Raw genomic sequence first — 65,096 nt, 5'->3', positions numbered from 1 at the left:
ATGGGTGACGCACCGGGTAAGACAGGGTTATGGAAGAAGGATTAGACAGCAGGGTTGTGGAAACTGAGTTTGTTGGGCCCATAGTTGCATAATGGGGGAAATCTACTGCAGGTCGGAGGGGTTGTATTACTTGGTCTGGCAGAAAAGAAGGACAGGCCAATGTGATGGCTTTCTCTCCTATTTGAAGAGAGAGAATGTATTTTCCATCCTGGAGGAAAATGTACACTATTTCATTTAGGTGGGGAAATGATAATGTCACTGAGTGTACAAATATTAGGAACATGTTTCCTAATATTGAGTTGCACCCGCTTTTTTTCTCAGAACAGCCTCAGTTCTTCGGGGCATGGACTATAAGGTGTCGAAAGCGTTCCACAGGGATGCTGTCCCATGTTGACTCCAATGCTTCCCACAGTTGTGTCAAGTTGGCTGGATGTCCTTTTGGTGGTGGACCATCCTTGATACACACAGGAAACTTTTAAGTATGAAAACCCCAGCAGCGTTGCAGTTCTTAAAAAAAAAAAAACACCTTTATTTAACCAGGTAGGCCAGTTGAGAACAAGTTCTCATTTACAACTGCGACCTGACCAAGATAAAGCAAAGCAGTGTGACACAAACAACAGAGTTACACATGGAATAAACAAAAGTACAGTCAATAACAATAGAAAAAAGTCTATATACAGTGTGTGCAAATGGCGTGAGGTGGTAAGGCAATAAATAGGCCATAGTAGCGAAGTAATTACAATTTAGCAAATTAACACTGGAGTGATAGATGTGCAGATGATGTGCATCTTGACAAACCGGTGCGCTTGGCACCTACTACCATACCCCGTTCAAAGGCACTGCAATCTTTTGTCTTGCCCATTCAACCCTCTGAACGGCAAACATACACAATCCATGTCTCAAGGCCTAAAAGGGATCATAGCTTTCACCTGGTCAGTCTCATGGAAAGAGCAGGTGGTCCTAATGTTTTGTTCACTCCGTGTAAAACACAACATTTTTAAGCAAAGAAATTGGTTTAGCAAATTTCATGTAAAAGCAAAAAGGACAGTCAAGTAGCCCTGAGTCATCATTTCCATCCCATGTCATAGCACAATAGGAGTGTCACGGCTCACCTTTGATGTGATCCCACAGGTAGTGAAGGGTGCAGATATGAGCAGCTCTCCATGTTGCCTGTCCATACTGTAGCCACACTGCAGGGCCAGCGAAAGCAGTGGTGTCCATTTTCCTCTAACTGCAGGGGGAAACCAACACAGCTCACATACAGACCTGACAGTATCCCCACAGACTCATGATAGCAGTAGAAATATAGTTACAGAAACATTGGATTCAGTCCAAATTATGCCTCTAAATCTGTCTGTTCAGCAGCCATAATGTGCAGGCTGTGTACAATTGTGGTAAATTATACTATAGAACTCCACACTTACCCTGGACTCGGAGCTCCTCTTTGGCTCCATGAACTTGCAGTCTGACAGTCATTCCCTGAGACGAGCAGCAGAGGGAGGAGGGGGCCAGGGCCTGAGCCTGGGACACTGGGCAGGACATCTTCACGGGGGTCCCTCTCCAGTTCAGAGGCAACACATAACTACCATCCTGTCAGCAGCACCGCAGGCCACGGGAAAGAAGCGAATAATGGTGTGTGAAGAACAATAGAAAAAGCTTTTATGTTGACAGATGACAGTCACAGAACAGTTTTGACCTGCCAGTCTGACAAGTTCGGAGAATGGATTGTGACTATGGACATCGAGTTACTTTTAAGAAGGGGAGAGGGGTGAGTGCTACTTTACCTCTTCTTGCTTGACGTGACAGGCATTATAAGGTAACACAAACGTCAGGTCTCGCCATTTCGACTCGACAGTGTAGCCACATTCAGAGGATAGTTGGGCCAGGGGGCCAGCAGAGGCATTCGCTAAAGGCAAGAGGACAAATGAATAGAATAGCCTAGTTATGCGTCATTCACACACCTTGCGGTCAGACTTAGGCTCCTTTAGTCCATTATTGGGCTAACTTTACTCCTTATAGTCCAAGGACCTTATGTAACCGATGTGAAATGGCTAGTTAGTTAGCGGTGGTGCGCGCTAATAGCGTTTCAATCAGTGACGTCACTCGCTCTGAGACCTGAAGTGGTTGTTCCCCTTGCGTTGCAAGGGCCGCGGCTTTTGTGGCGCGATGGGTAACGATGCTTCGTGGGTGTCAGTTGTTAGTGTGTGCAAAGGTCCCTGGTTCGAGCCCAGGTTGGGGCGAAGAGAGGGACGGAACCTACACTGTTACATTGGTGCCGTGACCCGGATCATTGGTTGCTGCGGAAAAGGAGGAGGTCAAAACGGGGGTGAGTGTAACCGATGTGAAATGGCTAGTTAGTTAGCGGTGGTGCGCGCTAATAGCGTTTCAATCAGTGACGTCACTCGCTCTGAGACTTAAAGTAGGGTTTCCCCTTGCGTTGCAAGGGCTGCAGCTTTTGTGGCGCGATGGGTAACGATGCTTCGTGGGTGTCAGTTGTTGATGTGTGCAAGGGTCCCTGGTTCGATCCCAGGTTGGGGCGAAGAGAGGGACGGAACCTATACTGTTACACTTACATGTTCTGTTTAAAGGCGAATTGGCTCTGGAAGCCAAAATTGTCAAATACTCCATCTAAAATGTGAATCAATTCTCAATTGCAGTATGGTTCTAGAAACATAAATCCCTCTACTTTCATATCACATCAAAATAATTTCACAAATGAAATTACTGTACACTGTTTTTAACACAGTTGCAGCCAAAAGTATTTTTTTAGTGAGGACTCAAGTTTGTGGCGTCCGTCTTCCATTTACACAAAGGTGTTCAGAGACGCAGATAGCTAATTAGCGCAATAGTCCACTGTCTTCCGTATTATTCTGTACGTAAATCCGTGACACTCCATGTAGTATGATATGCTACGTTTCGTATGGTATGTATTCATTTGTAGAAAAAATAGCTAACTTCAGCTAGGCTATGGATTAAAGTTAAGTAACCTTCTGTCTTATGTAACCATACCAAACTAATTTCAGTGTCCCAGATTTACACTTACTATGTTACGTCTAGGCTGGGGAACCCTAACTCTATAAAAAGGTGTGTATCAATTTAACTTTTTGTTTTGCTGATATGAAAGATAAGAAAGGTCCTTCTGCTTCCAAAACCCTACCCCAAGCGATGTGAGTTCATGTTCAGACCGAGCGTCAGGGCTCTTTAAAAAAAACTCCCCTGTACAGACCTTCATCAATGACTAATGTGTAATGGAACTGAGAGTCATGATCAACGGGATAGGTCACTGTCCGACTTACCTCTGTCTACTAGCAGATGTATAGCTCTTCTCCCTCTGACACCGAGGGTCATAGTCTCATCTCCACATTCTACCTCTGGCTCCATTCTCATCCAGCTCTCTGCTTTTGCTATCTCACCTAGAACTCGGATCTTTCCTACACGCACTCCTAAAACAGACATAACATTAGCCTATTATGCATATTTTGAGAAAAGAAATACGTGGCCAGTCAAACTAAACGGGATAGTCTACATGACAAACAGAGCCCACTTATAGCTTACCTGGAGTTACTGAATCTGAGTGGTAACGTTAGGCCATTTGTGAGTGGTTCTCATCGTTTCCTGTGATGGAAAACTTTCCACGATGTAAATTCGGAATTTTTCCTTGATTGCAATCGCTATTACAGTATGATTTAAATGGCAAATCTTCCGAATGCTTCTCCTCGTGTTGTTTGGCATGGTACTTGCCGTTCTTATCATTGAATACCACCACTCTAGGTTGAAAACGCGTCCGTTTTCTACCCGAAAGTCGTGATCTGTTCAATTCTTCAAAGTCCTGAGATCATTTATATTTTCGCGCGTTTTCGTATGATTCACCCATTTCACTTTAGCTTGGTCTCGTGGAGCTGTCTTCGCGCCGACATTTCTACGTTCATTCTTGACTGGTTTATTTGACGGACGTTGGTTTTTGTCGTCGGGATGTTATGAGTCAGTTTATCATTACGGGAGACGCTGTCGCTTGAAAGAGAATTTTGTGTGGATTCTGTGAATTAATCTTTTTCCTGTCGAATCGTGAGCCTGACACCGAGTGATTGTTAGAATGTAAAGTAGGAGGATACGGTAATATTTTTGTTTAAAATACATTGCCAATATGATTGTTTCTCAACGTGCATCAACACACTGGGACGAGGCAAAAGGGAAAGGTATATTTTGAATGCTGCGCATTTACCACATGTGTTCACGTATTCAAGTAGTCTTAATTGGCAATTCATCTCAATAATGGCATGCCGATTACAATTATGCTTGTCAGTTCTACAGGGATATATAATTACAGGCTTGCTATATAATTTACTATAATAAAAGTCAAGTTGAAACTTAACCACAATACGTTAGAGATGACAAGCTCTCTTCTCTCCACAAGAGGGTGGCATTGTCATACAAGTCAAAGCACACATTGAATTCTCCAATCCCCTGAGGAGCCTCTCACCATTCCACCCTTACCCTGGCATGGCCAAGTAACCTTACGCAGTTCCTATAACTTTGCTTTGTTATTATGGAAGGAAAATAAACCACCATCTGCTGTAACATAAGAACATCAGCAATTGCTGAGAGGTGAACCTGACCCTAATCAAGTTTCACCTTTGAATGTATGGGCTAGGGAACCTGCTTTTGTACCAACCCACATGACGTAATACTATAGTATACTATGGTATAAATACTGTAGTATTACTATATTTATACACTATATTCACCGTAGTGTTTTAGCAGAGTAGTGTATTATTTACTTTACTGTATTGTTTTTGTATCTTTGACATAGAAGTGGGGTCTTTCTCCTTGAGGAAACCTGCTGGACAAATACTAAAAGAGCAAATGTTCCATAACCTGTATGTAGGTAGGACTGGAACCTGAACAGATAGTTCAGCTCTTCTGTAACCTGTAGGGAACACAACATATGATCTATACTTGGCATGTCGGTTTCTCACTGATGGCTGGCACAAATTGGGATATGGGGGAGGGTAATGGTTGGGGTATATGCAAATTAAAAACTAGTCTTTTTGCAGACACTGTAGTGCTTTTGGGGGGGGAATAATACTGTAGTATTTACTATAATATCCGACAGTATACTACACAATTATATAGTAAGCACTGCACAATCGATGGATACTACACTATGCAGTATAGTATTATACAGTATACTACACAATTCAAAAGTAAGCACTACATGATCGAGGGATACTACAGTGTGTAGTGTAGTATACAAAACAATTATATAGTAAGTACTACATATGATCAAGGGATACTACAGTGTGGAGTATATTATTCTACAGTATACTACAACATTCTATGGTAAGCACTACACAATTGAGGGATACTACAGTGTGGAAAATAGTATTCTATAGAATTGTATAGTAAGTACTATAGTAAACTGTAGTATTTTTTGTGTGGGAACTGCCCTGAAATCAACTTGGAATAATCTAGCACATTTGTGCATCATAGGGATTTTATTTAGTGTTTCCTTTGTAATATCATCACTATAACCATTGCTATTATTGTCATAGTGACACTGTGCCACCACATGACAACATCAATGTTGATCATTATCAACCGAATAGTACAGTGGCATGAATTGTACGGACAGCAGTAGGCCTAAGAGTGACAGTGAAAAACAAAAACAAATTCCACTGTACTTTCCTCTTTTATCAGGCATCTGCATACAAACTATTGTAATATTCAAGAAGGACAAGTAAGTAACAGAGGGATTTCATTGAAACTGAGCATAATGTACACTGTCTAACTGAACCACACTATTCAATAGGCTACATGAAGAGAGTGTACAGGGGAGGAGAGGGGGTTGATGGGTGCGGCAGAGTGATGACTCATATTGTGAGTTGCCTAGCTACCAACAGTCAGGAGTTGTTTTCTTTTCAACGTTTCAAAGCAAAAAATATGTCTGGATTTCATTGAGAGAAAAGAGGGAGAGGGGGTGGTAAATGAGGGCCGAGCAGGAAAAGGAGGGACAAAACAGAGGAGAAGGAGGAGGAGGAGGGTAGATCATGTGCAAACTAAGTGAAATGTAGCAATGTGAGATCTAAAAAAAGAGCCACAGGGTGGAAGTGACAGAGGGGGAGTGGATCAAGAATAAAACCCTGACCAGTCACCATGGAAACGGGCAGCTCCACTAAATATCAGGATGTTTTTGTATTGAATGTAAACAGTTGTTGGAACAACCAAAACAACTAGTGGCTACATTTCTTATCTGTTTTCTGTTACATTGGGCTACATGTCCCTTAAAGCTATCCCTGACAGTTTACTTTTTCTTCTTAAAAAAAAAACAACAGACTGCTTTAAAACTTGTTGGAATTCCCCTTGCAGGGACCCACGTGAAAAAAATACTATAGTATTCTATGGTATAAATACTATAATATTCACTGTAGTGTTTTTGGAGTATATACTGTAGTACACTGTAGTATTTATTATTTTTATTATTATATATAATTTTTGTACCTTTATTTAACAAGGTAAGCCAGTTAAGAACAAATTCTTATTTTACAATGACGGCCTACCGGGGAACAGTGGGTTAACTGCCTTGATCAGGAGCAGAACGACAGATTTTTACCTTGTCAGCTCGGGGATTCGATCCAGTTAACTATAGTATAAATACTGTAGTAAAAGAAAATGGTAGTATAAACAATGGTTATTTATGTAGTGCTTTTGCGGATTGTAGTATACAGTAGTATTTACTGTAGTGTTTTTACGGCCTGTAGTATGTATTGTAGTGTTTTTGCAGACTGTAGTATACTGTAGTATTTTTGCAGACATTACTGTAGTATTTAGCTTACTATAGTGTTTTTGTTTTATTATCTTAGACGTGGAGGCTTTTTCTTTCAGGAAACCTACTGGAGAAATACTAAAAGATCACATTTTCCATAATCTTTAGATAGTAGGACTGGGGTCTGAATGGATAGCTCAGAACTTCTACTCTTTTGTATAACCTGTAGGTAACACAATACTGTATGTGGTCTATACTTGGCATGTAGGTTTCTCACTTATTTTTTTGCGGACATTACTGTATTACTTACTACAGTGTTTTTGGGGGGGATAATACTGAGTATTTACTATAGTATTCTACAGTATACTTCAACATTATATAGTAAGTACTACACATTATCGAGGGATACTACAGTTATAGTATAGTATTCTACAGTATAATACAGTTTACTATCATTCTATAGTAAGTACTGTTGTATTCTATAGGAAACTGTAGTATTTTTTAAATGAGCATTGAGAAACCCCAGATGAATCTAAAGGAACCACAGACTGCCATAGTTTTGCCGTTACAGGCCTCAACTGATCACTGTCCCTATCATCCCCCGGGAAATCAGAGTGTTATGCAAAAGTAGATATCATTTCATGAAACCAAAATGAAAAAGACAGCAATTCAAATGTCATTCTAATTCTGGTCATGTAAGGGGTAACACAAATCACAGGATGTACATGTACTCTGTGCATAATGATATCATTTAGTTTCGAGGCTTACATAAAATCACATTGATGTATATGTCCTGGGACCTAGTCCAACTCTACCCAGTGGTGGTTCTAGACCATTTCAACTGGGGGGGCCAAGCTGGGTCCAGTTGTACTGTCGGAGGGGCCAGTTACATTAGACGTTATTGTTGTCATATCATTTTGCATGTGGTACGATACTGTTGTGTTCCGCCTAAAGCCGTCCCTCTAGAAAATGTGTGGGTTAAATGAGTGTTCCGCGTTGCCACTGTCTAATAACGGATGTAAAAAAAGAACGATAGCAAAAATTTGTTATGTAAAAATTATTTCATACTCCATATTTAGGCAGGCCACAAGGGGGTCCAAAATTGCACTGCCCCCCCCCCCCCCCCCCCCCCCCAGGACCACTAGTGACTCTACCTGTTTCTGGCTGACCTATGATGGCATCTGGCTGACCTGAATGTTGCTCCACCTTAATTAGGCTCATACGTCTCTTACATTGGCTGGCTCTCCAGTGGCTTACCAGGTTCACCACATAATCACAGACCCCTACTACTTTACACTTTCCTCTTGAATTTTTCAGCCAGAATTGTGTCCCTGGGATCTCTAATGGAGGGAGTGACCAGATTTAGCAGCCCTCACTACACTAATATGGGTGGTAGCTGCACCTGGGCTGTTTCAAGGGGCTTGATTTTGCTTGTGAATTACTTGTGCATTACAGAGAATAATGTATGTGGAAGGAGCATGCCACAACATGGAGATCATGGGAGTAGTATCCTTCAACTGGCAGCAATGTTCCCTCTAAGCTGTGAGCACGTGTGCGGGCGTGCAGCTCCTCGGGACTGCCATGCAGAAGAAATATCAGCGTGCAGAGAAGCACGAGATTAAACTTCACTCAACTTTCTAGAGTTTCCTCCCTTAGTTAACACTATCACCGTTTCCCTTTACTGTGGCAATTGTGATCAAATCAACGCAATATTAGCCACTTTCAATGCAACATACCGAAACAAAATGAACTGTACAAGACTTAGTATGCAAAACTAACTATGCAAGAGATTTTGTTGAAAGCATTGGTGAAGGATTCTATTGCATTGACATGCATGACTCAGGCCCCTGCTCTACACAGACCAGTGTGCCATAACCAATCAGAGCTGCAGTAGTCCTATATGCATATAGACCATTGCCATATATGGATCTGTGCCGTTCACTTTGAACTGGACTGTGTTTACAGCATGAGCAGTCATGAGCAGATGCCCTTGTTTTGAGATCAAAGCGAGAACTGCATGTAGCGACATGTACATTTGTTCTTATCCTTTGCTAGTTAGTGAGTTATTAGCCCAGTTATAGATAATTTATAGTCAGCAATCAGCTCTTGCTTCCAACAAGAGCACAAAACATGTGCATTTCTAGACATCTTTGAAAAGTAATTCAGTTTAAGAGCTTTTTTTGTCTTAAATGGGCGATGTTGTATTTTGAGACAGGCTTGAATAAGCTAAGTAGCCAATAGGCAGAGGGTCGCAAAATGCGTCTGATTCTCTGTAATAACGGGATGGGAATAATAATGCATTTTATTTTGTAAAGTGGTTTCTTGCATCAAAAAACAACATTTTAGTCACCTTGTCTGAAGGACAAGTGTATTAACAGGCTAATGTCAAGCCCTGCATATTTATTTCAAAAGTCTCATGGAATGTAGGCCTATATTGAACACCACACATTAGCTGCTACTGTAGGCTGAACGACAGAACAGCTATTACCATGTTAAAATGTTATGTGATGAATTTTCTCCATTGTTTTTGATGGTAGGCCACTCTGGTAGGCCTACATTATGATCAAATAGCCACAGTAGCCTACTTGACCACTGTTAGAACTAACTTAAAGCGGGTACATCCTCGGTGTTCACAGTAAACGCACGCCGGAAGTTGCACAGAATTTTCACAACTTTCAAGTTTGCGTTCAAGAGACCTGAAATTTGCTCAGTGATGAAAAAAAATGAGAGGGAACATTGACTGGCAGTCATAGAATTAGACGATCCATTTGCTCCTTTGATCCAGGTACTATTCCCTGTAGGATAGGGAGCTCTTTTCACCTTCCACTGTGTGTGTGTGTGTGGCTATGACATTAATCTGAGGGCCAGAAGGGTGTGATCATGTGTGTGTGTGTTACAACGGCACCATGACGTCAGTGTGTACCTTACCTGTATAGGAAACCAGTCAAGCGACAAGTGGGAGTGAAGGGATGAGTGAGATCCCAATAGCCTCATCCCAATTAGTCAACACTGGGTAGGGAGAGAGTTTCAACACACTGTTTTTGATACAGGCTATTATCTGTTCTGACTCATTAAACAGTTTTCTTTAAAATTACCCAGCAAATCCCCTACATAGCCTAGCTGTCTTTCTAAATTTAAACCTAGCAATCAGACATCCAGGACAGTCATGTTGCTGTAGACAGACTCAGACAGGCAGAGACCGGGGAGAATGACACAGTTAACCACAGCAGATCATTTTACCATTGTAAAGCGATGTGCTTATGGTCACGCTTACTCCCCTTGGCATGTGGACACTGGAACTGTTTCACACGGCCGTGTGGAAATACTCTGTCAGTGAGCGGCCTGGGAGCTCCTCAGCGTTGAGTCACAAGCGGCGTGGTCTTTCTCAGTGCTCCCAGAAGTAACCCACGCATTCTAACGTCTCATCCCACACAAGGCAAGGCGAGCCACGGCCACGCTGTAGACCCACCTTGGATCTGCCTTGAATATGAAGGAGCGAACACGTTATTAATACTGTACATACAACACTTCAATTCAAACAATATCACAACTGTTCCAGTCTGCCTTTAGGGCACGTGTCAAACTGATTCCACAGAGGGCCGAGTGGCTGCAGCTTTTCTCTCCACCCTTCTACTTGATTGATTAATTAAGGTCACTGATTAGTAAGGAAGTCCCCTCACCTTGTTGTCTAGGTCTTAATTGAAAAGATAAAAACAAACCGGCAGACACTCAGCCCTCTGTGGAATGAGTTTGACACCCCTGCTTTATGGGCTCTGGTTTTTCCAGTTTTGATTAAGTGAAACGAAGGGCTGATTGTTGATGAAACGATCCCATTGGTCCTCTCAAAAGCTACACAGGCATGTTATTTGTTAATTTCACTCGGGACCAGCTTCCATAGGCAGACAGAGGCAGCAGGGATATATAGTAGGCCACACTGTTCCCAAGCTAGCTTACCTCACCTGTCAGGTAGGTGGGGTCGATACACCCTGGGAAGAGGCAGGCTAGACAATATTTCTAAATTCCCTTTTTCTATATTTGAGGCCCAGTATTTGAGATGACTGTCCCCCTAGGGGCTAGGGTGTATCCTATTGGCTTTGTGACAGTCACAGCCTTAGTGTTGGGTGTGGGGAGTCCGCAGTACATCTTTTGAGGTTGCTCTGCATTCCTTGACTTTGACCCAAGTGAGGAATGCTGTTTGTGGAACCGTATCCACCAATAACCCAGTATGTGACGTGCCCAGTGGATAATACTTTGAGGTCTGAGAGTCACTTGGCCAAACATGTCTGAAACCCTATCATTACCCTGTGACATCACCTGAGGCTGCTGAAGCACTCTGTATGTAGCACATTACCTCAGCAGAGGTAGGTTTATTTCACCCTACGTATATTGTCAGACTATTGTCCTAGATAGTGCAATATATCTATCAATCAAGTGTGAATATGAGTTGTACTTATTGTAAACCGGTTTCTCTCACTCGTTCTCATGCAAACACACAATCTCTCTCTCTCTCTCTCTCAGGCTATGACTTGCACTTGTTACCTCCTCTCCTCTCCCTCCCTCCCAACCAACTACATTCCTTCATCCTGACTATCCTCCCGGAGAGAGAGCTTTGGAGGGGGAATGGAGAGAGGGGGTGGGGATCAGGCAGAAACACTACACCCACCACGTCAGTGTGTGGAGATACAACAGCAACAATGTGGTTGCTCTGGCTACTACTGAGTCTCCATGGCAGCAGGGATTTGAATTCATGACAATATTTTGGGAGTTCCCCAAACATCAGTGGGTGAGTCAGTGTGCTTCCTCTGAGTACTCATGGATATAATGTCCTAAATAGACAGAGTGACAAAGACATAGCTAGAGCACGAAAAACAAATACTCGACCACAAAGTTTTTGAAATAGTGGCTTTTGGGTAATTGCATGCATGTGAGACAGGGAGAGAGAGAGCGAGAGAGAGAGAGAGGGAGAAAAAAGGAGTGAGAGATTTGGGTGGGGTGTGGACTCGAAAAGAGGGAGGGAAGTGGGTGGAGGTGTGGTTGTGAGTGTTTGTGCGTTCCTTGGCGGCGAGGGCTGAGTCTGACATTTGGAACATAGAGAGCAGAAGGAGTTGGGCTTCAACAGAAAGGCTACCATCAAAAAGTAAGTTGAACATTTGTGTTCTTCAGAACTCTCAACTCTTTGACATGCTCTTCATGTGTTTTTTAAATGATAATACCCTATATAGTAGCCTATATGCATGCCTTCTATTTTATTACTCTCAAGACTAATAAAATTGCACACAGTAAGTAGGGGCGTGAATTAATTAGAATTGTAGCTAGCATGTCTTTTGTAGTACAAGTGATACTGGTAGTTTATTCCTTTGCCAGGTAAGTTCAGTGTGGGCGTGTTCAGGTAATTGATCAGGTAGCTGGTTCTGAAACAAACATTACAAGGTGAAAATCCAAATGCACTGAAATTCTGAAACTTTAAGTATACATTTAGTTAAAGTTCATAATGCACACGCTTTAGCCCATGAAACCTGTCCTGTAATTTCTGGTAGGTAGCTGAGTGCGTGATGGAACTATGCTCCATCCTAGAAGGCAGGGAGATTGTCATGAATTCAGTGTTTACTCTCTGTGACTCTGGCAAACTGCTGAGGTTAGATAGGGTGTACTTTGTATTTCCTTCACATAACAGAACAGGGCTAAACTTCCCTCAGCGACTGTCAGCTCAGACAGTCAGAGGTTTAATTGTCTAAGACTAGCTCGAGTTCCCTCTTTATTTGTCTCTTCAGCACTTAGATGAGAAGCTCTCATATGAGAAATTACACACACCATCTTTTGTGTACTCAAATATTTACACACAGTTGAGCTAATTAAGAAGTACTTGTTCCCAATTACAGTAATTTTGAAGTGTACGTGGGCGGGAAACAACTTTTGGGGTGGGTCAGTGTTGATGTAGATCACATGTCTGGACCCAACCCAGACCAGCCCTTTATTCCAGAGAGGTTTTCTGCATTCCAGATGGGGTCTCGCCTCACTCTCTCCACACCCACCAGATCCCAAGTCGCTCTATTGCCAGTAGTAGGGGTGGGAAGGAACTCTAAAGTGTATCCGTGAGTTGTTCTCACAATATGATTGTATTTAGGAAAAACAAGCATCAAGCAACCTCGCCTTCTCTCTACAGACAATGGACATTAAAACAGTCCTTCAGCTTATTTTGTATTGTTTATGGTCTTTACTGAATGAATAAATCAAATAAGGGCCATTGTAATTGGTGAATTGAGATCGTTTATCCATATTTTGAGTTGAGCTGCCTAGTTAATCTGAATTGGTTAAGGCAGGGGTTCTCAAAGTGGGGTCATTCAAACCCACTAACAATGGCTTGCAGTGGGTTCGCAGCCAGATCTCAAAATATATATGAAGAAAAAAAAAATATATATATATTTTAAACATACATTTTATTATATGAATATTACTAACAACAACAGATGTAAAAAGTAAAAAGAATGTCCAAGGGATCCGTGGAATAAGTTTAGGGGTTGTAATAAAGCACAATGTAATATTATTAATCTACAGTATGTTCTTAACTCTGGGCAACATGGGCCTGGGAAGCTCACAGGGATATTGGTATCCACAATACTTTTACATAAATGCAGTGTAATTTCATCTTTAAAACTGCAAAGTTCTCTCTCTTTCTCATATACAAATGTGTAGAATTGTAGGATATTAGCTTAAAAGCTGCAACAACAAAAAATCTCTGCCACATGACAAAATCTGTAGAATTGCAGGAAATTAGCTTGGAAACATTTCTCTCCGATGGCAAGAGGCGAGCCTTTAAAATGTTCCTTCCTAGGGCCCAAAACGTGCCCAAAACGTGCTCACAAAAGGGGTCCCCGGCCCCATAACGTTTGAGAACCCCTGGGTTAAGGTGTGTGTATGTGTTTATTTGGGGCAGGCAGGGGAGTAGGTATTTTGTGCAGTTATTTTAAGGAGTGGCGGTTTGTTGCAAGCTGCAAACAAGTTACAACTCATCTCCTGCCTACACTTCCCCCTTTATCCCTCTGATTTTCTCGCTCTCTGTTTCCCAGGTCTATCACTACCACGCTTGACCAATCACTATGTCCTATCTCAAATCTCTTCGTCTGAATCCTTTAGATTCATTTTTTATCACGCCTCCCTCCATTTCTGTTAGTGTGTGTGGCTATAACCCATCAAGAGTTAGAAAGCCGCACCCTGAGGGGGTGCAGACTCAGGCCTTCCATCATTAATGACTTCCTGTTTCAAAGTGCTGAAGCCAAGCCTCACAGTGCAGCCTTTGTCAACATCCATATCTAATAATATTTAATAATAAAAATACATGAGATTTAAAGCAACTTTCAAGAAACCAAAGGACACTGTACAGCAAGAGTACAAAACAATAGAGTATCTGATTCATGTCACTCATGTTAAGCCCTGTGACAGTGTCTGTGTCCCCCAGTCTCCCTTTATTTGATATGGTATAGAACGAGGAAGTGTTTGACCAACTTTTAACCAAAAATATATATATTTTCTCCATCTCCCTTGTTCTGTCTTTCTCTCAGTCATCATGTTGGTTCTTCTAGCCGGAATCTTCCTCCTTCACCTCACCAGCATCATCCTCCTCCTAGTGGCAACTATCGACAATGTAAGTAATCCCCCACTGCTCCTCCTCCACTTAGGTCTCTTCATGTTGACATAGCCCTGTGGAGCTACACATGAGATGAGTGCACGTCTCTTTCACTATGTCTGTGGGGTGTTGAATCAAAAGATGAAAGCATGCTATGTTAGCCCTCATCGGCTCAGGCCTTTGGTGATGTTCTGTCAGTGTTCCACTTTGGTATTCTGGAGTACATTTCTGAGCTCACTCTCACCCCTGAAAGAAGATAGGTGACAAACAGGTTGGCCAGTGTTTCATCACTCTGTGTGTGTGTGTGTGTGTGGTGTCTGTGTGCCCGTGCGTTATCGTCAACAATGTGGCTGCATATACATGCTCTTGTTCGTGTGTGGTATTCCAGTGAGTGTTAAATGGCCTGTCATAGTGAGAGGAGCATACCTGGCTGCTGTGGTATGCTGCTACGTTCTACCCATGTACATTCCACCCATTGACTGTTATCCCTGTGCCTGGACATCCAAATGCATGTTACAACACAACACATGAACCTGTGGATGTCCATTGACTATCTCTCCTCTCTGTCCTGTCCAGGCCTGGTGGATGACAAAAACCGTGTACACTGATGTGTGGGCCAGGTGGATACTGACCAATGGAACCTGGAGCTCCAACGATCTCCCCAGCTACTACCATCAAGGTAAGCCTGGGCCATACTGAACTGCTAAGCTAAAATGTAAGAAAACATTCTCTGTGAAAAAAACAGCACTGCAGGAAATTAGCATTGCTCCTGGATATACAGTATATGTAAATATAGTCCTACACGTGAATTAAACGTTTTCTTTATGTCTCAAGTCACCCCAAGATATACATTTTTGCAGCACAGAAACAGGAACAGTGTAGTTTCTCCAGGATGTGGGTTTACTGCGCTGGAGGTTTGGTTGAATTCAGGTTAGAGCTCCATAACAACTGTCAGACTAATCCTCCCATCTAGCCTGTCTCTGTGTGTCTGTCAGTGTGAAGCATGATTGATCAGGAAGCACTCTATTGCCCAACGAGGGAGAACAATGCCATTTTCTCATAGAGGAAACTGAACAGAGGGTGTGGCAGGATCGGAGACAGAGTTAGGGCTGGTGGGCAGATTTAGGGCAGATTTGCTTGAGGACGTACACTGAAAGTGAGTCTGTGTGTAGACCTTTAGTGAATGTGTGGTCAAAAGTATGTATGTAGCAATGTTGTATCTCTCATAAAGTGTTTTATTTGATTGCTGAGAAACTCTTTTACAACCTATGAAATGAACTCGTCTTAAATCCTCTCAGAAATATTCCTTAGCACACAATTTTCCAGATTAAAATACTTTCATTGTGTCTCTATTAAACAGAATTGCCCCTTTCACCTCTGCATTCCAGAGTGTGACACAACACTGTTTCGTTAATATGGTGTTGATTTCTGGGTGTGTCTGTTCTGGAAATAGTCCTTACTCAGTGTCTGTCTCTGTCTCCCTCTACAGAATACCTCCAGGCAGTGCAGGCTAGCTCCATTCTGGCCTGCATATTCTCTTCCCTTGGCCTGTTTGTGTTTGTGGGACAGCTCTTCACTCTGTCAAAGGGACAGAGATTCACCTTCTCTGGCATCTTCCAGCTCCTAGCCTGTACGTATTGCCCTGAACACTTTCAATCTTCAACCTGTTAAACAACTAGTTCTGTCTTTGCTTGACGTTTATCCCTCCCTCCCTCCAGGCCTGTGCATCATGATCGCTGCTTCCATCTACACAGACATCTTTCACAAGAATGAATCGGATGGTTGGTATGGCCACTCCTTCATTCTGGCCTGGATCTCCTTTGCGTTCACCTTCATCTCCAGTATAATCTACTTTGTCCTGCGAAAGAAGACCGCAAACTAGAAGCAGAAGACTAGCCCAAACCCAAGGGACAGGCTCAATATCTTACGATCTGATCGTTTTTTGTACAATTAGGTATGGATATGAGTGTGGGATACAAAAGGGGAGAGTTGTTATCCACAGATTTTCTGGCTTGAATTTTGATTCATGTATCTCTTTTGGTTCCCACTGAAGTGTGTCTAAACATATGGATTTACATTGTAATAACTTACCTGTCCTGCCCACATAGCAATAACTTACCTGTCCTGCCCACATAGTTATAACTTACCTGTCCTGCCCACATAGCAATAACTTACCTGTCCTGCCCACATAGCAATAACTTACCTGTCCTGCCCACATAGCAATAACTTACCTGTCCTGCCCACATAGCAATAACTTACCTGTCCTGCCCACATAGTTATAACTTACCTGTCCTGCCCACATAGCAATAACTTACCTGTCCTGCCCACATAGTTATAACTTACCTGTCCTGCCCACATAGCAATAACTTACCTGTCCTGCCCACATAGTTATAACTTACCTGTCCTGCCCACATAGTTATAACTTACCTGTCCTGCCCACATAGTTATAACTTACCTGTCCTGCCCACATAGTTATAACTTACCTGTCCTGCTTACATATTACCAAGTCCATGTTTAGGTTTCAATATAAAGCGGGACAACATTTTCAAAGTTAATGAAACTTTTACAGCCCTCATATATTTGTTGGAGAAGTTATAGGGGAGTCAGAGAGTATAGAGCGACAGTATCTCATTATTTCAGAATCATAGTCCTGAACTATTCTTGCTTACATTTGATTTATTTCTCAATTAGGCTCATAATAAAACAATGCCAAAACTCTCAAAACCAAATAGAAGAATGAATTGACTAGAGTGCCGCAAACAGAATCCAATTTCGGAAACTGTCAACGATCATTACCCCGTTTGACTTACAGCCCTACTATAGTGTGCTGAATAAGACAAAGAATATAATGTATTTGCCAATGTCCATACATGGAATGGAACATTAGTACTAACCTCACTGCTAACTGGACCCCTCCCCTTTTTAGTTATGTAATTATTTTTGCCAATTATTTTATGCTTTCTACCATTTGTCTGAATCAACCTATCCCCCAGACACACCCATGGACTGACAGACAAACAGACGGATAGATCTTGAGTGCCTTGAAATCTGACAGAGCATATTTGCTCACTGCACATTGAGATATATGTGTAAATATGAACATGTTTGGTTCCACATTATGCTTTGTATGTCTAATGCAATTTTATTTTTGTTACTATTTCTTATAAGTATGATAATGATAATAATTTGTATTAAAACCTGATTTAAATCAAATTTCTCCTGTCATTGCTAAACAATTCAATATGAATGATAATTGGTGAAGGAGGACAGATTGCAGGAAGATGAATGATACCTAGTCACTGGTAGAGGGACACCACAGTGAAACTGACAGAAGGCATACTAGTCTGTGAATGAAATCATTTTGCACATTTTCACCAAGTTTTATTGACAGCATGCATACAAGTTTGGACAGAGAGCTTCAGACTACTTCACACTGATTAGCTCTGTCAAAATCCAATTGCATGTTGGCTCATAGGTAAGTATCACACACATACAGTCAAAGTGGGCTGTACTCCTCATCTGAGTACTCCCTCCCCTCTTCCTCCATCTCTCTTCCCCTGTCCTCTGAGTAGTACTGGGGTGTGTAACTGTGGACGGAGAGGGGCAGAGAGATGGAGGGAGAGGGGAGGGAGTGGCGGTGATAGGGGGACAGGGGAGCAGGGTGGGACGGGGGAGGTGGGAAGTATTCAGGGTGGGGGAGTGTGTAGCAGTGGGGGAGGGACAGGGAGTGGGTGAGTGGATGGGGTGATGAGGTTGGGGGTGGCGAAGGGGAGTCATAGTAGGGTGACAGGGGTGAGAGTTCTGGGGATGGTGGGGACATGCAGGGGTGTGGGGGCGGAGGGCAGTAGTAGGGGGCCGGGGGTAGCAGGGGCTCTATGTCAGGGAATCGAGGGGGGTACAGGCGGGCTTTGCGCCTCCGCTCCATTACAGTCTTCTTGGTGTAGTTGTTGAGGGTGGAGACTCCTGACAACATGCAGCAGGTAAAGGCCAGCCATGCCACACTAAGACAGAAAAATAGAGTAGAGAGACAGGAGCAGCAAGGAGGATTGTGTTAATCTGAACCCATGTGTGCAAGCCTACTGTTGCAAACATATTTCATACCCTTATCTTACTAAAACACAATTGCTACAAGGCATATGCGATATTGCAATAATCTATTTGAGATGGACAGAGGTCTTTAACAGGAGCCCAGGCCTCATGAGAGTCCTTGAGATACATTACTGGGTGTCTCTCTTATTTAAAGGGGAAAATGTAAACACTTAAACCCACTTGCTCTTGGAGACCAAAGAACCAGGAGAGCACACTGAAGATCAGAGAACAAGTAGTGGTACTGTAGTAAACAGTGTGTGTGTGTGTGTGCAGACTCACTAAAAGCCCCAGGAGTAGCCATAGCTGTGTGGTTTGAAGTCCTCTGGACCCATAGAGGCTGTAGTCTGAAACACCTGCATGAACATCATGTGAGCCACCATTCCCAGTAACCCTAAGAGAATAAAACAGAGATTCAATGGCAGACATTGAAAGCTTTTATGTGGATTCCATCAGAGAGACATTTTTATTTCTCATACAAGCACTGATTTCGCTAATAGCTTTATTAAATAAACTTTTACTTGCAATGACTGTGATGTGTGGTTGTCTTACCTACCTTAGTTGGGACACTGATTGTAAGTTGCTCTGCATAAGAGCTTCTGCTATGTCAGGGTTTCCCAAACTTGGTTCTGGGGCCATCCCCCGGGTGCACGTTTTGGTTTTTGCCCAGGCACTACACTGCTGATTCAAATAATCAAAGCTTGATGACTAGTTGTTTACTTGAATCAGCTGTAGTGACGACGACTCAGAACCGAGTTTGGGAAACCCTGTGCTAATTGATAAAAAAAAGATAGAATCTAAATTAAAATGTGTACCTCCTAATATAGTGAAGACTGCAGAGTAGGCATTGAGGAGCTGTCCCCAGATCTGTGAGGGCCAAAAGGCATCCAGACACAACTGAAGAGACAGCAGCACACAGCTGATACACAGCAGCCCAACATACATGAGCTCCATTGACACCGACAACCACAACATTCCTGCGGGGAGAGAGAGGACGATTACAGTACAACTATATCATGACTGTGCAATGTGTACCAACATACAATCTTGACACTGCAGAATCATTTACCTTTTTCACCTCCTGGAGTTAAAGAAAGAAAACTGCGACACTTTTCCTCTAAAAAAGAAATATCGCTATTTCATTAATAAAATCATGATCATCTATCAGACAAGGTACATTTATGTCTGGGACAGATTACATACATAGTATCAGGAATAGTGGTCCTTGAGAAAACCTTTCTACCCAATGGGCACACCACGTCATTTCAACTTGGATAATTGGGTAATATTTGGTTTAGACAACCTATATTCACCGACTCATAAAGACAGGCAAAAGTTTTTCCAATGTGTTATCACTGTGCTTTCAACCATCTAAAAGCACAACTATATGTCTGATTTTTGCTTTATTTGTACTACAGATTGTGTTATCACTGTGTTTCATCTAACAGCAGAACCAATTGACCTGGATTGCAGTTAAGATTACATTAAAAGGTAGGTTTAACAGAGAAAATGAAATGTAACCATACTTTATAAGTCATATATCATCACTAATACTATTTAGGCCTGTATAGCATCTGCAATTCATCACACACAGGCCTGGGGTTTCAAGCTTTGGTTGATTTGAAATGTAATCTTCAAGTTAATCATTAACATGTTGGATTCCCGTCTCCATCTAAACCAAAAATCTAAGTTAAAGAACAGGACTAAATAAGTGCATCTAAAGTTTGATTGAATTAGATTTAGTCCTATTCTTTCATTTAGATTTTTGGTTTAGATAGAGACTTGAATCCAACATGTTAATGATTCATTTGGAGACAAATGAGCTCTATCAAGTCTTCTCCAGCCCCAGCTTTAGGGTGTTGAGTCCAGTCAAGGCGGGGGTTGAATAATATAAACCTTTCTCTCCATCTGGTCATAATCCATAATTGAGTCATGCTGTTAGAATCTAAATCCCCCTGAACAGAGCACCGATAATAATCCTCTTTATAGAGTGCAAGAGCTCGCGCACACACACACACACACACACACACACACACACACACACACACACACACACACACACACACACACACACACACACACACACACACACACACACACACACACACACACACACACACACACACACACACCACCGTACCTAGACTCTCATTGCATTTAATCTCACCAGTGATTTTCATTTTGATCCTTGCTTCCCATTGTTACATTACTGTGTGATTGCAACTCCCCCACTTTGAACCCACTATATTCAACTCTTGTGCAATATCCTAGAGGTATTAAAGTTCCAACCATCCATTTTCACCCCCCAAAATCTCACCCCAGGCGTCAGTGTAGATGTTCTCCTCACAGCTCATCCACATGCCTGCATGGAAGGCAGGGAAGACGAAGCGGTCGTCCCCCGTCTCCCAGGAGAACTGGATGGAGGTGGAGTTATGCGAGACCCCGGGCACAGGTATGCATTTGGTCAGTTTATTGGCCGAGCAGAGGGGCTTGGGGACCTTCTGACTGCCCTCACACCAGTAGGACGACAAGAGGGCCATGGCCCCCAGGACCAGAGACACCAGCGTCTGGAAGAAGGTGAGCTTGGGGGACCGCACCCTGGACAGAAACGACATGATGAAGGGAGAGAGAGGGAACCTGGGGTGGGAGGAGGTGTTAGAGAGGGGGAGAAGAGAGGAAGAAAGAGAGAAGTTGTATTTTTAACAGCAGGTCAAACACTCCCTCAGTCTATACTATATAATGACAAATGGAGACGGGCCACTTCAGACACAGAGACTGTCAGAGCACTTAACATGTGACAGGAATCAGATATGGACGTTGACAAAGGCTGCACTGTGAGACTCGACTCCAGCTCTCTTTTAAACAGTATTAAGATAGTTGAGAGAGAGTTGAGAGGGAGCATATGGACAAGGAAAAGATAAAGTATTCAGAGGAATTGCCAACCCAACAAAGAAAACAATCTAATCCCCCAATGTCTTTCCTTGCCTGGACACCCCTCACCCCACTTTATTTTGACCTCCACACATAATTGGAAGAGGAAGTGTAAACTCTAACATAGCCTATTAGCTACAAAGGTAACTCCAAACACATTTCAATAAGAGCAGCTGTTTAGCTGGTTAAACAAAGGTTAGCCATGTGTTGGGAAACACTTATGTCTAAGTCAAGAAAGCTTACCAGCAGCCAGCGTCACTTTCCGTACTGGTAGCTTATTCGTAGGTGCTTTTTCAAAGCCTGTGAGAGACTCCAGTAAGTGTAATACCAAATGCAGTATAAACTCTCTTTACAGTGCATTCGGAAACTATTCAGACCCCTTGACTTTTCCCACATTTTGTTACATTACAGCCTTATTCTAAAATGCAGGTAGCCTAGTGGTTAGAGCGTTGGGTCAGTAACCGAAAGGTTGCTGGATCAAAAAATAAAATAAAATATACATATATATATATTTCACCTTTATTTAACCAGGTAGGCCAGTTGAGAACAAATTCTCATTTACAACTGCGACCTGGCCAGGATAAAGCAAAGCAGTGTGACAAAAACAACACAGAGTTACACATGGAATAAACAAGCGTACAGTCAATAACACACTAGAAAAAATCCATGTATAGTGTGTGCAAATGAGGTAAGATTAGGCAATAAATAGGCCGTAGTGGCGAAGTTATTACAATTTAGAAATTTAACACTGGAGTGATAGATGTGCAGAAGAGGAATGTGCAAGTAGAGATACTGGGGTGCAAAGGAGCAAAATATTTAATAAAATAAATAACAATATGGGGATGAGGTAGTTGAATCCCGAAGCTGACAAGGTAAAAATCTGTCGTTCTGCCCCTGAACAAGGCAGTTCACCCACTGTTCTCCAGTAGGCCGTTATTGTAAATAAGAATTTGTTTTCAACTGACTTTCCTAGTTAAATAAAGGCAAACATTTTTTTTTTTAAATACCCCATAATGACAAAGCGAAAACAGGTTCGCAAATGTATAAAACATAAAAAACAGAAATACCTTATTTACATAAGTATTCAGACCCTTTGCTATGAGACTCGAAATTGAGCTCAGGTGCATCCTGTTCCAATTGATCATCCTTGAGAAGTTTCTACAACTTGGAGTCCACCTGTGGTAAATTCAATTGATTTGACATGATTTGGAAAGGAACACACCTGTCTATATAAAGGTCCCACAGTGACAGTGCATGTAGAGAAAAAACCAAGCCATGAGGTCGAAGGAATTGTCCGTAGAGCTCCGAGACAGGATTGTGTCGAGGCACAGATCTGGGGAAGGGTACCAAAAAATGTCTGCAGCATTGAAGTTCCCCAGTTTGGCCGCCCGGACAAACTGAGCAATCGGGGGAGAAGGGCCTTGGTCAGGTAGGTGACCAAAAACCCGATGGTCACTCAGAGAGCTCCAGAGTTCCTCTTTGGAGATGAGAGAACCTTCCAGAAGGACAGCCATCTCTGCAGCCCTCAATCAGGCCTTTATGGTAGAGTGGCCAGACGGAAGCCACTCCTCAGTAAAAGGCACATGACAGCGTCCCTGGAGTTTGCCAAAAGGCACCTAAAGGAATCTCAGACCCTGAGAAGCAACATTCTCTGGTCTGATGAAACCAAGATCGAACTCTTTGGCCTGAATGCCAAGCGTCACGTCTGGAGGAAGCCTGGCACCATCCCTTCAGTAAAGTATGGTGGTGGCATGTCCTTGAGTGGCCCAACCAGAGCCCGGACTTGAACCCGATCGAATATCTCTGGAGAGACTTGAATATAGCTGTGCAGAGACGGACCCCATCCAACCTGACAGCTTGAGAGGATCTGCAGAGAAAAATGGAAGAAACTCCCCAAATACAGGTGTGCCAAGCTTGTAGCGTTATACCCAAGAAGATTCGAGGCTGTAATCGCTGCCAAAGGTGCTTCAACAAAGTACTGAGTAAAGGGTCTGAATACTTACGAAAATGTATATTTGGGTTTTTACCCCTGTGCAAGAGGGCAGGTATAGTTTAGACGGATTACATCCCTAATTATAACTGAATGACAAAGAATGGGAGAATACAAATCGAAATGGTAGGAAGACCAGCAGGACTAGAAAATGTCAGCAATTACAGGAGAAAATAGCTTATCTGTGAATCCTATAGAACAAATAATAGCTAAAATGTTCAGAAGCATTGACGTCAGACAACAGTAAGGATCATTTGAAAGAGAAAAAGGACCCACCTTCTTCAACCTGTCTTATTTCCTCTTTATCTTCAGTTCTTCATGTAGCGAGTGTGGATTGTGGTAGTATTTAATGGACTCCTATTCCTCTACCCATCTCTCTCTTCTCTTCCTCTCCATCAGATAGCATGTCAGTGATTCAGGGTGTTGACCCTCACAGTAACCTATGTGGAGTGTGCGGCTGTCACTCTTCATGATACCGCTTGGTCAGTAAGTCAGTGTGCTCAACCAAGCCTTAAGCTCCCCTCTTCTTTAATCTATTGATACAACTCTAAATCCACAGTGGACAACTCCATTCAATCTGTTCTCATTTTCATTTACTCTTTTACCCTTCCTGTCTTCCTGCTTTCTCTCAAACTGGCCATACTCTCCTAATACCACCAGTTTGAATATAGTGTACCAGATATAGTGTACTAGCACCACAGCAACTTTCAAAGTAAAATGTATGACTTCACATCACTTGAACATTAATTACACCGTATGATGTATTTCATCTCACAAATAAGAAACTGGACAGATTCTAATCTCACACAGACATGTTCCTGGTAGTTAGTCTCTGAGAGACTTTCCATAGAACTTTATCAGAATGGTAAATCTCCCATCTGTTTTTCCCCAGAACATCCTGAATAAATAGCATCTTTTTACTATGTTATTTATTGTAAGGTCTTGATTCAATCTGTAGCGCTGAAGATCCGCGCTGTAGCGCAATTGTAATGTAAAGGCCCAGCGCAGTCAAAATTCTGTTTTGCCTGTGTCTTATATCATATTGTACAACAGCTGTAAAAGCGTGAAAAAATTTGATCTGTGTTATTTCCTTATAGTTTCTGGTTGAAAATACACTGAACAAAAAATATAAACACAACATGCAACAATTTCAAAGATTTTACATAGTTACAGTTCATATAAAGAAATCAGTCAATTTAAATAAATTCTAATCTATGGCTTTCACATGACTTGGGCGTGGATCAGAAAAACAGTCTGGTTGTAACTGATTTGACCATCATTTGCCTCATGCAACGCGACACATTTCCTTCAAATAGAGTTGATCAGGCTGTTGATTGTGACCTGTGGAATGTTGCCTCACTCCTCTTCAATGACTGTGCGAAATTGTTGGATACTGGCGGGAACTGGAACACGCTGTCGTACACGTCGATCCAGAGCATCCCAAACATGCTCAATGGGTGACATGTCTGGTGAGTATGCAGGCCATCGAAGAACTGGGACATTTTCAGCTTCCAGGAATTGAGTACAGATCCTTGTGACATGAGGCCGTGCATTATAATGCTGAAACATGAGTTGATGGTGGTGGATGAATGGCACGACAATAGGCCTGAGGATCTCGTCACGGTATCTCCGTGCATTCAAATTGCCATCGATAAAATGGAATTGTGTTCGTTGTCCGTAGCTTATGCCTTCCCATACCATAACCCCACCGCCACCATGGATCACTCTGTTCACGTCGTCATCAGCAAACCGCTCGCCCACACAACGCCATACACACCGTCTGCCCGGTAGAGTTTAAACCGGGAGTCATTTGTGAAGAGCACACTTCTCCAGCGTGCCAGTGGCCATCGAAGGTGAGCATTTGCCCACTGAAGTCAGTTACGATGCAGAACTGCAGTCAAGACCCTGGTGAGGACGACGAGCACGCAGATGAGCTTCCCTGAGACGGTTTCTGACAATTTGTGCATAAATTATTTTCATCAGCTGTCTGGGTGGCTGGTCTCAGACGATCCCACAGGTGAAGCCAGATGTGGAGGTCCTGGGCTGGCGTGGTTACACGTGGTCTGTGGTTGTGAGGCTGGTTGGATGTACTGCCAAATTCTCTAAAGCGACATTGGAGGCATCTTATGGTAGAGAAATTAAGGCAAAATTGTATGGCAACAGCTCTGGTGGACATTCCTGCAGTCAGCATTCCAATTGCACGCTCCCTTAAGACATCTCTGGCAATGTGTTGTATGATAAAACTGCACATTTTAGAGTGGCCTTTTGCCCCCAGCACAAGGTGCACCTGTGTAATGATCATGCTGTTAAATATCTTGGCAAAGGAGAAATGCTAACAGGGATGTATTTAAAATATATATATATATATATATCTCTTTATTTAACTAGGCAATTCAGTTAAGAACAAATTCTTGTTTACAATGACGGCCTACCCCGGCCAAACCCTAACCAAAACAACGCTGGGCCGATTGTGCGCCGCCCTATGGGACTCCCAATCACGGCTGTTTGTGATACAGCCTGAAATCGAACCAGGGTCTGTAGTGACGCCTCTAGCACTGAGATGCAGTGCCTTAGACTGCTGCACCACTCGGGAGCCTCGTAAACATGTTGTGCCAAACATTTTAGAGAAATAAGCTTTTTGTGTTTATGCAACATTTCTGTCTGCATTGGGCCTTTAAAAAGGTCATTTTCGTTTGAGCTGACATATGCAGTGTTCACCGTGAATGCAGTCTCCATGAACACAGGAACATTGCCTTTAAATTTCAATCATGCTGTAGTGCGGATCTTCAGCGCAACGGATTGAATCGAGCCCTTGGGGTTTTCAGGAAAGTGGTGAGCTGGCTCCTTACCACAAGGAGCTCTTCATCGACATTAAGGAAAAAACAGAATTACACAACACACATCCATGATGAAACATACAGTACAGTACTCAAAACACCATGATGATGTCAAAACACATACTAGCATCCCTACTGAACTTGCCTGAGACATGCAGAGGGACAGACACTCATAACTCAAAAAGGTGTTACTGCTAAGACAATATGGCGACCATGCTTCAACCAAAATGGAGCTACAGTGCACAATTCTCAGCACATTTCTGACATTTGGTTTCTGAATGACATTTGTGACTGAACGCATCACTCACACTTGGGTCTGATATGTGGAGCCAGATTTAATCCTCACTTGAACCTGAGGCTCACTGTCAGCGGTACACAATTTAAGACACAGCAGGAGTGAGAAGAGTGTGTGCATGTGAGAGAGAAAGGGACTGAGAAGAAAAGGAGTGACAGAATGAAAGGAGAGACTATTGGGCTGAGAGAACCCAGAAAGGATCTTCCTCTCCAATAAAAACAAATTAAAGTTTGAATTAAAAAAATGAATGGCTTAAAAAGGACAACAGTACAATGTGAAATATTCAAAAGGATAGCATTCTTTGAAGCATTTAGTAAGTGTATTCATAGTTCATATACATATTGACAAGTTTCTAATACAGCATGTTTTCAATATCATACTTGTTTTCTTTCAGTTCAACATTTTTTTTACAAGTACAATAATAAAAAATGATAGACAACACCACGTACGACTCACTTGTTTAGTTTATGGCAACGCTTCTTTTGAATGCATTTAGCATCTCTTGATCCATATCTTAAGTGTCATTGAGAAATGAACCTATTAAAGTACTCGGGATATACTAACTCTCGTTCCACAGTAAAGGTGGGGACTCCCAGTCCCAGTCATTCCAAAAACCCTCTAGATTCCAAAAGGTCTTGGTAATGCTCGTCAGAATTTTGTCAGCCAAATGTGACTTTCTTTTCACATAAAACCCCACCCATATACTGAACAAGGTCCACCACAACGTCAACACTTGGTTTACCTGTCAAGTGACGTCTTCTCCCAATCAACATGGTCAAAGATGGCAGGCATGCATTAGTCAATATTGTGATCTCCTCCTGTCAGGGTTCAATTGTTCTCTCAGCACATTATGAATATTTTGTTTGAAAAATAAGATCATGTCAATTCGATTTTCATGAATACTATCTGTACCGTAAAAACCCCAAGGATGAAAAATAAGACCACTTTTCAAAGGACCAAAAATGGACACTCAAATCCACATTTTCACACACATTCACTCTTATACATACGCACTTCGAAAGGCAACAAATGTCCATTCTCCAAGGCAACAATGTCTTTGTGGCAACTTGGCCTTGACATTCCAAATGATGTCATTCTGGCACCTCCCTCTCCAGGAATGATAAAATATCCGATGTTTGATAAATGTTGACACAATATAAATGGAGATACATCCATTTCAGTAAATACTGATGCAGATACAAAATAATAATGATAAAATAATGATTATGAAGGTTATGATAAAATACTACATGAAGTAGATACATTGCCTCTCCTTTCCTTCCAACTATAATGTCAACTTTTCACCCCAACGCTCTCTTATAGTCCTCTGGGTGGGTTGTTCCCAATACTCTGATTCATAACATTTGGACAAAAAACATGATCGATAAAATGACTAGAGCCATGACGGAAAGAAGATTTTGAAGGTATTTCCAGAATGCAAAGTTTGCCTAGAGAGGCTGTTTGTTTCTTTTAAGAGGAAGTTCCTTTCTGTTCCATCACTCGCAATGTCTCGCTCTGTCCCACCTTGGTCTTCCTTTTTAGTCTTCCTCAGCGTTGCTTTGATCTGTTTTTCTTTTTAAAGTAAGGAGTTTTTCTTTTTCTTAAATGTTTTAAAGTTAATTCCTGTTCAGAAATTTTACAATCCTCTTTTTTCTCCGTCATCATAGTCCATCCGTCAAAAGATGCACGTCCCATCCTGTTTAGGGCTGTTTGTTTCACTGACAATCCTCATCGTCCAAGCATACCTAGGAAAGGATACAAAAGCAAGTGTGTATTGACACCAGGGATTACACAACCCTGTGTGTGGTCGAAACAGTGGGCATCTCCAAATCTATGATGAGCAGAATACTTAAAAAAAAACTTTTTGTTACCTTGAAGCTTATGATATAAACAAAAATAATAAGCAGCCCATGGCTAATAAATATTGGGCTTCATTTTTGACAGACACTTTTTTTGGTTTAACAATTTGCTAATTTGAGGATAATTTTGGGGGATATGAACACAAACAAATAGAACAGGGTGCTCAGTCTCATACCAAACAAATATTAGTCTTTTCAAATCCTTCAGAACGTTGTAACATTCATTTCGGTGCCCTCTCGCACGGTCGCACCACTGCCTTTTAAAAACATACCGATCCTATACTCCTGCGTCTCTTCCTCCTCAGCGTCTCTCTCAGCCTCTTTCAGACTGCTCAAGGTACACAGATTTAGCTGGCTGGCTGCTCTGGGGAAACTGCAGAATATAAGAGGGGGGAGGTGCAAAGGAGAGAAGGTAATTCAAGTGGTAATTAGTTTCTTAACTATAGTGGCACATGAGATAAAGGACTTTAAAATATATTAACACAATGAAGAGTCACAAATATTTGGTTTCCCTAGGAATTATATAATAACCAACCTCTCCCTTTTTACCTTGTGCTTGGGACATCGTAGTGAAAAGTTATCTTCATTCAGAGAGCAGTCTGAGGAGAGGTGAAGGAAAAGTGATACAAATGACATAACCATCAACTCAGAAATTTATAACACAAAATAATTGGGTACTATTGTTACAGTAGGCAGTGGGAGGTAAGGTTTAGGGCACAGCATATGAGTAATGAGATATAACATTCGGTATTAAGGAACTGTTTTGCTGCTCTTACCTGCATCCATGGCACACAGGTAGTGATATCTCAGTGTGCAGCCTTTGCTGTAACAGCCGAGGGTTGAGCCAACCATTTCACAATATGAGCAGACCTGAAGACAAACAGACATAACATAGAGAATAACAGAAGAGAGTGCAAAAATCCTTTAAACTTAAAACTGTGGACTTCTGAGAACTGCTTTAGGTATTTTGAGCTGAAAATAATATATATATATATATATATATATATATAGTAACCAATATCATTACATTGTATACTGTATAGACATCAACAACAAAAAGATTACTCACTGTGTCTCTGGCCCCATCTAGTGCCTCCTGTAGGCCATACAGTCTTCCATTGACCAGGTAAACCCCACTGGTCCAGACCATGCATGCCTCATGCACCCACAGCTCCTTTGGGTCCATAGGCATCTGAGGAAGTTGGGCCAGCTGTGCCAAAGGCCCAAGGGAGTCTAAGGTTGGGGGAGGAGGCTGGAATGGCAATGAGGCTTTGCTGTTGGATGGTACCATTCTTGGGGAATCCTCACTGGATTTCTGTCTCCTTTTAAATCTCGGGTGCGAGGTCAGCTTTCTGTGTTGTGGCCTTTGTTGAGTGTCTTCTGTCTGCTGTTGCTGGCATGGTTGGTTTTGCTGACTGTAAGTGGGATCTTTCTGAAGATCGGGTTGTTTCCTTAGCTCAGTAACTGGTTTTAACTCTGGAGGCATGTCCCAATTAAGAACTGTTGTCTTGTTGGTGGTGGTTTTAGCAAGTTTGCTGGCCAGATAAAGCATCTCCCCTCCACCTGCTGGAGAGGCAGTGCCAACAGCAGTGGCAGGGGAAGTTGTGTTTGTCTCTTGACTGAACATGCAATCACTATAAGTTGAGGACTTGATAGTTGGCACATCTTGCAGTTCAGGGCCCTGGGTGGTCAACACATTTGAAATGGTGTCTAGATTTTGCACATTTCTACTCATCCCAGTAGTTACAAGACTCTGTCGAATCTGGGGTTGATTCTTGGGAAGTCTCGTAGCGTATTCAGGAGGGTAGTAAGGTCCATAGAGATCCCCAAGGTTTTTGAAATTGGCCCATTTCTGGCACAGGCAGCAGAGAAGACGGCCAGAATGAATGGATTCAGTAATCACAGGGCCTGGTAGAAGGTACTCAGATGAAGGTAGAACCTTTCCTGCCTGGAGGGCAGAGTCTACATCCTCCAGTTCCCTCTTCTCTTTGACCCTCTCAATTTCTCCGTCTCTCCTAGGCAGTTGAGACAAAAGAGCTGAGGTCAAAAGAGCTTCAATACCACTACTGCTTGCTTTCCCTCCAACTGCTCCACGCTCTCCCTTCATCTTTTCCTCTTCACCATTCACAATTGTGCACACGGCTCCTATCTCAGCTACTTTCCTCTCCACATGTATGTATGGAGCAAAGGCACACTTGCTATTATCAGGAAAAACTCTGCTGTTATCAAAATGTTCCCCTGCTCTTGTAGCCGCTTCCAGGTCATCTTTGGCCGCCGCTGCTGCTACTCCTCTTCTCCTCCTCCTCTGCCTGCCTCTTGATCCCACTACCTCACTCTCGTCTTTCACCCCCTCTTGTTTCTGGCAGACTGATTTCACCTCCGTCTCTGGCTGAGTGTCCTCACTTTCAGCATCCACTTTTACTGCTTGGGTCAAGACTGGTGGAATCTCAGGAGGAGTCATTTTCTGATCAGTCGGAGGAGTGACTGATGGGGCAGAGGCTGTAGTGCTAGGGCTTGGGGCTACCTGTGGGCTAACAGTTGCAGGAGATTGAATGGGTGGGCCAGACAGTGCACTTGGGCTCGCATTCTGTGCCTGGGCCTGGGTGGCTTGAGCACGTTTTTGCTTATTCACACTTCCAACAGGCCTTCCCTTCTTCTTGCCTGATGGGAAATAGCCTTTGGGTACAGAATTGTCTGATTGTTTGGAATCTTGTGGTGACCCTGTCATTGCCAAAGATGACCTTGGAGAAGTTTGATGTGGCTGTCTTAGTAAGTGCCCTTGAGCCTGACTGTGGTGTGGTGGGGTGGTTCCATAATAGTCACTGCTACTGTAATCATCAAATCCAATCCCAGTTTCTTCAAGTTTTTGTCTCAGAAGGTTAGCAGCAGATTGTTCACCTCTTCGAGTCTCAAGTTGCTGGTAAGTATTAGTGAAATGTTGAATATCAGACAAGGCAGATGAAGAAGGTGGGGGGGAGCCCTGTACTGGACAAGGCAGTGGTGGAGGTGGGGGTAAGGGCCCTAACAAGGTGAAGTCAGCGGGTATCTCTTTATCTCTATCACCAGTACTAGATGCTGCAGTCCCTAACCCAAAGTCAAAGTCTGGCTGCAAAGGTCTTGTAACAGTTCCTGTGGTGCCACGTTTAAGAACTTGTGATGTCTGGTGAGGATCACAAGGGTATGCGGTGGGAGGTAACGGTCCAGTCTCATCAACCCCTCTGTAGGGCATAATGTCACTTAATGAGAGACTTTCATCTAGATAAGGTAAACATTCCTCTTCATCCTGTGTGTCAGTAAACTGTGACATTTCAGTGTGAGAAAATCCAGCAAAATCATTTGAGTCAACATCGGCATGGCCGCTGTTAGTAGATTTCTTCACATTTGGTGTAATTTTCTGAACAATAGCCTCCAGTTTCAAACCTCTCCCTTTTCTTGGAGGCAGACTCTTTTTACCCTGAACAGGTGAGGAGGATTGTGAATAAGTGCTTTGTCCAGGTGTGGGACAAGGAGTATTAGGCGAACCAAGTGTAGTTATATCTGAACTGGATGAGTCATCATCATTTTGGAGGCTGGATTCAGAGTAGGCCAAAGGTGAGTGATATGAACTAGGGGCACTTCTTTGCTGTGATACATCCTGATGCGGCCTCTTAGCAGGGATAGGGGAAATGAAAGATCGAACTCTCCTCCTCAACATTAATGGATTAGTGTCCCCAGAACCCCCAGTTTTATTTGGTCGATGGCTCTGTGGCATCACGGAATTGACATTCCCACCAATACTGTGACCAACTGTTTTCATGGAATTAGGTGTAGGTGTTGGATGGAGTGATTTAAAGATTTCTTCTGTAACCACTCGGGAGACAGGTGATTCAAGAATGTTGGAGACTGGTGGAGCTGTTGGAACCAATTGGGGGGCAACAGACCCAAGAGGAGCAGCAGGAGGTGGCTGTTGACTTCTCTGGTAAGGGTCCCCCTCCAACATCCCTACACTCTCTCTACCAGAGTGTGTTGACTCCCACATTTTCATGTCATAGTAAGTGTTCTGATGAGGAACTTGCTGTTTAGCAAACGGTTGGCGATTGTGCAAAATGTCAGTTGGAGACTGCATCCTTTGTCTCTGCTCTGAATGACTGAGTTTATGTCTACCTGGAGAAGTACTGGACTGCATCATATCCTTGGTGGGTCTATTGAGGGTAGCTGCCCAATCAAGTCTGTCATCCAAGTCATGAGCATGGAGGTGAGTATACATTTGTAATTTGTTTGTGGATTGTGGGTTTTGTAATTGAACTTGGGGTGAGTGGTAGGGATTTTGAAAATGGGGGTTACGTGGCATCATATTGCCCTCTCTTGTATCACCAAACCTGGAACCAGGAAAGCCACTGGCATGCCCTGTAGATAAATCTACACCATGTGGGTATGACTGACGTCTTGATGGTGGAGACAGAGGGTTGGTGGTAGAGGGATAGTGAGAGGTTTGCTGCAGATGTCGAGAGGGCATGGTGGTGGTCAAATCAATCTTACCTCTTCTAAGAGGCTCTGCATTCATAACCACAGATGGGTGTAAAGCCTTGTTATGATGCTCAACATCAGTTTCCTTGGTTGTAAGAACACTATGATGGACAGCCTCTGCAGTCTCCTTTGATGCTACCTTCATTCCAACCTCTTTTTTATCTCCCATCTCCTTACTGTTCCCTAGATCATTTGTTGATGGCAGTTGGATCACAGAGGCACCAATTGGACTTTTTTCCCGCACTCTTTCACGTTCCCCATCCCTTTCTGGTGTACTGCGGCGATTGGGACAAACATCACATATAACAGAGCGGCGCTCTTTAGATGGAGGTAAAAGGGAAGACGTCAACATTTGAGACTCAATTTGACCTATGCTTCCAACACTGCCCGCTAGCGGCTCTGTTTCCTGCAAAAGGAGTTCCTGTACAGCTGATGAGCTGGGCAGACCTGAAGGGGGTTTCCTGTGAGGTAACGAGTAGTCGGCTAAATTGATGTGTTTTGGTGGAGGTCCAGACAAAAACTCTGTAGACTGTGGCATATGGGTGGGGTGACGCTGCGGTGCTGCCATTTTATTTTTCTCTGAAGAAGCACTGTGAGATCCCTTAGTATATTCTCCTTCAGACTTCAAGGAGGATTGAGGTGATTCTGGTACATAATCAGATCCAGGCCCCTGGCGCTGATTTAGTTGAAGAGGCTTTCCAGGGCTGGTCATTCGGGAGGGGTGGGAAGTGACCTCTCCAACTCCAGTTTGGGTTCTCATACTTTCAGCCATGCCATAAGGATGCCTGGTTTGGTACTGTTGCCGAGTCATATTTTGAGCCTGGAGATGGGCAGTTAGTGCCTGTTCAGATCGCCCATAGCGCCGGTCTAAGTGATAACCCTGTAGAACCTCCTGCAAGAGGCTTGGAAATTGATGCTGCAGTTGAGAATTATCATCATGTCCTCTTGCTCCTGATCCTTCTCTTCTCCTCACTGATCCCTCAACTGTAGTACCCGCGACATCCTTGGTGTGTTCAGGGCCATAACTGGCCTTTGGCTGATGGAAGCCTTGATACCTTGAATTTGATCCCGTTACACTCCCTGGACTAGGTCTCCCTCTGTTCTTCAAACCCATGGCAGCACCATGTGGTGACTCTTGATAACCATATTTTTGAGGACCTGAGGGGGGATGATTTTGAGGGACAGACCGCGCAAAGTTAGATTTCTGGGGAACTTCATGATGAGAGGAATATACACTCAAATCCATTCCTTCCTCCCCATTATGACGACTAGACTCTCTAAAGAAGCTGTCTGAATGTTTCTCCTCTATGCAGTTGTCTTGTGCATGTGTAGCTTTTTCTGGATTATTTACCTCACAACGAGTTGACACAATAACACCCACTCCACCAGCATTTGGCTGTTCCTCAATATTTTGATCTTGATTGGAGTTGTCCAAATCTCGTGTCTTACATCGTTTTCCGTCCTTCTCATCCCCCTTTTTGTTACGGAAGGAAGATCGATCCAATTTATTTTCTTTGTCCTGCCCATCTTGTCGCATGTGTCCTTCTCGGGTCTGCTCTCCATGGGTGCCTTTTTCAATTTTTTCAATCATACCTCCACTTTCATCTTTAATTCCTTCATATTTAATTTCCCTTGTTTTCCTGAGCCCATTTTTAGTAGTAACATCAGTGGCACCAGGCTCAGAAACACAGTTTGGGTGGAACTGAGGAGCAGGAGAGGGAACGAGGCATGAGGGAGTAGAGGAAACAGGAGGGCGAGAATGTACGCTTGGACCAGGCTCAGCAGATTGAGGAGCAGAGGAGGGAGATGACAATGAAGGTGTCCGGGTTTCAGTTGTCTTTCTTTCAGAAACATTTGATGGATTCAGAGATTGTTTTGTAGAAGATTCCGTGAACATCATCTTCCCTTGTGAACCCTGATCACTCTTTCCAGTATGGGATTGGTTTTTACTTGAAACCATGGACATTTTACTCTGAGATGGAGGATAGTAGCCAGTTGGTTCCGATCCACTGCTCGTGCCACTCATCTGCCGCATTCTAGATTTTTCCCCCTCAGAAATTTGCTCATCTCGTTCCTCTTTGGCCCTTGATGATACTCTTTCGGACACGAGAAAGGAATCTTCACCTCCAGCCTCAGAGCTAGCACCTTCACCACCACCTATCCCACTGCTTGAGGCAGCACTCACACTTCGACTCCTTGGTTGAGTAGATGGAATGGCTTGTAATGCCTGCAGCATTTGACTTTGTCCATCTTTCCCCCTTCTATGTGACATTAATGTGTCAGTGAGAAGCATATGTTGCACTGTATTGGGTAAATTGGCTACCTGTGATGTCAACGCATTTAGACTGTTCAAGCCAGGATCTTGCATGAGTTTGTCAAGAGAAGATGAATAGACAGACGAGGATGACCCTTCTTCATGTGATCCTTTTCCTGTACCTGCAGCCATTCTGCTTCGGTTTTTGACTGAGTGACCACCTCCAGCGCTTGTATTCAGACCAGTAGCTTTGTTACTGCCACTGCTGCCACAACTACTGATGCTGCTGTTGGAGTTGGGTGTGGGACTCAACTGAGGCATAGTCTGCAATAACCGACCACGGCAACTACGAGGATTTGGGGGAGGAGGATGTGATGGAACATGTGGGGGACATGAAGGGTTTCCATGACCTTCTGAGACACCCATCAACGGGGAAGGTGAGGAGCTACAACTGGGAGACTGCACTGCAGAGGCAGCTGGAGAGGGGTTAGATATCGGGCTGAAGTTTTGGTTAATCTGGCCCTGTTGGGGTTGAGAGTGCATTGGCGATTTGGCTATTTCTTGACATGGTTGTTGAGGCATTCCGGGATTGGTGGATTGGTGATGTTTAGAGTATACAGAACCTGGTGGAGGGGCATGATGCTGCATTTTGAGAGAGTTGTCGTAACCTATTCCTAAATTGTGCTGAGAATTGCGGTGCTGGAGGGTGGCTTGTTTGTGGAGTGGATGAGTTTGTGGGGAGTATGAGGGGTAACTTGAAGAGTGGTAACTCTGTGTAACATTCTCCAGTGATCCAACATTGTTTGTTGTAGCTGAACTTGAAATTGAGTTTGAATTAGAGTTCATATTAGGAGAGTTGTTGACTTTAGGTTCAAATCTACCACCACTGCTGGCCCCATCATGATATCTCTGTGGTGGGGAGCTGTACATTCCTGATGACCCTGTGGATGCACTACCCTGTGGGGAGTAGTGTGAGAACTGTGGAGGCATTCTGTGTCCAGAGATGGGATAAGTCCTATGCTGCTGTCCATGTTGCAGAGCTTGATGGGCGGGGTAATTCTGTCCATGTTGGCGGTGCTGCATCTGAGGCCCTGATGCTGGCTGCATAGCAGGGTTCTGACCCATTTTGTACTGATGGGAGGGGGAAAATGCTCCAGCACCACTGCTGCCACTGCTACTACCACCTGAGCCGGCCGTCGAACCATAGTCCAAAGGATAGGGAGACATCATCCCGGAGGACAATCCGGAGCTAGTTCCAGCTTGTCTGTACTGCTGAGGTATATGTCCATCCATATTTGAGTATCCAAAACCTGCCCCATATGCCATACCTCCTCTTCTATGTCTGTCCTTTCCACCCATTGCAAAATAATAATCCATTGATTCCTTTTGGTAAGGGTTGCTACTACTGCCACTGTGAATATTAGCGTGTGATTGCTCGGTTGCTCGGTTTCTTGCATCATAAGCAAGCATATGGCCAGCCTGACTAGGGTGGTGGTGCCCTCGATGGAGTAGGTGTTGACTGTGACTTTGAGGATTTGGGGGTGTTTGCTGTTGCATCCCAGTGTAGTCGTCTGTCATCCTTGGGGATATCTGGGGATCTGTTGACTGTGGTGGGTAAGAGGAGCCACCTCCACCCCTACTGGTAAATCCAGGAGGAAGAGCTGGAGGTGCTGGACTGTTGGGGAAATTCTGCATGTTTTGATGGATTTTTACGAATTGTTTGAGGGAACGTTTTTTGTTCTGTAATGGCAGTTACTGTGTCACTTGACTTCGTAGGCTTGCAGTTAAATGATGGTGGAGAGTCCAACAAAGTCCAGCAGAGTTGAAGCAAGTGACTTTATCACAAATGTTTTATCACACTTGTAGCAGCAATTGAAGATGAAGCAAATACTGAGGCTTGAGCAGAAAATGACCAGTAATTTTCAATTAGATGCAACTAAAGAACTTCTGAAATCTGCTGATGTAGAGTAACTCCATTATAGTTGTAATAGTTGGAGAGCTGAGTTCAAATTACAACAAAATATCTGTGTTTTTGTAGTAAATGTAGTAGAGATTTCAATGTTAAAAGGATATGATACAGATGTTGCAGTTTGGCACTAAATGTGAAAATATCAAGCGCAAGAGAGACAACAGCACTTGAAATAATAGGCCTCAATGTCCTTTCCACTGTATAAGAGCACAGGCAAACAGAGTTAAGATAAAATTGCAGTGGGATTCAATGGTGTCCCATGTGCAAAAACTTTTCAAGAGTAACCGAGTCACTGCCTTTTAGACTGCTGGACTGCCATTGCAGAAATGATTCAGTTCTGGCAGGAGTAGCCTATGTGAAACAATAATGCTTCCCTCATGTAGGTTTGCATGTATTTGGCTAGTACCTGTGTAGAAACATCCTTAGAAATGCTAGCCAATACTTTCATCCAATAAATGTCTCCAACCAAAAGGGGGAAAAAAATCCACTGACATTTGCGTGTTCTTGTTGAGATTAATACTTTTTGAAAATCAAATTTTTTTGTCATCCCCTTAGATTTTTTGACGTATGTAGTTGGATTGTAGAAAAGTCTTTGGTCCCCAGTTTCCCCCAACTTGAGTTCTTCTTCACCAGTGTTTATCTTGGTGCTCTTCTATATCTCCAACATGTTTCTGTCTTACCTTATTTTCTTTTTCTTTCAATCATTATTCAAATTGACCGTCTCCCATACCAATGTCCAAAAGTAAGGTTTCCATTTAATCAGCTTCTTCTTGTTTTTCTTTGGCAGTTTCTCTCCAGTATTTCCATCCATGTGAGTCCATCTCTCTTCAGTTGTTTACAGGAGCTCTGTGGAAATCTGAAAGAACAGAAAAAGAAACAAAAATAACTGTCTGTGAGCCACAATGACCACATAGCCTATACTGTACATAGGCTATTACATCCAAACATTCTGTGTGGGTTTTTGCTGACAAAGTAAGTACAGTGGGTTTGTTGTTAACCATTGCATAACCCATTACTCTTTCTCACTGTGTTCCTTAACATATACCACATGGTCTATTTTAGTATTGTACTAACTGTAGGTCTTACTGTAGAAATAGTCACATATAATCTGCAATACAATGAATCAGGTGTCAACATATCCAACTTTATAACATCATACTGTAATTACACTACAGGCCCACCTGCCCATGTAACTACTATGTAAATAAATACACAGGTATCAGGGCACTTGTTGTAAACTGGTATCAAACTAAAAAGTGCAAAACCACAACTATATGATTTTGAGGGGCAACATTTGTCCGGACGTCAACGGCGACAATATACCGTATTTGTATTGTGTGTCAACTGCCACTGCTGTGTTTGTTCAATTCCTGATAACGCATGTAACTCAAACATCCATGGAATTGCACAAAAACAAAAGGCACTAAAGTAGAGGGTAAATTCATATGAGTTCAATCACTTTTTGACCGCATCCTTTTTGATTTAAACAAAAACTTTCCATACATGTTTGCCCATGGAATAAGTTGTCATAAAGTTACTTTTTGGGCCTGAATGCCAAAACATTCAGGAGACAGAGGTGCTCAAAGTTGACCCATTTTGCATACCCCACCACACCAAGAGACATTAGGTTAGGGACGATACCAGTTTGTTAGTATCGCGGCAGGGGAAGAAAACACAAAGTGGATTTAACTTCTTTAGGAAAACAGCCCTAGTGTTGGAAACAAACATCATTATGTTGTCATCCAGAGTCACATGTATTTATTTTCCAAGCTTTAGCACACAATATTTTACATACAGCAGGTTTTTAAAGGACCGAAGAGTTTTGCAATATTGCGATACTGGTATCGTCCCGGCCCTATGAGACATCCATGTCTTTATCACTGGAAATGATAAACGGTTGAGTTTGATATCATTTAAAAATCTTACAAAACAGGGTTGTCAAACTATTTTATAATTTCTTGGAGAAATAAAACCTAAATAAAGTATTATTTGTTGTTGCTTAGACCCTACTTTACATCATCTGAAGTTTGTGTGTTGTGCCCGCCATCGGTTGAGACACAACATGCTATTGAATACAGAGTGGGTGTCATTTAAATCATAGAAATGTAATTCATAGAATGACTTATCCCTTCAGACCACTGCAATTTAACTGCTACACCATTAAAATTGACATTAAATTTGTACTTCTAATTACTACCACAAAGATGTCTACTGGTCCACCCACCGTCAAATGTCAACTTAACTGGTCATGTCTATTCTATTATCTATATTTCAATAGGTTTCCTATGGAGGATTGACAGTGTTATTTAAACCAACTTATATTCCCATTCAAGTCAACATTCTAATGTGTGGACCTCCAACCATGTTTGTGGTACCATTTGAAAGTCTAAATGTCTATTTTCTTTTATACATTTATCGGCCAAAACATGACACCCACTCTGTATTCAAGAACATGTTGTGTCTCAACAGATGGTGAGCACAACACCAAAAACCTAAATCAGTCAATTATAAAAACAGTTTGACAACCCTGTTTGTAAGCTTTTAAATATCAATCTCAAACGTTTATCTTTTCCAGTGAATGCAAAATAGTTCAACTTTGACCACATTTAATTACATTTTATTTAACCTTTATTTACCTTTGACCACATTTATCTCTTGAATGTTTTGGCATTCAGGTCTAAAAAGTCACTTTATGAGCACTTTGGCAAATATGGCAAATTGGCAAATACAGTATCTCACAAAAGTGAGTACACCCCTCACATTTTTGTAAATATCTGAGTATCTTTTCATGTGACAACACTGAAGAAATGACACTTTGCTACAATGTAAAGTAGTGAGTGTACAGCTTGTATAACAGTGTAAATTTGCTGTCCCCTCAAAATAACAACACACAGCCATTAATGTCTAAATCGCTGGCAACAAAAGTGAGTACACCCCTTAGTGAAAATATCCAAATGGGGCCCAAAGTGTCAATATTTTGTGTGGCCACCAGCATTTTCCAGCACTGCCTTAACCCTCTTGGGCATGGAGTTCACCAGAGCTTCACAGGTTGCCACTGGAGTCCTCTTCCACTCCTCCATGACGACATCACGGAGCTGGTGGATGTTAGAGACCTTGTACTCCTCCACCTTCCGTTTGAGGATGTCCCACAGATGCTCAATAGGGTTTAGGTCTGGAGACATGCTTGGCCAGTCCATCACCTTTACCCTCAGCTTCTTTAGCAAGGCAGTGGTCGTCTTGGAGGTGTGTTTGGGGTCGTTATCATGTTGGAATACTGCGCTGCGGCCCAGTCTCCGAAGGGAGGGGATCGTGCTCTGCTTCAGTATGTCACAGTACATGTTGGCATTCATGGTTCCCTCAATGAACTGTAGCTCCCCAGTGCCGGCAGCACTCATGCAGCCCCAGACCATGACACTCCCACCACCATGTTTGACTGTAGGCAAGACACACTTGTCTTTGTACTCCTCACCTGGTTGCCGCCACACACGCTTGACACCATCTGAACCAAATACGTTTCTTGGTCTCATCAGACCACAGGACATGGTTCCAGTAATCCATGTCCTTAGTCTGCTTGTCTTCAGCAAACTGTTTGCGGGCTTTCTTGTCATCTTTAGAAGAGGCTTCCTTCTGGGACGACAGCCATGCAGACCAATTAGATGCAGTGTGCGACGTATGGTCTGAGCACTGATAGGCTGACCCCCCCACCCCTTCAACCTCTGCAGCAATGCTGGCAGCACTCATACGTCTATTTCCCAAAGCCAACCTCTGGATGTGACACTGAGCACGTGCACTCAACTTCTTTGGTCGACCATGGCGAGGCCTGTTCTGAGTGGAACCTGTCCTGTCAAACCGCTGTATGGTCTTGGCCACCGTGCTGCAGCTCAGTTTCAGGGTCTTGGCAATCTTCTTATAGCCCAGGCCATCTTTACGTAGAGCAACAATTCTTCTTTTCAGATCCTCAGAGAGTTCTTTGCCATGAGGTGCCATGTTGAACTTCCAGTGACCAGTCAGTATGAGGGAGTGTGAGAGCGATGACACCAAATTTAACACACCTGCTCCCCATTCACACCTGAGACCTTGTAACACAAACGAGTCACATGACACCGGGGAGGGAAAATGGCTAATTGGGCCCAATTTGGACATTTTCACTTAGGGGTGTACTCACTTTTGTTGCCAGCGGTTTAGACATTAATGCCTGTGTGTTGAGTTATTTTGAGGGGACAGCAAATGTACACTGTTATACAAGCTGTACACACTACTTTACATTGTAGCAAAGTGTCATTTCTTCAGTGTTGTCACATGAAATGATATACTCAAATATTTACAAAAATGTGAGGGGTGTACTCACTTTTGTGAGATACTGTATGTATGAAAGGTTTCGTTCAAATCAAAAAGGGGTGCTTACAAAAAGTGATTGAATTCAAATGTATTTACCCAGAGGCCTAGCAGCATGAAGTCAAAACAGTGGCACAATAATGTCAAGATCACAATGAATCCATGTAGGCCTACATGGATTGTACATGATTACAAATAATCTTATAAAGCTGTGGTAAGCCAGCCATGTGGTTTCTTATCACCCCACTAAATGAATAAAACAGGTTGGTATAGCTCAACGTAAATGTTTTTAACAGCCTTCTAAGGCATTAAATCAACAGGGACTTATGGCTTAATCGACGGCACTTTGATGGGGTCATCATTCATGAGGGGCCAATGTGACACGTCTATTGTCTGTTTTAAATACACTGTAAAGTGCTTAATTGACCAATTGCTTGCAGCAAACTTCTGTAGTCTTTTGTAAAAGTGTAATTTGTATAGCCAAGGCCTTGAACCTTAGTCACTGTTCTAGCCATCTACCACCCGGTACTCTACCCTGCAACTTAGAGACTGCTGCCCTATGTACAGTCATTAACACTGGTCACTTTAATAATGTTAACATACTGTTTTACACACTTTATATGTACAGTGCCTTCAGAAAGTATTCACACCCTTTGACTTTTTCCCCGTTTTGTTGTGTTACAACCTGAACTTCAAATTTATTAAATTGAGATTGTTTGTCATTAGCCTACACACAATAACCCATAATGTCAAAGTGGAATTATGTTTTTAGAGATTTTTTACAAATTAATTAAAAATGAAAAGCTGCAATGTCTTGAGCCAATAACTATTCAACCCCTTTGTTATGGCAAGCCTAATTAAGTTCTGGAGTAAACGTTTGCTTAACAAGTCACATTATGAGTCGCATGGACTCACTATGTGCAATAATAGTGTTTAACATTATTTTTTTATGACTACCTCATCTCTGTACCCCACACATACAGATAATTGTAAGGTCCCTCAGTCTAGCAGCAAATTTCAAATACAGATTTAACCACAGACTGGGAGGTTTTCTAATGCCTCGAAAAGAATACAAATATTCCAAAACATGCATCCTACTTGCAGTAAGGCACTAAAGTAAAACCGCAAAAAATCTGGCAAAGAAATGAACTTCCTGAATACCAAATGTTGTGTTGTTTTAGATTTGCCCCAAACATATCACTGAGTACCACTCTTCATATTTTCAAGCATGGTGGTTGGCTGCATCTTGTTGTGGGTATGCTTGTCATTGGCAAGGACTAGGGAGTTTTTTAGAGGCTATAAAAATAAAAAGGAATAGAGATACGCACAGTTAAAGTCCTAGAAGAAAACCTGGCTCAGTCTGCTTTCCAACAGACATTGGGAGACAAATTCACCTTTCAGCAGGACAATAACCTAAAACACAAGGCCAAATATACACTGGAGTTACTTACCATGAGAGCATTGAATGTTCCTGAGTGGCCAAGTCGCAGTTTTGACTTAAATCGGCTTGAAAATCTATAGCAAGACCTGTAAATGGCTGTCTAGCAATGATCAACAACCAACTTGACAGAGCTTGAAGAATTTTTTTAAGAATAATGTGAAAATATTGTACAATCCAGGTGTGCAAAGCTCTTAGAGACGTACGTAGAAATAGTCACAGCTGTAATCCCTGCCAAAGGTGGTTCTAACATGTATTGATTCAGGGGTATGAATACTTATGTAAATAATGTATTTAATTTTCAGTACATTTGAAAAAAATATCTAAAAACATGTTTTCACTTTGTCATTATAGGTTATTGTGTGTAGATGGCTGTAACAACTGAATGTGAAATAAGTAACAACTAAATGTGAAATAAATCAAGGGGTATGAATACTTTCTGAAGGCACTGTATATACTGTATTCTAGTCATGGCTCATCATATATAACTACTGCTGTAAACACCTTTTCTATTCATATACTGTCTTTACACACAATTATATATAAACAGTTGAAGTCGGAAGTTTACAAACACTTAGGTTGGAGTCATTAAAACTCGTTTTTCAACCACTCCACAAATTTCTTGTGAACAAACTATAGTTTTAGCAAGTCAGTTAGGACATCTACTTTGTGCATGACACAAGGAATTTTTCCAACAATTGTTTACAGACAGATTATTTCACTTATAATTCACTGTATCACAATTCCAGTGGGTCAGAAGTTTACATCCACTAAGTTGACTGTGCCTTTAAACAGCTTGGAAAAATACAGAGAATTATGTCATGGCTTTAGGAGCTTCTGATAGGCTATTGACATTTGAGTCAATTGGAGGTGTTCCTGTGGATGTATTTCAAGGCCTACCTTCAAACTCAGTGCCTCTTTGCTTGACATCATGGGAAAAGCAAAAGAAATCAGCCAAGACCTCAGAAAACAAATGAACCAGACCTCCACAAGTCTGGTTCATCCTTGGGAGCCATTTCCAAATGCCTGAAGGTACCACGTTCATCTGTACAAACAATAGTATGCAAGAAAAACACCATGGGACCACGCAGCCATCATACAGCTCAGGAAGGAGACACATTCTGTCTCCTAGAGATGAACGTACTTTGGTGCGCAAAGTGCAAATCAATCCCAGAACAACGGCAAAGGACCTTGTGAAGATGCTGGTGGAAACAGGTACAAAAGTATCTATATTGACAGTAAAACAAGTCCTAATATCGACATAACATGAAAGGCCGCTCAGCAAGGAAGAAGCCACTGCTCCAAAACTGCCGTAAAAAAAGCCAAAATACGATTTGCAACTGCACAAGGGGACAAAGATCATACTTTTTGGAGAAATGTCCTCTGTTCTGATTAAACAAAAATAGAACTGTTTGGCCATAATGACCATCGTCATGTTTGGAGGAAAAAGGGGGAGGCTTGCAAGCCGAAGAACACCATCCTAATCGTGAAGCACGGGGGTGGCACCATCATGTTGTGGGGGTGCTTTGTTGTAGGAGGGACTGGTGCACTTCACAAAATAGATGGCATCATGAGGCAGGAAAATTATGTGGATATATTGAAGCAACATCTCAAGACATCAGTCAGGAAGTTAAAGCTTGGTCGCAAATGGGTCTTCCAAATGGACAATGACCTCAAGCATACTTCCAAAGTTGTGGCAAAATGGCTTAAGGACAACAAAGTCAATTTATTGGAGTGGCTATCACAAAGCCTTGACCTCAATCCTATAGAAAATGTGTGGGCAGAACTGAAAAAGCGCGTACGAGCAAGGAGGTCTACAAACCTGACTCAGTTACACCAACTCTGTGAGGAGGAATGGGCCAAAATTCACCCAACTTATTATGGGAAGCTTGTGGAAGGCTACCCAAAATGTTTGACCCAAGTTAAACAATTTAAAGGCAATGCTACCAAATACTAATTGAGGTATTGTAAACTTCTGACCCACAGGGAATGTGATGAAAGGTATAAAAGCTGAAATAAATCATTCTCTCTACTATTATTCTGATATTTCACATTCTTAAAATAAAGTGGTGATCCTAACTGACCTAAGACAGGGAATTTTTACTAGGATTAAATGTCAGGAATTGTGAAAAACTGAGTTTAAATGTATTTGGCTAAGCTGTATGTAAAGTTCCAACCTCAACTGTGTGTATATATATACAGTGGGGAGAACAAGTATTTGATACACTGCCGATTTTGCAGGTTTTCCTACTTACAAAGCATGTAGAGGTCTGTAATTTGTATCATAGGTACACTTCAACTGTGAGAGACGGAATCTAAAAAGAAATAATCCAGAAAATCACATTGTATGATTTTTAAGTAAGTAATTTGCATTTTATTGCATGACATAAGTATTTAATACATCAGAAAAGCAGACCTTAATATTTGGTACAGAAACCTTTGTTTGCAATTACAGAGATCATACGTTTCCTGTAGTTCTTGACCAGGTTTGCACACACTGCAGCAGGGATTTTGGCCCACTCCTCCATACAGACCTTCTCCAGATCCTTCAGGTTTCGGGGCTGTCGCTGGGCAATATGGACTTTCAGCTCCCTCCAAAGATTTTATTTTGGGTTCAGGTCTGGAGACTGGCTAGGCCACTCCAGGACCTTGAGATGCTTCTTACGGAGCCACTCCTTCGTTGCCCTGGCTGTGTGTTTCGGGTCGATGTCATGCTGGAAGACCCAGCCATGACCCATCTTCAATGCTCTTACTGAGGGAAGGAGGTTGTTGGCCAAGATCTCACGATACATGGCCCCATCAATCTTCCCCTCAATATGGTGCAGTCATCCCGTCCCCTTTGCAGAAAAGCATCCCCAAAGAATGATGTTTCCACCTCCATGCTTCACGGTTGGGATGGTGTTCTTGGGGTTGTACTCATCCTTCTTCTTCCTCCAAACATGGCGAGTGGAGTTTTGACCAAAAAGCTCTATTTTTGTCTCATCAGACCACATGACCTTCTCCCATTCCTCCTCTGGATCATCCAGATGGTCATTGGCAAACTTCAGACGGGCCTGGACATGCGCTGGCTTGAGCAGGGGGACCTTGCGTGCGCTGCAGGATTTTAATCCATGACGGCGTAGTGTGTTACTAACGGTTTTCTTTGAGACTGTGGTCCCAGCTCTCTTCAGGTCATTGACCAGGTCATGCCGTGTAGTTCTGGGCTGATCCCTCACCTTCCTCATGATCATTGATGCCCCACGAGGTGAGATCTTGCATGGAGCCCCAGACTGAGGGTGATTGACCGTCATCTTGAACTTCTTCCATTTTCTAATAATTGCGCCAACAGCTGTTGCCTTCTCACCAAACTGCTTGCCTATTGTCCTGTAGCCCATCCCAGCCTTGTGCAGGTCTACAATTTTATCCCTGATGTCCTTACACAGCTCTCTGGTCTTGGCCATTGTGGAGAGGTTGGAGTCTGTTTGATTGAGTGTGTGGACAGGTGTCAAACAGGTGCAGTTAATACAGGTAATGAATGAGTGGAGAACAGGAGGGCTTCTTAAAGAAAAACTAACAGGTCTGTGAGAGCCGGAATTCTTACTGGTTGGTAGGTGATCAAATACTTATGTCATGCAATAAAATGCTAATTAATTACTTAAAAATCATACAATGTGATTTTCTGGATTTTTGTTTTAGATTCCGTCTCTCACAGTTGAAGTGTACCTATGATACAAATTACAGACCTCTACATGCTTTGTAAGTAGGAAAATCTGCAAAATCGGCAGTGCATCAAATACTTGTTCTCCCCACTGTGTGTGTGTGTGTGTGTGTGTGTGATATATATATATATATATATATATATATACACACACACACACAGCGCTGTGAAAAAGTATTTACCCCCTTCCTGATTTCTTATTTTTTTGCACATGTCACACAAATGTTTCAGATCATCAAACAAATTGTAATATTACACAAAGATAACCCAAGTAAACACAAAATGCAGTTAAGTGCTAATTTTATTTATTAAGGGAAAAAAGCTATCGGAACCTTCATGGCCCTATGTGACAAAGTAATTGCCCCCCCTTGTTATTAAATCATGAATTTACTGTGGTTAATCACATTTCTTGGAAAGCTGAGTTCAATTTCACTAGCCACACCCAGGCCTGATTACTGCCAGACCTGTTGAATCAAGAAATCACTTAAATAGAACCTGTCTGACAAAGTGAAGTAGGCCAAAAGATCTCAAAAAGCAAGACATCATGCCGCGATCCAAAGAAATTCAGGAACAGATGCGAAACAAAGTAATTGACATCTATCAGTCTGGAAAGGGTTACAAAGCCATTTCTAAAGCTTTGGGACTCCAGCAAACCACAGTGAGAGCCATTATCCACAAATGGAGAAAATTTGGAACAGTGGTGAACCTTACCAGGAGTGGCCGGCCTACCAAAATGACCCCAAGAGCGCAGCGACGACTCATCCAAGAGGTCAGAAAAGAACCCACAACAACATCTAAAGAACTGCAGACCTCACTTGCCTCAGTTAAGGTCGGTGTTCATGACTCAACCATAAGAAAGAGACTGGGCAAAAATGATATCCATGGCAGAGTTCCAAGGTGAAAACCACTGCTGACCAAAAAGAACAAAGGCTCGTCTCACTTTTGGCAAAAAACATCTTGATGATCGCCAAGACTTTTGGGAAAATATTCTGTGGACGGATGAGACAAAAGTTGAACTTTTTGGAAGGTGTGTGTCCCATTAAATCTAGCGTGAAACTAACACAGCATTGTTTAATTGTTTGATTTGGATAGAAAACACCCTAAAGTTTCTAAAACTGTTTGAATGGTGTCTGTGAGTATAACAGAACTCATATGGCAGGCCAAAACCTGAGAAGATTCTATACAGGAAGTGCCCTCTCTGACCATTTCTTGGCCTTCTATAGCCTCTTTATCGAAAACAGAGGATCTCTGCTGTAACGTGACATTTTCTAAGGCTCCCATAGGCTCTCAGAAGGCGCCAGAACGGGGAATGATGACTCTGCAGTCCCTGGCTGAAAAACAGTAGCGCATTTGGATAGTGGTCGATCTGAGAACAATGACACGGGCGTGCACATGCACGTGAAGACACCATGGATATCATAAGGTGAATGCACCAATTTGTAAGTCGCTCTGGATAAGAGCGTCTGCTAAATGACTTAAATGTAAATGTAATGTAAATTTTCTTATTTCAGTCTTTGAACGAAAACAACGTGTCCCGGTCCGAATATTATCTTACGAGAAAAATCGCATAAAAATTGATTTTAAACAGCGTTTGACATGCTTCGAAGTACGGTAATGGAATATTTTGAAATTTTTTGTCACGACATGCGTCCGCTTCACCGTTCGGATAGGGACCTGAACGCACGGACAAAACAGAGGATATTTGAACATAACTATGGATTATTTTGAACCAAAACAACATTTGTGGTTGAAGTAGAAGTCCTGGGAGTGCATTCTGACGAAGAACAGCAATGGTAATCCAATTTTTCTTATAGTAATTCTGAGTTTAGTGAACGCCAAACTTGGTGGGTGTCAAATTAGCTAGCCCGTGATGGCGAGCTATCTACTCAGAATATTGCAAAATGTGCTTTTGCCGAGAAGCTATTTTAAAATCTGACACCGCGATTGCATAAAGGCGTTCTGTATCTATAATTCTTAAAATAATTATTATGTTTTTTGTGAACGTTTATCGTGAGTAATTTAGTAAATTCACCGGAAGTTTTCGGTATGTTTGCTAGTTCTGAACATCACATGCTAAAGTAAAAAGCTGGGTTTTTGATATAAATATGAACTTGATTGAACAAAACATGCATGTATTGTATAACATAATGTCCTAGGAGTGTCATCTGATGAAGATCATCAAAGGTTAGTGCTGCATTTAGCTGTGGTTTGGGTTTATGTGACATTATATGCTAGCTTGAAAAATGGGTGTCTGATTATTTCTGGCTGGGTACTCTGCTGACATAATCTAATGTTTTGCTTTCGTTGTAAAGCCTTTTTGAAATCGGACAATGTGGTTAGATTAACGAGAGTCTTGTCTTTAAAAATGGTGTAAAATAGTCATATGTTTGAGAAATTGAAGTTATAGCATTTAAGGTTTTTGAATATCGCGCCACTCGATTCCACTGGCTGTTGACTAGGTGGGACGATTTCGTCCCACATACCCGAGAGAGGTTAATAAATAAAATCATAACTTAACTGCATTTTGTGTTTACTTGGGTGATCTTTGTGTAATATTAAAATTTGTTTGATCTGTAACATTTAAATGTGACAAATGTGGGAAAAAATAAGAAATCAGGAAGGGGGCAAATACTTTTTCACAGCACTGTATATGCTGGAAACGGCAGTTTTGTTTTTTGTTTTTTATGAAATATTTACATAGGCATACAGAGGCCCATTATGAGCAACCATCACTCCTGTGTTCCAATGGCACGTTGTGTTAGCTAATCAAAGTTTATCATTTTAAAAAGCTAATTGATCATTAGAAAACCCTTTGCAATTATGTTAGCTGAAAACTGTGGTTCTGATTAAAGAAGCAATAAAACTGGCCTTCTTTAGACTAGTTGAGTATCTGGAGCATCAGCATTTGCAGGATCGATTACAGGCTCAAAATGGCCAGAAACAAAGAACTTTCTTCTGAAACTCGGTCTATTCTTGTTCTGAGAAATTAAGGCTATTCCATGCGAGAAATTGCCAAGAAACTGAAGATCTCGTACAACGCTTTGTACTACTCCCTTCACAGAACAGCAAAAACTGGCTCTAACCAGAATAGAAAGAGGAGTGGGAGGCCCCAGTGCACAACTGAGCAAGAGGACAAGTACATTAGAGTGTCTAGTTTGAGAAACAGATGCCTCACAAGTCCTCAACTGGCAGCTTCATTAAATAGTACCCGCAAAACACCAGTCTCAACGTCAACAGTGAAGAGGCGACTGACTCCGGGATGCTGGCCTTCTAGGCAGAGTTGCAAAGAAAAAGCCATATTTCAGACTGGCCAATAAAAATAAAAGATTAAGATGGGCAAAATAGCACAAACACTGGACAAAGAAACTCTAGCTAGAAGACCCCCCCCCCCCCTTTTTCAGGGACACATTATTCAATTTCTGTTAGTCACATGTCTGTGGAACTTATTCAGTTTATGTCTCAGTTGTTGAATCTTGTTATGTTCATACAAATATTTACACATGTTAAGTTTGCTGAAAATAAACACAGTTGACAGTGAGAGGACGTTTCTTTTTTTGCTGAGTTTATGTACAGTACAAGTCAAAGGTTTCAACACACCTACTCATTCAAGGGTTTTTCTTTATTTTTTCTATTTTCTACATTGTAGAATAACATTGAAGACGTCAAAACATGAAATACCACATATGGAATCATGTAGTAACCAAAAAAAGTGTTAAACAAGTCCAAATCTTTTTTATATGAGATTCTTCAAAGTAGCCACCCTTTGCCTTGATGACGGCCTTGTACACGCTTGGCATTCTCTCAACCAGCTTCATGAGGTAGTCACCTGGAAGGCATTTCAATTAACAGGTGTGCCTTGTTAAAAGTTTGTGGAATTTCTTTCCTTCTTAATGCATTTGAGCCAATCAATTGTGTTGTGACAAGGTAGGGGTGGTATACAGAAGACAGCCCTATTTGGTAAAAGTCCATATTATGGCAAGAACAGCTCAAATAAGCAAAGAGAAACGACAATCCATCATTACTTTAAGACATGAAGGTCAGTCAATACTAGAGGTCGACCGATTAATCGGAATGGCCGATTAATTTGGGCCGATTTCAAGTTTTCATAACAATCGGAAATCAGTATTTTTGGACGCCGATTTGGACGTCTTTTTAAAAACATTTTTTTTACCTTTATTTAACTAGGCAAGTCAGTTAAGAACACATTCTTATTTTCAATGACGGCCTAGGAACGGTGGGTTAACTGCCTTGTTCAGGGGCAGAACGACAGATTTTTACCTTGTCAGCTCGGGGATTCAATCTTGCAACCTTACGGTTAACTAGTCCAACGCTCTAACCACCTGCTTTACATTGCACTCCACGAGGTTAAGCGAATGCAGTAAGAAGCCAAGGTAAGTTGCTAGCTAGCATTAAACTTATCTTATAAAAAAAATCAATCAATCATAATCACTAGTTAACTACACATGGTTGATGATATTACTAGTTTATCTAGCCTGTCCTGCATTGCATATAAATCGCTTAGGTACACGTTGCTCCAACCATAAACATCAATGCCTTTCTTAAAATCAATACACAAGTATATATTTTTAAACCTGCATATTTAGTTAATATTGCCTGCTAACATGAATTTCTTTTTACTAGGGAAAATGTGTCACTTCTCTTGCAAACAGAGTCAGTGATATGCAGCAGTTTGGGCCGCCTGGCTCGTTGCGAACTGTGAAGACTATTTCTTCCTAACAAAGACAGCCGACTTCGCCAAACGGGGGATGATTTAACAAAAGCGCATTTGCGGAAAAAAGCACAATCGTTGCACGACTGTACCTAACCATAAACATCAATGCCTTTCTTAAAATCAATACACAGAAGTATATATTTTTAAACCTGCATATTTCGCTAAAAGAAATCCAGGTTAGCAGGCAATATTAACCAGGTGAAATTGTGTCATTTTGCGTTCATTGCACGCAGTCAGGGTATATGCAACAGTTTGGGTCGCCTGGCTCGTTGCGAACTAATTTGCCAGAACTTTATGTAATTATGACATAACACTGAAGGTTGTGCAATGTAACAGGAATAACGTTTTGTTTTCGAGATGACAGTTTCCGGATTTGACCATATTAATGACCTAAGGCTCGTGTTTGTGTGTGTTATTATGTTATAATTAAGTCTATGATTTGATAGAGCAGTCTGACTGAGCGGTGGTAGGCAGCAGCAGGCTCGTAAGCATTCATTCAAAATAGCACTTTCGTGCATTTTGCAAGCAGCCCTTAGCAATGCATTGCGTTGTTTATGACTTCAAGCCTATCAACTCCCAAGATGAGGCTGGTGTAACCGATGTGAAATGGCTAGCTAGTTAGCCGGGTGCGCGCTAATAGCGTTTCAAACGTCACTCGCTCTGAGACTTGGAGTAGTTGTTTCCCCTTGCTCTGCATGGGTAACGCTGCTTCGAGGGTGGCTTTTGTCGATGCGTTCCTGGTTCAAGCCCAGGTAGGAGCGAGGAGAGGGACGGAAGCTATACTGTTACACTGGCAATACTAAAGTGTCTATAAGAACATCCAATAGTCAAAGGTATATGAAATACAAATCATATAGAGAGAAATAGTCCTATAATAACTACAACCTAAAACATCTTACCTGGGAATATTGAAGACTCATGTTAAAAGGAACCACCAGCTTTCATATGTTCTCATGTTCTGAGCAAGGAACTTAAACGTTAGCTTTTTTACATGGCACATATTGCACTTTTACTTTCTTCTCCAACACTTTTTGTTTTTGCATTATTTAAACCAAATTGAACATGTTTCATTATTTATTTGAGGCTAAATAGATTTTATTGATGTATTATATTAAGTAAAAATAAGTGTTCATTCAGAATTGTTGTAATTGTCATTATTACAAATAAATACATTTTAAAAACAAATTGGCCGATTAATTGGTATCGGCCTTTTGGTCCTCCAATATCGGCATTGAAAAATCATAATCGGTCGACCTCTAGTCAATACGTAACATTTCAAGAACTTTGAAAGTTTCTTCAAGTGCAGTCACAAAAACCATCAAGCGCTATGATGAAACTGGCTCTCATGAGGACCGCCACAGGAAAGGAAGACCCAGAGTTATCTCTGCTGCAGAGGACAAGTTCATTAGAGTTGCCAGCCTCAGAAATTGCAGCCCACATAAATGCTTCACAGAGTTCAAGTAACCATCCCATCTAGTTTGTGCTTAGTGGGACTATCATTTGTTTTCCAACAGGACAATGACCCAACACACCTCCAGGCTGTGTAAGGGCTATTTGACCAAGAAGGAGAGTGATGGAGTGCTGCATCAGATGACCTGGCCTCCACAATCACTCAACCCAATTGAGATGGTTTGGGATAAGTTGGACCCCAGAGTGAAGGAAAAGCAGCCAACAAGTGCTCAGCATATGTGGGAACTCCTACAAGACTGTTGGGAAAGCATTCCAGGTGAAGCTGGTTGAGAGAATGCCAAGAGTATGCAAAGCTGTCATCAAGGCAAAGGTTGGCTACTTTGAAGAATCTAAAATATATTTTGATTTGTTGAACACTTTTTTGGTTACTACATGATTCCATGTGTTATTTAACCTCTACGGGCCACGGGGGCAGTATTGAGAATTTTGAAAGAAATATGTGCCCATTTTTAACTGCCTCCTACACCAACTCAGAAGCTAGGATATGCATATTATTAACACATTCGGATAGAAAACACTCTGAATTTTCTAAAACAGTTTGAATGGTGTCTGTAAGTATAACAAAACTCATATTGCAGGCAAAAACCTGTGAAAAATAGATTAAAAAAAATGAGAATTTTGTGACTGTACTATTTAGTGTCATTGTTTTAAAGATACCACAGTGAGAAAGGATTCAGTTCGCAACTCCTACTGCTTCCACTAGATGTCAACGATCTTTAGAAAGTTGTTGGAAGCATCTGTCATGAATACAGACCGAATTAGAAAGCTTACAAGTTGACACGTCATCACTTCATTTTTTGCGCCTGCGCATGAATCTGAGAAGAGTGCCTTTGTCATTATCGTTTATTCTAGACACTTGATAGGTTGTGTGAAAATATTACTGATGTTTACTGATGTTTCACGTTAAAAATGGAACAAAAGATTAGTGCTAAACAACGTTTGACATGTTTAAACAAACGTAAATAGATTATTTACTAGGTTTTCTTTAGCTTTTCGACGTGACTTTACACTGCCCACCTCATTTTGTGGGAGCCTACTGAACGCTAACTATTTGGACATAAATTATGAACTTTGTCAAAAGAAACCACATTTGTTCTGGACCTGGGATCTCTGGCAGCGCCTTCTGATGGAGATAATCAAAGGTAAGGGGATATTTAGAATGTTATTATCGATATTAGATGATGCTAATGCTAACGGTATAGCTTAGCTTAGCTTAGCATATAGCTTATTGTTGTTAGCATAGTACCCAGTTTATGCAAAATGTGATTTCCCAGTAAAGTTATTTTGAGATCTGGCCATTCGGTAGCAATTACGAGATGATAATATATTATTCTTTGAATGACAATATTATAATTTACCAATGTTTTCGAATAGTAATTCCGTGATTTGTAATGCTGGATTCACTGGGTGCATTCGAGCCGAAAAAAATTCTGAATTTCACCGCGACTGTAAATGCTGTTTTTGGATATAAATATGAACTTGATGGAACTAAAAATGCATGTATTGTATAACATAATGTCCTATGAGTGTCATCTGATGCAGATTGTCAAAGGTAAGTGCATAATTCTAGCTAGTTTTCTGTCTGTTGATGCCCTTCTTTGAATTGGCTAAACATTACACGCAGCTATTGTCAATGTACTCTCCTCACATAACCTAACTTTATGCATTCTCCGTAATGCCTCTGAAAATCGGACAGCGTGGTTAGATTTAGGAGATATATCTTTCAAATGGAGGAAAATAGTTGATTATTTGATTTTTTGAAATGATTACTCTTGCAGTTTTGAATTCCCCGCCATGGTCACATGACAATGAATCCCAATACCGGGATAAGATCGGGATAAGATCCTCAACAGGTTAATAGTTTTGATGTCTTCACTATTATTCTACAATGTAGAAAATAGTAAAAATAAAGAAAAACCCTTGAATGAGTAGGTGTCCAAACTTTTGACTGGTACTGTATATGTATTTATATTCCATTCTCTGACATTGCTCCTTCTGATATTTCTGAATTTCTTTATTTGTGTTTTTCTGGATTTTGTGTGCATTTTTATTGCATTTTTTTGCTGCTATGTATTACTACACTGCTGGATTTCTCTGCACATGCAAATCTGTTTATATGACCAATAATCATTTATTTGAATGATAATTGGCAGGTTTCAATCGTGACAGTTAAACAAATGATATCGTTACACATTTTGTCAGTTTCGTTTTCAAGGCAGTTTACTACTATATCCAGTAGCCTAATAGGTTTGGGGTTGAATAATTTGGACCAATATTCTCCGTTTTACTGGCTGTAATTAAAATGTTGATGGTGGTGACGTGATAATAAATTCATTATGGTATAAAATGTTATTCATTGAATGCTAGCTACAACATGACAGTTTATGAAGAAACAACAGCCAATTCGACAAGAGACAAATTACGCTTTTATTGACAACACAGTGCTGTCACACCAGGTGTTAGACGTAACCACTGGCCTCATGCACTGTAAACAAGTTGTCTGTAGAGTTATAGGCCAGGACAGAAGTAGGTTGATCAACCACGTCCTCTACTAAACCAATGCCATGGCACATAGCTATATATTATAATGTAGCTAGCTAGCTAAAAAAAAAAAATGGATAGTGAATAACATTGAATAGGATGCTAAATGTTTAATATCAGCTAGCCATTTGAGCACACACTGTATTTTATCTAGTTAGCTACATTAGTTGCAGACCAAACTACGCGCGAGCAGCTTCTAGAATCTGGATAGTAGTTTCATGTTGACGTTAGTTGTAGCTAATATTAGCTAGCTAGCACGTTTAACGTTAGCTTCATGCATCACAATTAGTGGGTGCTGCTGGACTAGCTAGGCTGTGCTATAGAAACCCATTTGCGTCATTGCAAATTGTGTTTGAGTTATTTTGCTGCAATTTAGCTACGTTAGCTATCCTGTTCAAATAGATTTGTGCACAACAAACACAATTAGCTAGCTAACTAGCAATGTTAGCTACCTGGTCTGTCCAATATTCATAATAGGACGGGGAGGCAAGCAGTTTACAAAAAGAGGGTGATTAGGTGCAGATGTTAGAAATACAGCAGTGGTAAGCATATATAACGCTGAATAAAGCGGATGCTGCTTAAGACATCTCCCCCCCAACATGTAATTTGCCCTTACTAAACACAGAGAAAAACAAAACGGAGACACTCTTTCAATGCATACGTTACCTGGGAACGCTTAAGGCCCCTCGAAGAGTAAAGGGTTGTTTTGTGACACTCCCGCTGCTCTGGCAGGAAACCCCGGTCTTGAGTCGACTGCTCCGCCGCTATTCCCTCACCCTCTGTCGTCTTGACAACCCCGACCAGCGGCGGCGAGTCGGGGGCCCCGTCACAATCAAATCCCGGGCCTTTCCTCCAATTTTCCCTTTCTTTTGTCCTCACCTCCACAAATTATGAGAGCACAATCGGGGTGCCTGTAGGTCCCGTAACCAGTGAAGTACATACACCCCCTCCCCTCTTGTTCCCTCTCCTTTCACACACTGTTTAGGTGAAGCCACCTAGCTCGAGCTCAAATTAAACGCATTGCCAGTGTCACCGCACTAACTGTACAACTAATAACTATAAATCTCAAGTGCCTATTTCCATGATACGTACATCGTATAAAAGCATGCATCTATCCGTAGACTTACTCGTTTCCCTGTTACTGTTTTTTTGCTACTGAAAGACCGCCTTGAAAATGCATACACTCATATTCCTGCACCCCCTCCCTCCTCTCTTCTCATCTCTTCCCATCACATCCCTCCATCTCCCCTCCTTTCCCAATCTTTTCTACTTAATGATTTTTGTATTTATATATACACTGAGCGCAAAATATGACTATTTTAAATCACTGCATTTTGCTATCTTTGCTCTGGGATTGGGTCTTTCAATCAGTCTCTTTGTTCTTATTTCATCCAAGTGCATGATTACTGAATTCACTACAAAGGAGCCCATAAAGAGACGTGACTGAACAGTGTTAAGAAAATGGGTTTAATAAAGATACAGACAGCATACTGGTTGATCTGGTTATTTGCCTGGTCTTTAAAATCTCTGATGTTTAGGGATAAAGCCTGACATTCAGTAACTGTAGCCTACCTTAGCTACAGCACACTGACACCCAACACATAACATAGAGCCCTTCTCAACTGACTCCTGACTTATGAAATGTCTCGTTAAATTACCCTACTGCAAGGAATACCATGCACTGAAATTAAAGCAATGAAAGCCTAGGCTATCGAATAGCCTGATTAGATTTAACACATTGTGATTAGGAAACCATGTTATCATGTACAATAACAGAGGTTCTAAACAATATTGTTTCCCTATTTAATTTGTGTTGTCGCTGAATGATTATCTCCTCTCATGCACAGGCAGTGAATGCAATGCAGACCCACTCACTCTCTCCTAGTCATAATGGCTTGGCCTATGGCCCCCATCCACGCTGCTGCACTTTTAATATACTGCAGTGTGCACACACTCATTCACCGATCTTTTCTTTTCTGTCTCTATTTCTAAACAACACCATTCAATTATTTTGTTCCCATGCAGATACCCATCTATTTCTATCATGGTTACCATAGCAACTGCATCACAGAACCCTAACTGTGGAAAATGTGTCTATGCCGGTTACACATGTGCACATGCACACACTTACCAGTAAATGTAGGCCTATACATACCTACATACACAGTATGAACATGCATACACTCACAAATACAGTAGCAGTAGTCCTGACATGCATAGAAGCAGCGTAGTACTCAAACATGTTCTATGCTTAGTCACACTGAAAGAATTTAGAGGTAAAAAAAGCGGCATCAACAAGGACAGATATCCATCCAATATGCATACAGGAAACATAGGCACTGATATAAGTGAATGTAAGATAATGTATCACAGGCAATGTTACTGTTGTGTCCCTGTTCGACCGTGCTGTCTTTGTCCATTCTCTGTAACATTGTTGACTCTAAAACAAATTATTAGGCTCACTACACATCAATTATTGGGATAGTCACCCTTGGAGTGAGAGATCCACTCAAAACTACAAGCCTCTGTATGATGTCCAAGCTTGTGCCATCTTCAGTAAAAAAAAATAAAAGAAGGCTAAACATTGTCATAAGACTGGCAAGTCAGTTAGTTTTGTCAAGATAACCCAGAGGCTAGCAAGCTAGCTATCTAGCCTTTGGGTTATCTTGACAAAACTAACTGAATTGCCGGTCTTATGACAATGTTGAATCGATAAGTTAACAAAATAAAAAGTTGATAAAAAATACAAAAAATCAATAAAATATTTACAAATTTACAGGAGTTCTCTGCCAAGGCCATGGCAAAAATATAAATACATTGTTGTCAATAAAGTATTCCATTATCTATAAAGAAATATATTCTTTTTATAGGGACGTTACACCAGGCGAGGTCATAAAATAATTCGAATTTAAATTTAGAATCTACAGTTTGAATGCATGTTTTAATGATCTACCTCTTCAGTGAATTATCCCTCACCTGACATGTCATATACCTTAGGGAGCACAAAGCTGACAATGTTGCTTGGAGAAGGAACTCAATATCCACCTTAAAGGGGCAATCTGCAATTAAAACATTTAAATCCCCAACATTTTATCTGTAGAAAGCTGAGGGATGGGGCTGGAGAAATCGAACCACTCTCAAATTCATAGACAGAGCTATGGATGCAAGGACTGACCGTCCATGATATCAACATTATAGTTTTAACCATGTTTTGAGGCTATACAGTGTTTATTTATAATGACATTGTTTACAAACATTGGATTAAAACAAGCTTATATTGTGGGTTCTGACGGGGCATGACAGTTGAATTAAGGTTGTAAATTATGTTCTTCAAGAATCAATGGGTACATATCATTGATTTATAAGTAAAAACAATGGATGTAGCAACTGCAGATTACCCCTTTCAACAGAACAGTGATCTAAACATAGTTTGTAGATTTAGCTAATCTTCAGATTATCAAAGTGAGGAGGGTCAACAATATGCATAATCTCACGAAAAACGACGATAGCCCTTTAATACATTAAGATGCATCTATTCCTGTGTAGGAACACTTGAATTGCTCCAGTAACAGCAAAGACTCAAGGCATGAACTCGACCGACCTGAGATGGTTTTGTCGAAAAGGTCTAATATATGAAAAGCAAGTGTTCAGGATGCCAATCAAATCCCTGAATGAGCAATTAACATCCCAGTTGGAGCACAGTTCTAAACCCTGAACTCACGCAGGGAGGAACACTGGCTAAGTACCTGTACTGGATGTCTTTCTTTATACTGTAGCCTTCACATTTCAACAGACCTCTTTTAACCATCACATTTCCCAATGTATTCAAATGTATAATATTACTAGAATCACATCATCAACTATAAAGCGCTACTTACTTTTGATCAGAAAAACAGAACTTAAATCCAACCAAAGAGTGAAAGGTCCAGGCACTCAGGCAAATGTTAAAATTACAAAAGGCCTTAATATACTGGGCATATAACATATAAAAACAGCTATGTGTTTCAGCATAGAGTCTTCATTAAGGTACCACACGGGGTATTTATTTATACCTGCAGGGCTCCCGAAACTTTTCACCTATGACTTCTGCTTTTTGTACTTTATCTGTAAGGATATTGGAGTCTGGTCAAAGGTTGTCACTGTCCAGTAGAATGATCTCTCTTTATAGAAATGCTGTAGGCATGTGGGTGTAGTTCACAGCAGCGTAGGCTGCTGAGGGGACGACGGCTCATATTAATGGAATGGAGCACATGGAATGGCACCAAACACATGGAAACCATGGAAACCATGTGTTTGATGTTGTTGATACCTTTCTACTTATTCCGCTCCGGCCATTACCACGTGCCCATCCTCCCCAATTAAGGCTCCAGATGTTTATCTTCACAAATGAAGTAGTTTAAAGGAATGCATCAGAAGAGACATGTAAGACACCACCTTACAGCTTGTCTGATGACATCCAATTGATATGGCAACCAACTACCAGCACCGCATGCATGGCATGCAATGTGCAATTTCTATGATGACCACATGGAGTCAGAGTTATACCAGAAAAATGCAACATGCTAATCAAAAAACATTAGAGCGTCACAGCAGCATGCAAAATATGAGGAATTTGCAAGTGTTAACCCTTTTTAATATTAATCCAACAAAGCCTTTGAAGTGTGTGCTTGTATGCCATGCATCTACAGTTCTACATATATCTACAGTTTACTGGCGTTTGCTCTTTACTGGTGTAGCGTCTGTGTCCTACAATATTACAATTGGTGCAATTGTAATAGACATTGAATCAATAGAATGGGTTGGTCTGATACCTTTCTATGGAAAACAAATGTCGAAGTCTAGCACAGCATCTTGAGTAGCTTTGGCTGCATTCATCCCTCCATCTTTCCTTTCCTCCTGTCCTTGACAAAAGAGAGGAGGCACTTTACAGTAATGGAGACAGCAAACAAGAGCGAGACCGTTGGCAGTCTAAAAATGCATCCCAGACAGTCTAATTTCACTGCAAATATCTGTCATTTAATAGAGAGAATTCTTAGCATCTTAAATGCGTTACGCTAAGGAGATGTCCTTTATCAGAGCAGAATAACAGAGATTTTGTAAGATAACTGCATTATGACTAATAGAGAGAGTGACTATGTGTATCCAGCAGGGTGCATCCTCTCCTAAAGGCCAACACAACATCCTCATGGCAGGTTCTCTCTCTCGCTGAGGCCGACTGCCACACTCTCCACATTTCCTAGCAACCGCAGAACCCTGCCTCAATCACTACGGATACCGGGAGGAAAGGATGGGGGGCTGGGCCAGGCAGGCAGGCATCGGCATCCCAGCAAGGCCTCCATGCTTAGAGGAAGGAATGGCCTTCTCCAGCAGCAGTGAAAGGCTGGGTGCTGGTTAATGTGTTTGGGTGAGGGTTTACACAGGCCAGGGAACAGGGGCTAAGGGGACCAGAGAAGTCTGAGGGACATATTGAGATCATATTTCAAAATCAGTGATATTACAGAATGAGAAGTGAGGAGAGTGATTACCCCAATTAAAGTTTGTCTTATGGGTACCCTTTGGTTACCCTCTCTAGATCCCCCACCCAGCGGCCATTACATTTGAAGGTGTCATCATCTCGGTGCTGTCCCTGTGACTCATGGTGGGCCTCTGCTTTATTACTTCTCTCTTCCAGGGGGTCTGAGGTGTCCTTTCTCATGATGTATGGTTTCTACCTTCGATCCCCTGCTGTGACGTCACCGTGACCTTACATCCCTCCTGTGGTTGTCAGGGAAGTGTTGCTAAGCCACAAGGTTGACAGTGTTTGGTTCCATACCATTCTGCTTGTATTACCTTGGTAGATGCAGAAGCTATGTACAACGAGAGGCTGGTGAGACTATATGCAAATGTTAATTACTTCCAAGTCCTGGCCCTTGCTGGAGTATTGGAATAAAACCAAACAAAGGATTATGTACCTCCTCTTGCTGTTATTCCAACTACAACTAATTAGTGTTTTATGAAAGAACCTCATAATGATGTAATGCAGGTTTCTCTTCATGAAGGTTAAGTCATGTTAATCATGTAGATTGAAATGTTGTCAGCGGTTCTTAGAAAGGACATGCTCTGTAATGATAACACATTTACCAGGGCTAGGAGGTCAATCCATATCAATTCTATTCAATTTAATCATTAAGTTAAAGAGATTCTCCGGTACTTTCGTATACTTTGTATACTTTTGTATACCAGTAATTCTGAAAGTAGCACTCACGAGCCAAAAGTGGTCCTCGAAAATTGCGTACCACGTCACATACTGTATGTGCAGATATGTGCACCACGTCATTGCTCTCTCACTAGCTCAAATTGCTAGGGGGTTGGCCCACGTGGAAGAAAATGTAGGGAAAAGGGTGCCAGTAAACAGGAAACAGTAAACAGTCGGTTTTCAGTGAACAGTTCCTTTCAAGCTAGGGATTTCACGGCTAATTGTGGTAAAACAGTAATTCTGCTCATGGATTAAGCATGTATGAACTACACATTGACACATCCAGCCCAAAGCGGGAGGTTTAAAAAATACTTACCAGTCGCAAATGTTCCGGAGCATGTCATTATAGTGTGCTTCCCAAACCTGACGTAGAGCATGTACCTTTTAACCCCTTATGGCACACGAAGGCACTCTGTCATCTCCACCATCAAAACTTTTACGCTCAGCAATGGAAATGCTGGCTCTTGTTGCCGCGGCAACCATTTCATTCCCCTCTCCTCCTTAACCCTTTCTCCCTAGCGCTTCCTTTCACCTTCTGTCCTTCACCCTCCCAGTGTTCTATCACTTGTAAATGTCCTTTCACTCCATCTGTTACTCGCTCTCCACATCCCATCCCGCTCTCTCCCTCCCTCTTTCTCACGCGATACTAAATCTTCAACCCTATTTACTCATGTTATTATAACCATAAACTGTTATGATATCCACGCCTAAACCTCATCTATCATCAAACCTATTATGTCTACATGCATCTACTGCTATCTACTGTGTATCCCACCTTGACTCGCCCTCAGCTCTGAGTAAACAACTGTTTTGCAAATATCAACAAATATTTTGTAAAGGATTAACCGTCATAGCGACAGTCATACGTTCTTAGGTGTGAATTTGTTTTATTCTTCTCTCTGTATTACCAGTAAAACAGACATCTGCAACAGTATTTTTCATTTACCTTTATTTAACTAGGCAAGTCAGTTAAGAACACATTTTTATTTACAATGATGGCCTAGGAACAGTGGGTTAACTGCCTTGTTCATAATGACAGCTTTTTACCTTCTCAGGTCAGGGATTTGATCTAACAACCTTTTGGTTACTGGCCCAACACTCTAACCACTAGGCTACCTGCCACCCCCAGGATATTACACACCCAACTGTTATCTTTGTCTGAATCCTTTCTCTATGTATGTGTTTCTGCATTTAGTGTGTGTGCATATGTGTGATTTGATCCTCTCTCTCCCTGCAGGAATGTTGTGGTTGTCGGTGTCAATGGAGCTCATGTATGTTGGGCTGCTGTGTATCAGCTGTGTGCTGCTGTGTCTTCAGTTGTGTCTGGATGCCTTTTGGCCCTCACAGATCTGGGGACAGCTCCTCAATGCCTACTCCGCAGTCTTCACTATCTTAGGAGGTACACACTATGTATAGACACTGCATCACCTGTCCTGGAGCATCATCCAGCCAAATTCTCTCCCAGTTCCTATCCAGTGTTAAGTGCTTGTGTGGGTGTATATAGTATACAGTAAGTGTGATGTAAGCAACCTCAAAACATCTGCCATTTTGCCCAATGCTCATGTACTAAATTGAGCAAATTCACGTTCTCTTAATTCATATAATACATGTATGTTTGATATTTTATTGTATGAGAAAATGATTTTATCAGTACTATAAAGAATTACTCCTCTTTACTGCCTAAAACCTTTCTTCCTATACCTCTTTCACTCACACTGTTGCTAGGTAACAGTTAATTGTTAAAAAGTAGGTACTTGTATTCTAGTGCATTCTGGGATTGTGGGGGTGAGATGTAGTGGAAGCGAGGACAGGCATTGAGAGAAAGAGAAAATAGGGCAACACGTATTGGGGGAGGAAGACAAAAATGGCATATTCTATATTAATAAAGAGAGTCTGAGACCGACATGTGTTTACAGGATAAGCTAAGAGTTGACATTGAAAAAGCAGCCTGCATTATGGACTTAGAGAGATAGTATCTTCACCGCTGTCATCTGTCCTCCTTACCTCTCGTCCCATTTATATTTTCTCTTACCCGTTCTCGCGCTCCTCTCATTCTCCATAATCCAGTGGACTCTCATCCATAACTCACAGGTCTCCCTCCATTTTATTCCATCCCTGCCCCCCATCCTAATAACTCAAGGTGACACAATATATGGGGGCCTTGGAGAGAGAGAGAGGGAAAGAGCGATAAGGAGCGAGAGAAAGACAAAAAAAGAGAGAGCGAGAGCGAGAGAGGGTGAAAGAGGGCAAGAGAGAGCTTTGCCAGTTAGATGGGGTTAAATTAGAGTCCCTGAAAGCTTGGCCTTCAAACCAGCCCTGAATGGGGATTTGCTCTGACTGGATCATTGCCCTCTGCCCTGGCCTCCCAGCCTGTCTACCTCTGTATTCCCTCTCCTATATTAACCTCTCTAATCTCTCCCCTCACTCTCCTCCCCTCTACCTTTCTCCCGTCACCTCTGCCTCCCAGACGTCTGAGGGCTTCAAAAAAGTCCTGCTTTTCTCTTGCGCCTTTTTTTCTCATGCCTCGCCCCCGCTATCAATCATTTAATAAGTCTTGCTTTCCAACTTGACTGAAAGATTTATAAGAGGGGGAGAGAGAGACATGCTAGAGGAAGCTGATACATGGGGAGATGAGTGTCATGGTGGTTGTTGGTCTGAACAAGAATGGAGGGATTTGTAAACTGAAAGACAGAGGGACAGAGATACTGAGAATCATGAGTAAGGTGTACATTCACAGGCATGTGCTTTTGCTATAAAATAATTATTTGGCTATCCCCATAGGATAACTTTTTTTGCTTCCAGGTAGAACTCTTTGGGGTTCTGTGTAGAACCCTCTATGAAAAGGGTTCTACATGGAACTCAAAAAGGTTCTACCTGTAACCAAAAGGGTTCTACCCGGAACCAAAAAGGGTTCTTCAAAGGGTTCTCATATGGGGACAGTTGAATAACCCTTCTAGGTTCTAGATAGCACATTTTTTTCTAAGAGTGTATGTCTCCCATGTTCATTCCCACAACTATTTCCTAACCATAGTATAATAGAATAATGTCCCTGACAGACTGTTAAGGTTGACTCCATTGGTCCTACTGGGCCCGGGCAAAATGACATCTTGAGGTTAATGCATGGGAGACAATCTCTATATGAATAGAGCACAGTAACCGAGCTACAGATTCTCTGGGCTCACACCATGGAGGACTGCGTGTCTCTCACAGAAAGAAAGGGCACCATGTGGTATTTAAATGTATTCAAATGGAGGAGCACAGGGTTCCAGAGCCGGTCACAGACTACTAGATCTGGTTGAGCACAGGAGCGACCGGAGCCATGGGCCTGGACTGTGGTGCTGTGGTCTGTAAGGTGCTGTGGAGCGCCAGCAGTGTGGGTCGCAGTGGAAACCCAGCCGCCCTGCAACTCAAGGTACCATGTGGCCCTGCTTCCTGGGCTGCCACCTCTCACCCACGGTCCTAGCTCCTTCCACCTCTGCCGAGCTCAGCTCCCAGACAGAGAGAGAGAGAGGGAGAGGAAGAGAAGAGGGAGGA

At 41.9% G+C, this 65,096-nt stretch overlaps 3 protein-coding genes and 1 non-coding gene across 6 annotated transcripts; 1 reads left to right on the top strand and 3 right to left on the bottom strand.

Moving 5' to 3' along the window:
- Positions 1-4,813: 4,813 nt before the first annotated feature.
- Positions 4,814-4,869, bottom strand: LOC115147793 (U7 small nuclear RNA). The gene has a single exon (XR_003866505.1). It is a non-coding gene; the product is annotated as a U7 small nuclear RNA (small nuclear RNA).
- Positions 4,870-11,453: 6,584 nt separating this feature from the next.
- LOC115200445 (epithelial membrane protein 2) lies at positions 11,454-17,600 on the top strand. Of its 2 annotated transcripts, none has more exons than XM_029763543.1 (5): positions 11,454-11,546; positions 14,323-14,405; positions 14,964-15,066; positions 15,877-16,017; positions 16,106-17,600. In XM_029763543.1, the coding sequence occupies exons 2-5, from the start codon at positions 14,328-14,330 to the stop codon at positions 16,267-16,269; spliced, it is 486 nt and encodes a 161-aa protein (XP_029619403.1). In that variant the 5' UTR covers positions 11,454-11,546; positions 14,323-14,327; the 3' UTR covers positions 16,270-17,600. The 2 variants fall into 2 exon arrangements, with proteins under 2 accessions (XP_029619403.1, XP_029619395.1); XM_029763535.1 differs by lacking the exon at positions 11,454-11,546 and adding an exon at positions 11,778-11,900.
- A 283-nt stretch (positions 17,601-17,883) lies between these two features.
- gsg1 (germ cell associated 1) lies at positions 17,884-21,756 on the bottom strand. Its single transcript, XM_029754720.1, has 6 exons — positions 21,648-21,756; positions 20,791-21,110; positions 19,543-19,590; positions 19,289-19,450; positions 18,756-18,867; positions 17,884-18,388 (listed from the first exon to the last, which is right to left on the bottom strand). The coding sequence occupies exons 2-6, from the start codon at positions 21,086-21,088 to the stop codon at positions 17,884-17,886; spliced, it is 1,125 nt and encodes a 374-aa protein (XP_029610580.1). The 5' UTR covers positions 21,089-21,110; positions 21,648-21,756.
- A 5,052-nt stretch (positions 21,757-26,808) lies between these two features.
- LOC115200431 (transcription factor 20-like) lies at positions 26,809-56,517 on the bottom strand. Of its 2 annotated transcripts, none has more exons than XM_029763522.1 (6): positions 55,994-56,517; positions 29,455-37,970; positions 29,162-29,255; positions 28,935-28,984; positions 28,658-28,758; positions 26,809-28,271 (listed from the first exon to the last, which is right to left on the bottom strand). In XM_029763522.1, the coding sequence occupies exons 2-5, from the start codon at positions 36,838-36,840 to the stop codon at positions 28,699-28,701; spliced, it is 7,590 nt and encodes a 2,529-aa protein (XP_029619382.1). In that variant the 5' UTR covers positions 36,841-37,970; positions 55,994-56,517; the 3' UTR covers positions 26,809-28,271; positions 28,658-28,698. The 2 variants fall into 2 exon arrangements, with proteins under 2 accessions (XP_029619382.1, XP_029619374.1); XM_029763514.1 differs by having other exon boundaries at positions 28,921-28,984; positions 55,994-56,516.
- Between the last annotated feature and the right edge of the window lie 8,579 nt (positions 56,518-65,096).

Source organism: Salmo trutta, chromosome 1 (assembly GCF_901001165.1).
Source record: "Salmo trutta chromosome 1, fSalTru1.1, whole genome shotgun sequence".
NCBI lineage: Eukaryota > Metazoa > Chordata > Actinopteri > Salmoniformes > Salmonidae > Salmo > Salmo trutta.
This window is presented reverse-complemented; position numbering and strand designations above follow the sequence as displayed.

Coding starts and splice junctions, on each gene's coding strand:
- LOC115200445 (XM_029763543.1), top strand. CDS start 14,328: ATGTTGGTTCTTCTAGCCGGAATCTTCCTCCTTCACCTCACCAGCATC. Junction 15,067..15,876: donor CCCCAGCTACTACCATCAAG/GTAAGCCTGGGC, acceptor CTCCCTCTACAG/AATACCTCCAGGCAGTGCAG. Junction 16,018..16,105: donor CATCTTCCAGCTCCTAGCCT/GTACGTATTGCC, acceptor CCCTCCCTCCAG/GCCTGTGCATCATGATCGCT.
- LOC115200431 (XM_029763514.1), bottom strand. CDS start 36,840: ATGCAGAATTTCCCCAACAGTCCAGCACCTCCAGCTCTTCCTCCTGGA. Junction 29,256..29,454: donor TAGATGGGGCCAGAGACACA/GTGAGTAATCTT, acceptor GTTTGTCTTCAG/GTCTGCTCATATTGTGAAAT. Junction 28,985..29,161: donor CCTGTGTGCCATGGATGCAG/GTAAGAGCAGCA, acceptor ACCTCTCCTCAG/ACTGCTCTCTGAATGAAGAT.
- gsg1 (XM_029754720.1), bottom strand. CDS start 21,088: ATGTCGTTTCTGTCCAGGGTGCGGTCCCCCAAGCTCACCTTCTTCCAG. Junction 19,451..19,542: donor AACTCCAGGAGGTGAAAAAG/GTAAATGATTCT, acceptor CTCTCCCCGCAG/GAATGTTGTGGTTGTCGGTG. Junction 18,868..19,288: donor AGTCTTCACTATATTAGGAG/GTACACATTTTA, acceptor TTATTCTCTTAG/GGTTACTGGGAATGGTGGCT.